This window comes from Myotis daubentonii, chromosome 4 (assembly GCF_963259705.1).
Source record: "Myotis daubentonii chromosome 4, mMyoDau2.1, whole genome shotgun sequence".
Lineage (NCBI taxonomy): Eukaryota > Metazoa > Chordata > Mammalia > Chiroptera > Vespertilionidae > Myotis > Myotis daubentonii.
This window is the reverse complement of record NC_081843.1, coordinates 108,271,389-108,342,417: the sequence shown is the minus strand read 5'-3', so window position 1 is coordinate 108,342,417 and position 71,029 is coordinate 108,271,389. Positions and strand designations below refer to the sequence as shown.

The window sequence follows — 71,029 nt, the reverse complement described above, 5'->3', positions numbered from 1 at the left end:
GACGGCAAGACGCTGCCGGGAATTGTGTACAGACCCTTCCGTGTTCAGTGGCCTTGCCTATGAGGCCTGTGAACACAGAAGCACTGTCCTGTCCGTCACTATGAACACAGGCACGTGGATAAGATGTGGGCTGAATAAATGAAGCAAGTATGGAGGTCACTTCCGCCACACCTTTCACTGATGTTCTCTTCATCACGTCTCTGTTGAGCTCCAAAGCCATGTAGTCAACTAGCATCTCCATCTAGATGGCCCCAAAACATCTCAAACTCCACGCGCCCAAAACTGACCTCTGCACACTCCAGGCCAAACCTGCAGCAGCACAGAAGCACTCTTCCTTTCTAAAGGAATGAGCAAGGCCTACATGTTAGCCAAAGCAGTCATCTTCACAGCATCCTTCACGAAAGTTAACTCATGTATACTTGAGTATTTCCAGGAGGAGAAAGTTTTAATTACCAGAACATTTTTCATTGTACCTTTCTGTCTTGTACCTTTCGCCCAATGCTACTGGTTCTGGTTTCTAGAGCTAAATAGAAAATATATAGTCCACCAGTTTTCATTCCTGGCTACATACAGAATGATCTATGGAGATTATGGAGGAAAAATACACACACACACACACACACACACACACACACACACACACAAGCTGGTCCCTGCCTCAGATCAATTAAAACAGAAATTCTCAGAGTAGGACTCAGGCATCTGTATTTTTCCAAAGTCCCCAGCTAATGCTAATAAAAACCAGGGGGGATGAGCCGATTTTAATATCTCTCATAGTACATTAAGCCCCATCATGTTCTATCTTCTCTTGAATCAGTTCTTGTTGCCTATTTTCCAGTTCCCTCATGTCCTCTGTATGTGTTCTTGAGTATAATTCCCTCCCCAGCATGAGAAGATCCAAACCAAACATGACTAAAAATGTACTGATTTGTAAGCAAGGGGCAGAGAACGGGGAAAAAAAAAAAAAAAAAACAGAGGCAGAATTTGGCAGAAAATACAAAGTCTAAGAACATAAACAAAAGTACATTCTCTCTGTATTCACCTGCTATAGAATAGTTCCTTTATTAGGAAGTAACACAAATGGGCAACACCATTTCCAGGGTCTGATGCCACCTGGGCACATGCAAATGGGCGACAGCCAGCTGAGAATCAGTCTGCCACGGCCAGCAGCGATGAGGGCCCCGGAGGGAGCGAGCTTTGCTCAGCCTGCCTCACCGGCCACTGTAGGTGTGACAGTGGCCGCTGTTATCTCGCAGCAGCAGGCCGTGTGTGACGAAGCTGAAGACTCACCCCACCACGGCTGGTGGTCCATGCAGCACAACCGAATGTGCAGAGACGGCTGCCAGATCTACTGCAGGGACCACTATGTGCAAAACCTTTGTAAGGGACAAAGATAGAACAATCTTCCTTCTAAATTTTAGAAATAAACTGTAAATAAATGTTTATGAGGGAAAAATTCTCTAGAGGCGAAAAACAGATGATAAATGTGACAGGAATATTACCATTTTTAAAATTATCATTTATGAAGTAACAGATGCAGGCAAGACCATCAATGGGTGCTTCCCTTCTCCTGGCCTACAAGTAAAGGGTAACACCACTTGCAGGTCATGGGACACTTGGCACCTAATACACCAACCGTCTCCCTTATTGTGCTCTCACAGAGCATGATGCAGATACGCTCCACAGAGGACCTACTAACTCGACTTCAGTTTGGAACACTCTGAGCAGGCACAGCCCTACTGCAGCTGTTGGATAGGAGGCATTAAAAGATAAAAACGTGGTTTAGAGTCACTATGGTTAATAAGTGACCCAAGTCTGATTCAGCCAGTTTATAGGCAACCTTCACAGGATCCAACTGAACAGCACAAGGAAGGAAGCCAAGGAACAGCCCAGGGCTGCACAAGGGCCGGGGAAGATAACACCTCCATGAGGCACGGGCCAGCTGGTGACCAGGCCAGGCAGTGAGATAGCACACTCATCCACCAGATACAAGTATCAGTGTTTAGCTACTTTGTTCCTAATTAAATTTCTCATTTACTATCGTTTCGAGTTTAATGAGCTCTATAGTTATCAGCTTATTCACTTCATAAATATTTATTGAGCACCTCCTCTGGGCCAGGTAGGAGTCTAAGAACTGAGGATGCAGCATTCAACAAGATATAAAGGGGCCTGAAGGTGGAACAGGTGGAAGAGGGTAAAGGGGGGATAAATGGTGACGGAAGGAGACTTAACTCTCTGAGTGCTGAACACACAATACAATATACAGATGATGTATTAGAACATTGTACATTTCGAACCTGTAATTGTATTAACCAATTTCACCCCAATAAATTCAATTTTAAAATTTTTTTAAAAAGATATAAATGGACCTTACTCTTCTAGATCTTACATTCTAGAACATCTGCATGTGTAGAGAAAAAGACAACAAACACAAGTTAGAATCTGATAAATGCCATGATGAAAAGCAACTGGAGTGACGTGGTAGGTAGTGACCGGGTGGCCACTCAGAACGCATGGTCAGGAAAGGTCTCTACGCAGACACGTGAGCCGAGATCTGAATGTGAAAAAGTCCTCAGCCAACTGGAGATCTGCAGAAAGTTCATTCCAGACAAAGGACAGAAGGAGCCCAAGGCAGGACTAAACACCCGTGTCCTAAGGAAAAGAAAGAACACCAGTCTGGCTATAGCAGGAGGAAGGGGAGGGAAAGTAGCCACGGCCACAATCATGTAGGGACCAGCAGGCCAGTGGTTATGAGACGGGTTTCACTCTATGTGTGATGGGGGCCCCGGGGAGAATGGACCGTGGGGGAGTGAGAATGAGCACAGGAGACCAGTGAGGAAGCTACACGAGGAGTCATCTAGGTAAGAGATGACCGCAGACTAGACAAGGTGAAAACAGAGGGGAAGTTAAAGAGAGTTAGACTACATTGAAAAACAGGTCAACTCAACATGGACTGGATTTGGAAGCGAGAAAAAGAAAAAAAAAGAAAAAGGAAAGGAATCCAAGATGGTGTCTTAGTTTGGGTTGCCTGGGAAAGGGAGTCTGAGGCCTAAGGTAGGATCCCAGGGAAGCCAGAGTGAGGGAGAAAAAGAGAAGTGAGGCAGGAAGGCGGGAGAATAAATACAAGGTGTATGATAAGCTGGCAAAGGCTTCAAAAACCAACCCTGATGATCGCTTTTCCTGTAGAACTTCCTCGGAGAGACTGATGAACCGTGCGTCTTGGAAGCAGCCCGGTGGTGGAAGAAGGAAAAGCTCTGCCTGCCTCCCGTCGTCGAAGTCTTCCCCACAAGCTTTAACCCACCTACTCTTGGTGTGCGATCCGTCCCCCCAGAGGGTCCACCGGTCCAGCTGGCCAGCATCGAGGTCTTTCATTGTCAGTTAGCACCACACGTGGGGCTCTTTGGTCTGTGAGGACAGCAGCTGCCGGGGCCTGATGGTCTCAAAGGCAGGGAGCTGGGGTGACTGGGGAAGATGAGCTCTGGTCAGCACAGAAGCCAGCAGAGTTGACTGCTGGCGTTTGGGCTTCCGTTACTAGGTACAGGGTGGGGCCTTTCACTGACATAGCCAAGACCAGAAAGGAGCAGATGTTTGGGAGAAAAATCAAGAGTTCTGCTCTGTACATGTTACATTTCAGATACTAACTAGACACCCAAGTGGGTATAAAGCCAGCATCAAACATTAGAAAGTCCAGGACTCAGGTGGGAAGACTAGAGATGGTGCTGAGAGCAGGAGGCCATGGACGTTTAAGAAGGCAAAGACTGTATTTGGAAAGGACAAGAAGCACTTTCTAAACACTGTTGCCCACCAATATTCAGAAAATGAGCAAAAGAAAAGACCAAGCAAAGAAAATGAAGGTGTGGACGTTGAAACAAGGACAGGCACGACAGTGCTGTGGTTAGGGAGCAGTGTGTTTAGGAAGGGAGGGGTCAGCTGTGCTGGGCCGTGTGAGGCACAGTAAATGAGAACAGAGATATCTCTCTGTAAGAGCGGGTCAGCGGATGAGTGGGGACAGAAATCTGAGTGGAATGGACTGAGAGAATAATCCATCAAGCAATGGAGTTTGTGGAGAAGGAAAGCGGAGAAATTGTAGGGCATATAAGTCAAGGGAAGCTTTTGTTCTTTATTTTAATCCTCACCAGAGGATATTTTTTCCATTGATCTTTAGAGAGTGAAAGGGAGGGATGAGGGAGAGGGAGAGGGAGAAAGAGAAACATCGATGTGAAAGTGACACATCGACAGTTTGCCTCCCACACATGCCCTAACCAGAGCCAGGGATCAAAACTGCAACCGAGGTACATGCCCTTGACCAGAATGGAACCTGAGACCCTTCAGTCCGGGCAGAAGTTGGGGTGGGTGTGGGGTTGGGGAGGTGGTGCTCTAAGCACTGAGAAAACCAAAGCTTTTAAATGGATGCTGTTAGATTATGCTTGTATCCCAGTGAGAAGGAGCCAAGAGAGAGGAACAAATGACATCAAGATGAAGATCACTGTCATGAGATACAGCCACGCTGGCACTCAGACCATGTGGGTTACATGGCCAAGTCACCCTCGAGTTCACTTTGATGGGTATACTTTTCTAGACGAGACAAGTTCATGGTAAATTCTAATTCTAGTCCTGCTTCACACACATACGCACTAATACTCAAAGAAAAAATAGACGACTTAGCCACACAATCAAATATCACCATCTAGTGGTTGAAACCATAAAAGCCAACATATCAAAGTTAGGACACACTATAACTACTGAGAAGGTATATCCTAGTTAGTAATAATTCTAGAAAAACAATGTCTGAACAACATCTTACAAAAAACATTAACACTACATGAAATATACCAATCATGCATAACATCCTAAAATATAATATCTGAAGTACAGGTACTGAGGGTGCTGGGTGCCAGGTGGCATGCTCAGCTTTTGTATGCACTTGCTCTTTAGTCCCCCAGGGGCTAGGAGATAAATCTCTCCATTGTGCACCTGAGGAAACTGGAAACCGAAACTTAAAAAACCAGTAAACTGCCAAGTTTGTGCAGGTAGAAATGATAAAGCTAGGATCGGAACAGAGGTAAAATAACTTCACAATCCACATGCAAGTACTAGCAGGGGCTGAGCTTTATTTGTAAAATTTAACTTCACTATTTCTGCTTCTATTATTTTCTACTTATTTTCAACCAAGTTTAATATTCTCTTAGATATTTTAAACGATTATTTATACTTATTTTTGGCATAGAATCACCAAACTGCTCAATTCCCCTAGATGCCTTTAATTCTGTTTAGTTATTTCCTAAAGCTATGTGTACACTATTCTAAAACAAATACTAATGAGCAAAAAAACTTACTGATCTCATTGTCCTTCATTTAAATAGAGCATCTAATCCAGCTGATTTTAATGAAATGACTCAATGTTTTGACACACAAGCAAAAAACAAGAGTTATTTTGTTTATCGACAAAGTTGATATCCCTCCTCGGCACAGGAAACTCAGAGGGAATACCATGGCAATAACTTAAGAGCTTTTCCCTTCCACTCATTAGTGTGGTCCAGAGAAAAAGGCAAAAACAACAACGTTAATGAACTTTGAACAGACATTTGCAGGAATTTCTAAAGATGTTTTATGGGTGTTCTGAAAGTGATTTCATAAGTGTGGGAAATTTACACTTAGTTTTCTTCTGACTAAGAACAGAGTGATCAATCTCACCAAGTTATAAAAGATAAAAAATCTTTGTGCCTAAAATACCACAAATGAGAATTCACAATCTAACATTAGGCTGTTAAGCTGCTAACTGTCCTTGATTGCTATTTATTTTCTACCATTCTTTCCCAATTTGAGGTACTGATATATTAGAGCTTAAGCAACATTTTATGTTTTATATTAAAACATATTAATACAAGATTACACCCAGAATGAAAAATAGCAACAGACCTAGAAACTAAACTGTTTGCTTTTTTAACTTTGACTCATTTATGACAAAAATGATAAACAAATCTTCTAACCACCCTTAACAATTAGGAAAAATAAAAAAGAACAGAAAAACAAAGAAAAGACCTAGTACTTGCTCAGCACTACTGCTTTTAATTTCTCGGACTCTTCATTACCACATAGCAGACAGCAGTCACAAGCACGGGGCCTAGTTTTAGATCTCTGGATGGTCTGGGAGTAGTCTGTCCGACCAATAACCTGCTCGGAGACTATTCCTGCTCATCACACATATGTCTTCAAAAAATTGTATCTTAAGGGCAAATAAACCAACAGTCCTCATGATGTCAAGTGTACTTTTCCTAGTATATTTCCTTCACCAAAGATAAATGTTTCAAGATTTTTATAAAAATATGGCTTTCAGAAAATATTACACACAGCAAACAGACCGGCACAGGCATATCTTTCAGAGGCTGCACTAATAACCTGTCATTTACCTCCAATATGCGGCAGTGGAGAGCACAAACGTTACATGAAGTTTTCTTACCTAAAATGTTTAATCAGAATCTAAATCAAACCTCAACCCAACTTTCCGTTTACAAGAAATGCATGAGATAGGAACATGGCAAGGAAACAATCGAACAGAAAATTGGTCTGGACTCTTCAAAATGTCAGTGTCATATAGGGGATAAAAATAGGGGGCCAAGGAGACACTAAAGAGATACAATAACCAAATGCAAGCGGTGGACTTTGTTTGGATCCTAATTTACCAAAAAAAAAAAAAAAAATTATTTAAAGTTGAATTAGGTGAAAGTTGGAGAAATCTAAATGTGGACTAGGTATCAGATTACAGTTCATTTTCATAGGTTTGACAGCTCTTGTGTTTGGTGAAAGACCATCCTTACACTTAGAAGAAGCATGCTGAATTAGGACCCAGGGGTCATAATGCCTGCAACTTACTTTCAAATAAATCAGCAAAAAAATTCTGATAAACAGTTAAGTGTATATATGTGCATAGGAAGATAAATAAAGCAATTATTAAGAGTTTCTTAATCTAATGTAAAGTACATAGAAAATATAGTCAATAATTTTATATAATAAAAGCCTAGGTGGCATCATACCCTCGCGCGACAGCCTGGCCTGACATCGCCGCACACACAGCAGAGGCGGTGCCTGGTGGCCACTGAGTCCCACAGCTATATACGGCACAGAAGGGACCGGTCCCGCGTCTCCATCTCCTCTGCCTTGCACCGGGAGGAGGTGGGTTCTGGCAGAGGAGGCGGGTCTCGGCAGGGAAGGGCAGTTGTGGGCAATCAGGCCGACAGGGGAGGGTAGTTGTGGGTGATCAGACCAGCAGGGGAGCAGTTAGGGGGCAATCAGGCTGGCAGGCAGAAGCGGTTAGGGGCAATCAGGTAAGTAGGCAGGCAGACAGACAGGCAGGCAGGCAAGCGATTAGGAGCCAGCGGTCCCAGATTGTGAGAGGGGTCCCAGATTAGAGAGGGTGCAGGCTGGCTGAGGGACATCCTCTGCCCCGTGCATGAATTTCGTGCACCGGGCCTCTAGTATTGTAATAACTATGTATGGTGCCAGCTCGGTAATTGAAGTATTGGGGGGATCACTTTGTAAAGTATATGATAGTCTAGCCCTATGGTCGGTAAACTGTGGCCCTCGAGCCACATGAGGCTCTTTGGCCCCATGAGTGTGGCTCTTCCTAAGCCTTAGAAGTACCCTAATTAAGTTAATAATATAGTTTAAGTTTAAAAAATTTGCCTCTCAAAAGAAATTTCAATCATTGTACTGTTGATATTTGGCTCTGACTAATGGGTTTGCCGACCACTGGTCTAGCCACTATGCTATGCACCTGAAACTAATTCAAAAAATACTGAATGTAAAATTTAATTTAAAAATTAAATTAAGCTTGGCCGGTGTTGCTCATTGGTTGAGTGTCAATCTATGAAGCAGAAGGTCACAGTTCGATTCCCAGTCAGGTCACATGCCAGGGTTGTGGGCTCAATCCCCAGTATGGCGCATGAGAAAGATCAATGATTCGCTCTCATCAGTGATGTTTCTATCTCTCTCCCTCTCCCTTCCTCTCTGAAATCAATAAAAATATATTTTTTAAAATTAAATTTTAAAAAAATAACATTTTGAGTCTAGTCAGAGCAATATGGGAGATTCAACTATTCTTTCAACTTTAACATAGATTTGAAATTTTTAAAAATAAAAAAGTCCTTCTGCACTCCTAGGTTATAGAGATACCTTTGTATATTTTCTTTTATTCACACTAAGATTTTTGATTCCTCTGGAGTTCATTCTGTATGTGGTATGAGATATAGATCCTTTTTTCTTCTTCTATACAAAGTTCCAGCTTTCTCTACACAACCTATTAAACAATGTGTCCTTTCCCCACTGATCTGTGGAAGAATGAATTTTGGTTCCACTGAAAGAGCTAAGCAGAAGAAGGGGAAAAGGAATAAGAAAAGTAGGAGAAACAGCAAAGGGGAAAGAAAAAAAGGTACATATAAGTAAAGTATAAGAGTTTAGATGAGGAAGGGCTATGAATAAATGAAACTATTATGAAACTCCATATTTACTAAAGTATATAAGAAGTCCATCGGAAAAAATAACTGAGCACCTATTACATATTTATACACACACACACACACACACACACACCCTCAAAGTTATTCAGGAAAACGTCTAATTTATCTGGTCCACCATATCAGAGAGAACATTTCCAGGAATTACACCATCTGCTACCAACCAGTAAGTTGGATTACATTTTATTGAGTTTTTACTCTATATTTTTTTTTATATATTTTTTTTAAAAAAAATATTTTTATTGATTTCAGAGAAAAGAAAAGGAGGGAGACAGAATCATCAATCAGCTGCCCCCGACACAGCCCCTACCCAGGAATGTGCCTGGGATCCGACCGTGACCTCCTGGTTCATAAGTCAATGCTCACCCACTGAGCCACGACCAGAGCCTTTACTCTACTTTAGACAGAACAGAAAGGCTGGCAGAGCAGAGACATTTTAAGAATCTTGAAGGCTTTTTTACAAACTTTCAGATTCCATGGGAAGTGTTTCAAGGTGACTTTAAAACCTATTTCTTTAATTTAGCACCTAGATCAGATTTTAAAACATAAACTTAGCCCTAATCGGTTTGGCTTAGTGGATAGAGCGTTGGCCTATGGACTGAAGGGTCCCAGGCTCGATTCTGGTCAAGGGCATGTACCTTGGTTGCAGGCACATCCCCAGTAGGGAGAGTGCAGGAGGCAGCTGATCGATGTTTCTCTCTCATCCATGTTTCTAACTCTCTATCCCTCTCCCTTCCTCTCTGTGGAAAATCAATAAAATATATTTTAAAAAATAAAACATAAACTTATAGAATTCATAACTCTTCATCCCACTACTGACAGCAGATCAGAAAACGTAAATGTTCTAAAGCAGTGATTCTCAACCTTCTGGCCCTTTGAATACAGTTCCTCATGTTGTGACCCAACCATAAAATTATTTTCGTTGCTACTTCATAACTATAATGTTGCTGCTGTTATGAATCGTAATGTAAATATCTGATATGCAGAATGGTCTTAGGTGACCCCTATGAAAGGGTCGTTCGACCGCCAAAAGGTTCACGACCCACAGATTGAGAACCGCTGTTCTAAAGGGAAACCCGAAAACAGTGGTTGGCAAACTGAGGCTCCCGAGCCACATGGGGCTCTTTGACCCCTTGAGTGTGGCTCTTCCACAAAATACCACGTGCAGGCGCACACGTACAGTGTGACTGAAACTTCGTGGCCCATGCGAAGAAGTCGGTTTTCGGCCTGGGCAAGTCTATTTTGAAGAAGTGGCGTTAGAAGTGAGGGGTGTCGGTTGGGCGACGGGAGACGCAGTGCAGGCGGCCACGGGATACGCAGCGCGGGGGAGGCGTGCGATTCATGCACGAGGTGAGTGAGCCAGTCAGTCAGCAGTCTCATTGTGCAGTGGTTAGTGCTAGTCGCGTCCACAAATCGAGCGCGGGTGTCAGAAGTACCTACTCGAAGCATAAAGTTACCTGTATTTTTCCAACCAGCTGCAAATCCTACAGGTATTTTTGTCATCAATTTAAGAATTGTAATTCTTTTGTGTTGGTGGCTTTATTATTATAAAATGAAACATTTTTTTAGGTGCCCTGTTTGAGATGGCTACAAAGAAGAAGCAAAGAAAAACAGAAGATGAAAACCGTGAATTTAAAGTTGAATGTACCTACCTACATAGTTTAAGTTTAAAAAATTTGGCTCTCAAAAAAAATTTCAAACGTACTGTTGATATTTGGCTCTGTTGACTAATGAGTTTGCCGACCACTGCCCTAACACATACCTTTTATTTTCAGCCAGGCTGGCTCCTTCGTCCTTCAGCTGCTTGCTTTTCCTGGCACAGCCTTCCAGGAGACTTTCTTTCCTGCGTTTGGTGGCATGGAGCCCGTTCCCTTCATCACCCTCAACTGCATCCTTTTCATCGGCAGCTTCAGCTTCAAACTGCTGGGAAGTGACCTTTGAGACCTTCTCACCAATTTTCCTCTTCCATCCGAAGGAAGCCATTCTGGAAAATCACAAAAAACAGCTTTAAATGTCAAACTTGGCCCTTTATAGACATATTCCAAATAAGTGAAGAAGGAATAAAGGAATAACAGAATCAGACTATCATCATTTTCTTAATTTTTTAATTTCAGAGAGGAAGGGAGAAGGAGCAAGAGATAGAAATATCAATGATGAGAGAGAGTCGCTGACTGGCTGCCTTCTGCATGTCCCCCTGGGGACCGAGCCCACAACCTGGACAGGCCCTGACTGGGAATAGAACTGTAACCTCCTGGTTCATGAGTTGATGCTCAACCACTGAGCCACACCGGCTGGGCGACTATCACCATTTCTTAACTCCTAATTAATTAAACAGTGGTCCTCAGAAATAATCATCAAGTAACATCAGGAAAGACAAGTGGACATTATGCATCGCCTGATGGAAGGGACACACCAGCCATGATATATTCTTAACTAGAAATAATCCTAAATCATATCAGCCTATCTACACTAATAAAAGAGAAACATGGTAATTGGCATACGACCGCTACCCTTTTCATTGGCTAATCAGCGAGATATGCAAATTAACTGTCAGCCAAGATGGCGGCCAGTAGCCAGGAAGCTTGAAACTAACATGAGGCTTGCTTGCTTCAGTCACGGAGGAAACCAACGTTCCCCGCCTGCGGCTGCAGGCCTCTGAGCTGGCAGTTTCAAACATTGTAACAAATACCGCCGGACTTCAGCCAGCAGATTCGCAACATTGTATGCAAAGGCCAGAAACCTACTTTCAGGAGCGGAAGCACTGGAGCCAAGCCTCAAGGTAAAGCTGGCCCAGAATAAAAAAAAAAAAAAAAGGAAAAAAGGAGCGGTTGGGAGCTTCAGTCACTCCCAGCCTGAAAACAGCCCTCAGCCCCTCACCCAGACTAGCCAGTCACCCCAGTGGGGACCCCCACCCTGATCCAGGACACCCTTCAGGGCAAACGAGCCGGCCCCACCCATGCACCAGGCCTCTATCCTATATAGTAAAAGGGTAATATGCCTCCTGGCACCAGGATCAGCGGAGCCGAGAGGCCTCCCAGCACCGGGATCAGCGGAGCCGCGAGGCCTCCCAGCACCGGGATCAGCGTGACAGGGGGCAGCGCCCAAACACCCTGATCGGCCCTGCTCTGTGTGTGACAGGGCGCGGCACCCCAACCCCCGCCCCCGGGCCCTGCCCTGTGTGTGACAGGGTAGAGCCATAACCTCCCCATCGGCCCTGCCCTGAGTGTGAGAGTGGCGGCGCCCCAACCCCCTGATCGGCCCTGCTCTGTGGGTGATAGAGGGTGGCACCCCAACCCACTGATCCACCCTGCTCTGTGTGTGACAGGGGACAGTGCCCCAACTCCCCTATCGGACCTACTCTGTGAGTGACAGGGGGGAGCTCCTCAACCCCCTGATGGGCCCTGCTCTGTGCGTGACAGGAGGGAGCTCCCCAACCCCCTGATGGGCCCTGCTCTGTGCATGACAGGGTACGGAGCCCCAACCCCCATGATGGGCCCTGCTCTGTGTGTGACGGGGGCAGCGCCCCAACCCCCGGATTGGCCCTGCTCTGTGCGTGACAGGGGGTGGTGCCGCAACCTCCCCATCGACCCTGCCTTGAGTGTGACAGGGGGCGGTGCCCCAACCCCCCAATTGGCCCTACCCTGAGCGTGACTGAGGGTGGCATCGCAACCTCCCAATCCGCCCTGCTCTGTGCATGATAGGGGGTGGCGCCCCAACTCCCCAATCAGCCCTGCTCTGAGCCCGACCAGGGGCTGCACCTAGGGATTGGGCCTGCCCTCTGCCACCCGGGAGCAGGCCTAAGCCAGCAGGTCGTTATCTCCCGAGGGGTCCCAGACTGCTAGAGGGCACAGGCCGGGCTGAGGGACCCCCCCTTCCCCCCCAGTGCACAAATTTTTGTGCACCGGGCCTCTAGTAGTTTATAAAAAACATGGGATCTGGATGAGCATGCACAATAACATGACAGAGAAACAGACAGCAAAAACATAAAAATAAAGCTAGTTTCTTCAAGAAATAAACTGCCAGGGGTGCCCTAACTGGTTTGGCTCAGTGGATAGAGCATCGGCCTGAGGACTGCAAGGTCCCAGGTTCGATTCCAGTCAAGGGCATGTACCTTGGTTGTGGGCACATCCCCAGTAGGGGGTGTGCAGGAGGCAGCTGATCGATGTTTCTCTCTCATCGATGTTTCTAACTCTCTATCCCTCTCCCTTCTTCTCTATGAAAAATCAATAAAATACATATTTTTTTAAAAACTGCCAGGGGTGAAAGGAGGAGAGAAAGGTGGGAGGTAACCTCTAGATTAAGAGAGACGAAAAGACATACTAACCAAATAGAATTTGTGGATCTTGTTAGCTCTAGGTTCAAACAAGGCAATGGGGAGGAAAAAGGGGAAATCAGAACACTGATTTGGTATTTGATGACATTAAGAAATAACTAATTATTTTTTAGGTATGATAAATAGTATTATGATTACATTTATTTAAAAACCCTTATATTATAGGCATACATAATAAACTATTTCACATGAAATTATAAGCTACCTAGGAACTGTTTCAATGTAGCCAGTGAGGGTATGGGTGCAGTAGAGGAGAAATACAGATGAAAAGATTGCTGAGCTGACAGTTGAGGAAGTTAGGTGATGAGAACATAAGATCCTTTATACTTTTCTCTCCTTTCATAAATGTTTGAAATTTTCCATAGTAAAAAGTTTTTCAAAGATTCATTTGGCAAATTCACAGTGGGTGAATCAAAAAGATAACATATGTTAAGTTTTTTTGTAAATCTGCAAGGATATATAAAAATAAAGGATAAGAAAGAATAAAAGGATAATTGATGAAACAAAGTTAAAGGAAAGCCCAGAAGAATTAAACGAATATTTATTTAGAGAAGGGATTTACTGAGGGATCCAAGAACTCTTTACTAATTATACGGATGTGCTTAAAAATACTGAGAAACCTCTAAATTTTTCATATCAATTTTTATGTGCCTGTTTGTGTGTGCATTCTTAAAGGAATCTATGACCCCAAAGAGATTATGATCAACTGACTGATCAACTTGAGAGATAGGAAAAGCGATGAACCAGAAGTCTTCATAAAACTATCCAAGAATGGGCACTGTGGGAATAAGAAATGAAATAGTAAGTTCTAGAAGATACCACGGTCTTCACATCTGCGGCGCATGGCTGAAGTAAAGTATAAGTAGTCACTAGAAGGAAAGGGATAGAAAAAGTGAGGCCCTTTACATGGAAAGGCCCAAGATATTGGCAGAAATTGAAGGGGTAAGAGAATTGTGTGTTACATGCCTAAGTTCTTAATGAATATGCGTCAGTGCCAGTAAGTTATAGCAATCAAGAAACCTGTAGAATCAGGTTTCAGCTATGTTTGCAACAGTTCACAGTTCAATAAATATTGACTGAGTTTAGCAGATTTCTTTTTTTTTTAAAGAAATGTACAGGTTGATAAGGGTTAACCAAATGCCCGGGTTGTAGGCTCAATCTCCAGTCGGGGGCATGCAGGAGGCAGCCGATCAATTATTTTCTCATCATCATCGATGTTTCTATCTCTCTCTCCCTCTAAGATCAATAAAAATATACTTTTTTTAAAAAAAGAAAGAAGTCTCGTGTGTATGACTGTCTCTAAAGGTGACTAGAATGAGGATGACTTAGTTTTCTGGTTTCAAGTTTCCAAATGCAACTTTGTGAGGCATTCTTTTAATGGGTGGGAACCTTATTAATACTGATGGATATCTGCTGTGGTTACTAAAGGCAAATTACATTATAATTCATTGGTCAGATCTGTAGATTACTGGGAGCAGGGTTTAGAGTGGGAGGAAAGGAAAAAAGGACAGACCTATATGAATTTTTTTTTTAATTAATTCTTCAGCCCAGCTGGTGTGGCTCAGTGGTGGAGCGTCAACCCATGAACCAAGAGGTCACCAGATCAATTCCCAGTCAGGGCACATGCCTGGCTTTGTGGGCTCCATCTCCAGTAGGGGGCATGCAGTAGGCAGCCGATCAATGATGCCTCTCTCTCATCGATGTTTCTCTCTATCCCTCTCCATTCCTCTCTCTAAAAGTCAATAAATATATATTTTTTAAAAGTTAATACTTCATTTAGACTCCCATTACCACCCCCCACCCCCATCCTCCTACTGAAGACAGGTATTGGTCAAGGCCCCAGTGGTGGTTCTCAACCAGGAATAAAGAAGCCACACACCCTGCTGCCTCAGGGGTTTCTGCCATTCTCCTCCATAAATCCTGTAAGATCCCAACAGACCAGAAGCTAGGGAGGTCAGGACACACTGCGGTTTTAGGCGTATCAACAGCCTGATGACCCCTATCAACTGACAAGTTTAGCCTTGCAGAGGGGGACAAGAATACATTCCTCTCAGACAAGAACTAATATTGAATGAAAAGTTTAGGCAAGTTCAGAAGTAGAGGGAAAAGGAAATGACAAATTTCATACCCCCCAAGCTTCACATTTTTTTTCAGAGAAACAGAAGGCTGGTCCTCTGCTCCAAGCAAAAGGAAAAGAGATGAACCTGAGCCAGGAGAACAAAAAAGACCTGAAACAGCCACTAGGAAGAACAGACACAGCAACAATAAGGGCTGAGTAAAGACGCCACAAAGCATCAAGGGTGCCCAGAGGTTAAAAAGTGCAGATCTCTTACCAACACCGTGGTAAGCTTTGTGTTTTCTCCACAATTGTCTGGACACCCAAGATAAAGTTAATTACAATACAGGATAAGTGCTAGAAGAGAGCAGACAAAGGATGCCATGATGTCAGAGAATATGAATAGGTAGGCTTAAAAGAAGGGTGAGTCCCAGGACGGATGCAACACACTGTCTGCCTTGGAAAATGTAACCCTCCGAGTTGATTTGGGTATCTTAAAGAGTACGAGTTTCCCGTTCTAAGGCTATCTGAACATTAAATTAAAACTTACTATACAGAAAGCTTTCTTAAATCTGTAGTTACATTTCCCACCAGGATAAAAAAACAAAACAAAACACATCACATAGTAGGTACATCATAATCAAGTGGGTTTCTGTTAAACTCACGAAACCACATAAATTCATTTTATGCAGAATTATACTTAACTAGAGGCCCGGTGTGCAAAATTCATGCACGGTTAGGGTCCTTAGGCCTGGCTGGCAATCAGGGCCAATCTGTGGGGTGACAGACAGGGCAATGGGGGGGGTGGGGGGGGCTGGGAAGAGGGGCCTTGCTGGCACCTGCCTTGGCTGGCCTGGGGCCTGCGGGCTGGGGGCAGCTCCTGTGTTGAGCATCTTCCCCCCTGGTGGTCAGTGTGTGTCATAGCGACCAATCGTCCCACCTGTCTTCTGCTGGTCGATTTGCATATTAGGCTTTTATTATATAGGATTTATGCCATGAAAATTCTAAACAGCAACGCTGTGTTCCCAGCTCTTTCGCTGGCGCAGGTCCCTGCAGCCGCCCTGGGTTCCCCTGGGGCCGGGCAGACCCCAGCCCGCGCTGGGGAGGCCGGTCCCTGCCCTGTCGGGGATGCGACACCCCAGGCCGGAACCGCAGGAACACGGGCAGGAAATGGAAACAGACGCTTCCCGAACCGGGATGCACCCGGCGATGAGGCGGTCCAGAAACCAGGTGCCCGAAAATGTCACCGCGAGGCTGAAACCAGCATTAGCGGCTTCCCTTCGTTCTTCACCATTTAAATGTGAGAAATTCATCGAAGCTGCCCGGCACGTCCCCGCGAGCTCCCGGCCTCGGGTCCCGCTCCTCCCGCCGCTCGGGGAAGGTCAAAGCCGCGCACACCGGCCGGCGGGCGAGGGCCGCCCTGGCGCCGCTGCAGGGGAGGGCCCGACTCCCAGCCCTGCCCGCCCCTGGGCACCAGCCTTGGCGTCCCGGCTTCGCCACAGCCCGTGGAGCCTCAGCTCCCCCTTCGGAAGCTCCCTTCTCGCGCAACCACAGACCCACTCGCCTGCTTTTGCTGCTCTTCCTCCGGTTCCCAGCACCGACGAGGGAGCCAGTTACTTGAGCACCACTGCCCTGCTCCCGTGTTTACATTCCGCTTGCCCTTTGCCCACAGGAAGCGGAAATCACCAGGCCCGACCTCCGACCTGCCTACTTTTTAAAATCCAAGATACAGGGTTGACCGACCCGCGTTGTCGGAAGCGTCCAGAGAAACCTGCAGGGAAGAGACGCTTCTCAAAGCTTTTCTCATCCGCCAATCCTTCCCCTGGACCACGAATCCCAGAAGTCATGGCGGCCACCCCCCCCCTTTACCCTCTGGGATTTGTAGTCCAGCCACCCGAGCTGGGCGCGCCCTCTAGCAGCAGGCGGAAGTATCGAGTGCGCAGGCGCCAGCGGCAGGGCGTGGGAAACTGCGGCTGCGCGACCCAGCCGGCCAGCGGTGAACCCGGGAGGCGCGGGGAGAGTGGTGTGGGCGCTTTATTGCAGGAAGGTATGGTCCTGCTCTGAAGAGTGTCCGCTCTCGCTGTGGAGGCCGGCCCCACGCAGGGGCCAGAGGCGGACTCACTGAAAAAGGGCCAGGGAAGCAGGCCGGGGAGCGTCCGCTGTGGACTTCGGGAGACACACGTTTGACAGAGGAGGGGGAATTATGGCCTAAACAAGCTGTGGTTCCCGACTTGAAAATAAGTGCGGGGTGTTCGGGCACCTGGGAACCTGAGGTTGTCGTCACTGCAGCTGTGCTGTGTGAAGGCAGGCCATTGCTGTGGACCCGGCTTCCGCGGGCCCAGCGCTGTGACCGGGTGGGGAGGGGCTCCCCTGTGCGCGGGCCTCACCTGTGCGCGGGGGCTCCCCGGTGCGCGGGGCTCCCCGGTGCGCAGCCCCGGCCCCGCCCACAGGCGCCCTGGGCATCCCCACCCGCTGTGGCCACCAATGGAATCGCCTCCGGAGGCCCAACATCCCCGGAAAAAGGTCGCTCTGCCACCGCGGCCCCGAGGAAAGCCACCGGTGCCCGCCAGCGCTCCTGCAGGGGGAGCCTCCGGGTGCAGGACAGTAAGAAGCCTGGAAGATTCCCCGGCAAGCGGAGCAGAACACACAAGAAAATCCAACAGGGCCAAGCAGTTTGGACAGTTACAGCCAGCTGGGGAATCCAAGACCTTATCTCCCAGCCAAGAACACCTGAGAGCAGGCGTTCACACCTCCCCGCCCTAACCAGGGGACTGGAAGTCACCCTGCCTGGGAAATGGAGAACAAAGACCCGATTAACGCCATCTGGACCCCCTACCCCAGGGACAGGTGAAGTCAGGGAACACAGAACAAAAACCCCGTTAAAGCCAGACAGACCTAAGGTATAAGTAAGACGGACCAAAGAATAACTCCAGTGCACACTCATTTTGATGCATCATCATATTTAAATCGCACCTGGAAGCCGGATGACTATTTTACTGAAACCCTCCCCTGAGATTTTCACCTGCAGAAATAAAAAGGGGCGGGGGGGGGGGGATAAAAGCCCTCGCTCTGGACAAAGGCTCAGTGAGGGCTCGCTCGCTATAGAAGCACACCCCGCCCCTCCCACGGCATGAACTTTTAATTTCTTCCTAAAACTCTAGGGGTCCCCAGGAGACTTGCAACCAGGGGAGCAGTGGCCAGCGGAAGCTCATTCCAAGCTCACCCCCTGGTGCTGTCTCCAGTGCCCCCCTTTTCTCCCACTTCCTGGAGAGCTCACAGCAGCCCCTCTCGGCTAGCTTCCCTGTAACTTTCCCCCGGTTGGTGCTTCTACCCTAATTCCTTCCTGCGCCACCGTTCCCAGCTTTAATCAATGTTCTCTCAAACCCGCCTGGACTTACGCTGTGACATCTCTCTAGAGTTGAGACAAAAGTTAATGTCTGTCCAAGCACTGCCATTATATTTAGGTACATTGTTTCTAAAAGGGAGGTGCAGATGGTCAGCTATAAAAAAAAAAAAAGTGGGTTTTTCCCCATTTCATTCTCCCAGAGGCTATAAAAGTTAAGCACATTGTAAAACATGAAAAATGATGGGTTTTTATTACCCATTTCTAAATCAAAGCATTTTAAATTTTATACTTAAATATACTCCATTCAAAACAAACATGAACGTGTCTCAGAATATTGCACCATGAAGACTGATGTATACTGTACTACTATTATGTTGTGTGTGGAATTTCATTCATCTGGCCAGAACTCACAATGAAAAAGAGATTTCTACTGTGGAGGTGGGCAATAGGAGTTTAAGGGGGAAAAAATTTAAATAATGCATATTTTTCTTTCATTCCAAAGGTGCCAGTCAGAGCATAAATGCATAAAGTTCTACGCATAGCCACAGTCCAGCAAGCAGGTATTCAATGTGAATGTTATCACTACAAGGTCCAAAAGGGTGGGGCAGGGGTAAGAGAGGGCAGGACTTTTTGTATAAAATCATTTAAAACTGTGAAAAAAAACTATAAAAGCATCTCAAGAGAATATATAATCAAAGTAAAAGCAATGAATTTTATTTCAGTGAAATTATTTTAAATTAGATATGATATATTAAGCTCCCATATCCCCCAACGTGGTAGAAAAGTTCCTCTCAGTGAGAAATCATTTATTTTAATGGCAAAATTTTTACATATCAGTAAAATCTGTTATATTTAAAACTATGTATATAGTACATTTCTGGCAAAAAAAACCTTATACATCTTTCAGTTGTCAAAACAAAGTAAAAATATGGTTGCATAAAATCACAAAAAAATATAAATTGCTGAAGATAAAAAAAGATAAAAAATAATTTGCATTGACTCTTTTACATTTTCAATTAGTAAGAATTTGCAAACTACAATAAATTCGTGAAAATTCTGATGCAACCTTTACATACTCAACGAAAAGCTGTCATTTCAAATGTCCCAGCTTAAAAAAGAACTTACTGCAATAGTCTATGCATTTATCATACTATTTGTACAAGTGCAAGATTTAAATATCTTCAAAATAAAACTCAGTAACTAAAAGGAATCACAATAACTTAAAAAGAAGCAAAGTTTACAAACGTAACAACTTTTAGAAGGTCCTATTTAATTGGTTCCTCCTTTTGTTTCCCCCACCTCCCCTGCCCCATAACAGCTTACAGAGACATTACAGCAATGTCTTAGTTCTATATACAGATGTGTAACTTTAAAAATAGTCTCTGTTCTTAACATCAGGAACAATGCTGCATTTAGAGAGCCTACCTAGTAAATCAGTATCTTCGAAACAGAGGACCACGTACAATTTAAAGTATAGTTTTGAACTTATACCTAAATGGAACTCCTACTATTTTATACAGCTTTCAGATTCTAAATTGAATAGAACAAGCCCTGGACAAAAAGAAGCCCAGATTTTTCTTTTGGATTCAGTGCATGTTCCTAGGGGTGCTGGAGGCAAATCAACGACAGTACTATGCAAGCTACCATGACATCTGAGTCCGTTACTGTCCAATTACACAGGTGCTCCCTGTATTTGCAAAAAAAACACACACACAAAACAACAAACCCTACATTAACAGTCTTAAACGAGGGGGCGGGGGGAGAGCTTTTACAATGGAAAAATGATTAACAGCAAAAAATATCCATTTCTTGAAGTTAAAATTGTATAAGGCGAATATGAGTAATACTTTTATTTTTTATTAGCATACACATGATAGCAATTTTATCTGAGGTGACTTTAAATCTTCATTTATACCTGTAATGTAACGCTATTGCTAAGAGCAAGAAAAAGACTATAAATCAGAAATCTTAGGAAGATTAAGCATCTTTAGGCGGTTCCCATAATACTACCTTTTTAAAAGTAATTAAAAAGCAAAACAAATGTGACCATTTAGAACTATCCAATTATTTCCGTAGTTTACTAAAATAGTGTTATACCTAAGAGGACATTACCAAATGCAATGTGTAAACTTTAATTGGATCTGGTTTGAAATAACCAGCTATAAAAGAAATTTGGAGAACTGGGAAAATCTAAATATGCATGATTAAGTTACATTAGGGAATTATTTTTGTAACAGGATTATGGTTTAAAATATTTTTTAAATAATTATTTTTAGAACATGCTTGAAGTGTTGAGGGGTAATGGGTAGGTCTACAACATCCAAATGGTTCAGGGAAGAGCATATCATATATACAAAAATATATGTATAACTATATCCATGTACACAAGTATAAAGCAAATATGGCAACATGTTAACAAGTGTTGAATCCAAGTGGTAGGCACACATGTATAAATGTTTATAATGAAATCTGGAAGCAAAAGTCACATCTGAACCTTTAAATAGCTTGTAAGAGGTGTTCTTTCTGTGCAGTGAATCAATTTAAAAGATATATGATCAAACAACAAGAAGTGTTTGCATACATTCAATACTGACAGGAGGAGCAAAGGAACAGGTAAGATTGGCAAAAACAACATGATGTATTCACAGTATATGCAACTCAGCTCTTACAACAAAAAGAGCAATTTATGTACAGAATATAGGGACAAATTGTTAAAATTAAACTCGCTGCCTAGAAATTTAAATGTTAGTTCTGTATGTGTTTCTGGACTTAACCAAACTAAAGAGAAAACTTGCATGTGTCTAATCTTTGATGTGACTCACCAAATACTATAGAATATTAAGGGGGGGGGGGGGGGGCGGAATATGGAAGAGTCCTCCATGCTGTCCCTACTGTTGGAAGATACTTGCTACCTAAGAAGTTCAGGAGCCCAGAAAACAAAATCACCCATAAAGTTCTCTGGGGATTCTAGGCAAGTATTTATTGAATAAATTTATGAAGCAAATATATAACACAACATGTAATAACAAATGAAGGCCTTTATGGTAAATTAATATTCTACAAAGCCCTGTGTACACTAAGTATAAAAGAGCCAAAAATCAAGTGAGCCTGAGAGACCTATAATTCATTGTGTATATTTTATGATGCTGTATGCCTACTGAAACAGGGAACAAAATTACCTTAATTCATTTTTGCACATTAGGCTTTTAAACTAAATCAGGTTCCAATCCCTGTGCAAAATGCATTCCAAAAGGCTAATCCTCAGTTATAATTATGTATAACTTGATTATAAATGGAAGCATTTGGCTATAATTTATTATGCATGCTTATTGCTATCAGAGAAATAAGCAAAGTTTTAGGTTTATTGTGCAAGAATTTTAATTAAATTCGCACACATCTCAAAAAATTCTATTGTGTGACTTCCAGGTCTTGGAGTTAAGTCAACAGGAGAAGAGTCAAGTGAGGTCACAGATGAGGTAAGAGAAGCTTCTGCGCATTTTCCTTGAGCCTCCGCATCCGAATCACTCCTTTGGCAAGATCGATAGTTGCTAACTGACCCCGATCTCTGTGGCGTCGCAGTCCCTGATTTGGCTTCCATAATTTCATCTGGGCAAAATACAATTCAACTTATTAGAATCCACTTCACACACCCACATTTCAATAGTATTTCACTCTCTTTTTTGAGTGCAATCATTGACCAGCTATCAAGAGCATGTCTATTTTGAATCCCTTCTCAAACAGAAGCAAAGCATCCGTATTAAATTACTCACCTTTTTTACACATAGCATGCATTCTCCTGATGGCTCATCAAGATTGGGCACAAAATAAGTAAGTAAGTAAGTAAGTAAATAAATAAATAAATAAATAAATAAATAAATAAATAAATAAATAAAATGAAAGAAAAAAAAGATTAGGTACAGTCTGTAGCTACTCATCAATCTTGCAATCCAAGAATAAGAGCCCAATAAACTAATAACTTGAGGCTTAATGAATATCATTCCTTAGCAATAGAACTTAATCCCTCCATAATGAAATCATAGAATAAATGTACTTTTGGAAGATATCTCATCCAACTCTTTGTTTCATCAATATGAAAACAAACCCCCAAAAGTTAACTGACTTGCCACTGGTAACCAATGAACAGGGAAGTAAATCTAGAATCCAAGTCTCCTAACTCCCATCTCAGTGTTTTTCACTCACCCATTTTCTCTTCACATTTGATCTAAGATCTCATAAAAGAGCAACAGTGAAGAAAAGCAGGAAAAAAACGAAGTTGGGAACACAGTACAAAAACAATAAATGGTCAGTGCATTGGTAAACCAGGTGCAAAAGTTGAGAATTTGATCCAAAAACAGTGAGAAAAGTAAAACCCACTCCATATCTCTGACTGATTTAGTGTTAACAGATAAGCACTCTTTGGACATAAAGATAAGCAGAAAAGCTTGGACAGCATATCACAGCTCAAACCTGTGTCTTTCTGATACTATGTAGACACTATCTCTGAGTGCTTAAAGACAGAAGAATTCAGAGGTGAGTTGTCTCATCTGACTATATTCCATACAATCTTAGATGAAGAAAAATAGCAACACATCTTAATTAATTTGGCCAATAAAGAATTGCCATAAACATTTACCTAATTATAGGCTTTGTTTATGAGAGAATTTTTATATATACAGCTATACCCTTTTATAATGATGGAGTAGAGAAAGAATATTTACCTGAATTATGAGTCAAATGTGTTCCAACAGGTTTTTTAATAGATAAGGTAAATTAGTTTTAATAGCATATACACTTGGGAAATATGAGTTAATGTAAATTTCAAACAACGTCAAGATTATTGCACATTTACTATAGTATTATAGTCTATCATAGATATACCTTGGCATTTAAGACATTTTTTTCCCATTTAAAAATAAAACCAACAACAAAAAACAAGTATGTGCTTTCTGCAATTTTCTTCAAGTTAACTAATCTAAATATTTGAAAAGGAGATATTCTGGCAAACCATACATAATGGTAATCAGAGATGTATTTTCTAAGTAGAGATTTTCATTTTCAAACTATTAAAACAGTAAAACAATACTCAACATAATTAACGTTTCTTTAATAAAATTCAAGAAGGTACTTTAAGATCGTACAGAGCAATAGGATCATTAATTTAATGACCAACTAAAAGACCTAATTTAAAATTCTAAATATTTCAGTGATTTGATCATCAGGTTGTCAGTGACTGTTTATAATAGCTGGTAACTAGAAATGTTCAACAGTCTAGGTAGAAGGTTAATGTCACTGTTCGCTAACTGTGAGAGTTACCATGGACATAAAAAGCTTTAGTCTCAGGAATCCTTCTACAGTGCATTTTACACAAAAGAGACCTATTATTTAAGCACACTTATTGAAAAGTAAATGATCCTGGAAACATGTAACTCTCACAAAAATGACAAAAGATGCCCATCTCTGATTATGTCTGTAGCGTCAAGCGTGAAGGAAAAGGCTGGTTCCGAGGAGAAAAATAACCAGAAATCCCTACAAAACATTTCTCAAGGGCCCTGCAAGAAACCTGACCCAGCCAATAATGCCTTGTTCTCTGGAGCTACTCATCAAATCTATTCACAGCGCCTTGTCACTCAACTCTAAAAGCTACGAACTATTACCTAATCTTCGAGTGAAAAGTAAAAATTTTATTAAGTATCAGGTAAGAAATTATTTAATAAAACCTACAGAAAAGTCAACAATTATTTCTAAATAAAATATTTATCTTACCAAAATGAGCCACTTCAAAAAACAGAAATGTGGCAGAAGCTATTATTGCTTTAGGATGAGACTGCGTCTGGCTTTAAGAATTCTACAACATAATCTTACAAGGACAATATAGTCTAAGACTACAAGAATACCAAGATTTACAAATGTTGACATCACAAAAGCACAAAATCTCATATTACTTTTTTTTTCTATTGAGTTACGAGGAACAATTCAAGACGCATCAAAAGAATCAAAGACAAAAAAGCCAAGTTCGGTAATAGGTCTAATACGTCGTCTGTGGTGTTCTGGGATGTACATACCGTCAATACTCCGGAAATCCAATAAATACGTTCTACTATCCACTTGGTATAACTGTAGACTCATTTTGGAGTATGTACTTGTCACAGGATTCTTCCTTCGAACGCGCAAATAATATGGGTTCACGACCTGGCGTACGGTAGGGACAAAAACAAAGTCACAAGCAGTTCGTCTATGAAACACCACAGGTTTGCCAAATGTGCCAATAATCAGAATGCTCTTCCTTTCCTACCTTCCATTCGTAATCCAGCTGTTTAATTGCTCTACAAACTTCCGCCATGATGTCACTTGGCCGACTTTGACTTCTAATTCCCAAGTGCCATTTTGCTTTCCTTACACCTTGGTGTTTGGATTTCTGTGGGTTTAATTCATCGAGGGTGTGGCGTGCCCTGGGAGTTTCGGCAACCAAGAAGGGCACTCTCTCAGGGTGGGGCCGACTCAAATGGTGGTCGTCGAGAAAAGCGTCCGGCGGGCTTGTCGCCAAGTAGAAATCTTTGGCCTCATTCATTATTCTCCTGTTATCGATGATGAGGTGGTAGGCGACGGCCAGCGGGTCCTGGTGGTTTCTGCTGTAAAGGCAGCTGAGAACCTCCTCTTCGGAGCATTCGAACTTCTCGCACACTTCTTTCAGGGCTTCGTCATCAATCATGGTTGAACTATATGACGGGTCCTCGGGAAAGAGATACTTTGGAAGGTCCTGTTTAAACCATTCATGTTCCCTGAGAGAAAAAGGCAGGGCCAGGAGAAGGATTTTTAGTAGAGATGAGACTGAAAGTAACAGTTGGGGAATTTAGGATATAAATTCATTTATCTATATTATACTGTAGCATTTTTTTTTTTTTAAACTGAGATTTTCCTCTTCTGGCTCACATTTCATTCTATCTATCAAGGGAAATTGCCCTAACCGGTTTGGCTCAGTGGACAGAGCGTCGAACTGAAGGGTCCCAGGTTTGATTCCGGTCAAGGGCATGTACCTTCATTGTAGGCACAGCCCCAGTAGGGGGTGTGCAGGAGGCAGCTGATGGATGTTTCTCTCTCATCACCTTTGTCTTACTTAAACTATTAGGTTAAACTGTAAGAAACTGGCAATATTGATGGATTATGTGCTTACAAAATAGTAACTTCATATGTGATTCAATATCTACCACTTCAAAAAGTATGTCATGGATTATACTAAAATGTTTCTATTCCTTGAGATGAACAAAAGGAAAAAGAATAATTTCATGAGATCAGAACTCAAATAACTACACATAAATTAACTACTAAAAAGTTTTAATCCTAATAAGAATACTTAAATGTCAAATACGAAGCATACTATAGAAAAATCTCATAGAAGCACTACAAAAAGGACCCTATTAGGGTCCTTTTATTTTTCATTAGCTATTTTTTTTATTTAAAAAGTAATATAGCCCTGACTGGTTTGGCTCAGTGGATAGAGCATCGGCCTGTGGACTGAAGGGTCCCAGGTTCGATTCCAATCGAGGGCATGTACCTTGGTTGCGGGCACATCCCCAGTGGGGGATGTGCAGGAGGCAGCTGATTGATGTTTCTCTCTCTTCGATGTTTCTAGCTCTCTATCCCTCTCCCTTCCTATCTGTAAAAAATCAATAAAAAATATATTTTTAAAAAAGTAATATAATGCTCACTATTACAATTTCAAAACAAATAAAGATGCACAAGTAAAAAGTGAAAAACCTCCCTCCTACCAATCTCACAATATTTTTAAGTAACACAATAAATTAATGTGTCTATATGCTATTTTTTAACATAAAAACAGTACATATTATCCTGCAACTTTTCCTTTCACTTACCTTACATCATTGACACTATTAGACCTGATAATGTGCAAGTTGCTTTATTACCTGATATCTTTGATTGTGGCCCTCTTCATGGGATCCACCTGCAGCATATGTTTCAATAGGCTGATCACAGAAGGATTTAAATACTGAGGGGTATAAAAGATTCCATCACATATCTTCTTAAAAAGGGTTGGCACGTGGTCATCGTCGAATGGAAGGGTTCCACATAACAAAGCATAGAGAATAACCCCACTGCTCCATATGTCTACCTCCGGACCTGCATACAGTCTGCAACAGGAAACACCCACTGGGTTAGTAACGTAAGAGTCAGTCATTTAACCAAAAATGTTAAGTACGGCCCAGCTGGCATGGCTCAGTGGTTGAGTGTCCACCTATGAACCAGGATATCACAGTTCGATTCCCAGTTGAGGCATATGCCCAGGTTGTGGGCTCGATCCCCAGTATGAGGCGGGCAAGAGGCAGCCTATCAGTGATTCTCTCTCATCATTGATGTTTCTCTCTCTCCCTCTCCCTTCCTCTCTGAAATCAATAAAAATATATATATTTTTTAAAATGTTAAGTATGGATAGTTCATAAATAATTATTAGAATACTAGAGGCCCGGTGCATGAAATTTGTGCAGGGGGGGGCAGGAGGGAAGGGGGTCCCTAAGCCCAGCCTGCACCCTCTCGTAATCCAGGACCCCTCAGGGGATGTCTGACTGCTGGTTTAAACTGGCAGTCGGACATCCCTCTCGCAATCCAGGACCGCTGACTCCTAACCACTCACCTGACTGCTTGCCTGATCGCCCCTAACTACTCTGCCTCCCTGCCTCATCGCCCCTTACCACTCACCTGCCTGCTTGCCTGATCACCCCTAACTACTCTGCCTCCCTGCCTCATCGCCCCTAACCACTCGCCTGCCTGCCTGATTGCCCCTAACCACTCTGCCTGCCTGCCTGATCACCCCTAACCAATTGCCTAATCGCTCCTATTCTGCCTGCCTGCCTGCCTAATCACCCCTAACTGCTCGCCTGCCGGCCTATTTGCCCCTAACCTCCTTTGCCTCGGCCCCCACCACTGCGGCTTCATCCAGGTCGTTTGGCTGTCCAGTTTAATTAGCATATTATGCTTTTATTATTATAGACTAGAGGCCCAATGCACGAAATTCGCACAAGGGGTCTGGCCCTCGCAGCCCCAGCTTCATCCAGAAGGTTGTCCGGAAGGTCGTTTGGCTGTCTGGTCTAATTAGCATATTATGCTTTTATTATTATAGTTTGTGTAATCAGTGCTGTATACTACATATTAAGATTTTGTACTAATTCTATCCATACTTTCTTTGAAAACAAAAGTCAGAAGTTTGTTTTTTAATTTACAGACTAGAGCTAAAATTCTGTTCTTACTACCATCTATGGCCCTCATGAGATTCAACCAATAGTCCCAAACCTTGAGCAAATATATCATCAGTGAATTTAAAACTACTGTTATTTGGTTACAGAGGAAAGAGGAAATGATCTTTCATCAACTGAGAATATTCTCTAGTGACGGACTCTACATCCAGTCTCCCCAGTAACCCAAGACCTCCTCAAGGCAAAGGGGCCTGAGCCTGGAAGGAAGCCACGCTAACTGGTTCACAGACGATTCTGTTTGCAGTGCACTGTGGCCAGCTGACCAGCCTAGCTGCAGACTGGTCAGATACCCCATGCAAAGTCTGGCTTCGGAGAAAGGATTTATTTAAATCGGTCAAAGAAATTGTTGAACTGATCAGTAAACACTGTTTTTGTTTTTTAAATCTTTATTGTTGAAAGTATTACATATGTCCCCTTCCCCCCACTGACCTCTCCTAGCTGCCCCTACGTCCCTACCCCAGGCCTTCACCACCCTATTGTCTGTGTTCATGGGTTATGCATATATGCATACAAGTTCTTTGGTTGATCTCTTCCCACTATAAACACTGTTTTGAAAGTAAAAGTTTCCATTCATCCAGATCTCACAGAAAGCCCTTATGCAAACTAGGAAAATCAGACTTCAGTCATGGCCCATTGCATATATGCATAATTACAATACATTTATTTGTATTTATTTAACCCTGCCCCCAGTATCTAGATGCTAAATTTTCTTCCCAAAAGAATTTAGATAGCACAAATGAAATTTTTTAAAGAATTTTGGACACTAAGTTAATATAAAATGATAAAACTTGCTAAATCTAAAATTAGGATACTTATGCCTTATTCATAGCCATGACTTTATAGAAATAATAATTTCTCTGAACAGGTTAGGCAAGCAAGCCTATGAAAATAGGAAGAAAGTACTACAATATTTCTGCATTACAAATTAATCAGGATCTGAAACATTCAAACAAAGACAAGTGGTTTGAATAAAAGTTCTTAAAAGTTAACTATAGCCCGGCCAGCATGGCTCAGTGATTGAGTATCAACCTATGAACTAGGAGGTCACAGTTCAATTCCTGGTCAGGGCACGTGCCCCGGTTGCAGGCTCAGTCCCCAGTGTGGGGCATGCAGGAGGCAGCCAGTCAATGATTCTTTCTCATCACTGATGTTTCTCTCTCTCTCCCTTCCTTTCTGAAATCAATAAAAAAAATATATTTTTTAAAAGTTAACTATAAAAACTAGTAAACAAAATCAACCTTCTGTTTTGAATTTCAGTGATACAGTGAAGAACAATTACTCTTTTTAAAAAAATTAAACTTCCCTGTCATCTAAACTATTCAAAAAGGTGCACCTTACAAAGATTCTCATTGTTTCAAACATTAACTTAGTAATTTGAGAGGTTAGCATTCTTACAGTACTGCAGTCTCTAAAAAACTTTATGACAATTCAAAATAAATGAAGTCTGAAGATTTTATTAATACTTGAGTCCAATTCTCCAAGACACTTTATCATAAAACCTTAAGCTACTACAAAATACTATCTATTTGAAAAATTAAAGCTACACATTACAATTTTAATTCTTCATCTAAATCAGGGGTGGGAAACATCCAGCCCACAGACCTTATAAGGCCCATGAAATCATTTGGGCTGCCCCTGCCAGGGCAACTGCAGGCGGGACTTGAAGTTCAATAAATCTAGGAGCTTTTTTCATAGCAACATAAATTTCTATTATGTGAATCATAACTATCCAAATGGCCACTGGCAGAAAAACAGTTCCCCACCCCTGATCTAAGTAAACAGTAAGCCACTTGTAACTACTAGATATTTCTGTATTAACCAAGTTTTTAAGGTCTTACCTACCTTTAAAACTCACTAGTTTTAAACCTCCAATTTCTTCTACCAGGGAGTAAAAATGTTAAGTACTCTCATCTAATTACTTTAATGTAACATTGACTTTGCATACCAACATTCTCCTCTATAAATAGAGGCCTTAATTACAATGTTTTATTCTTAAAACAGAACTCTTTCTGGATAAGAAAAGAGTAAGCCTTAAGTTCCGATCCTTTCACTAAATTAAACACTATAGGCACTACGTACAGACTAACAAAATCTAGGAGAAAAAGACAATTACAGATGTAGTGAGGGCAGGGAGCATCAAATACTACCTTCCTGAAATTACTTCTGGTGCAGCATAGTTGGGTGAGCCACAACTTGTTCTTAAGAATTCACCATCTGACATCATGTTTGAAAGACCTGAAAATGCACAAAATCCACTACTCAAGATTTCCCAAGGATAAAAATAAAAGCTAAACTCCATTAAACAATACCATTGAGTTTGCATTAAAGTAATACACCATTTTATTCTTTACTCCAACAAAATCCTATAGTCTTTACTATTCCCAAATATTTTGCCACTATGCCCTAAAATTTGTAATCTATTTCAACATTTAAAGTTAGTGCATTTTTTTCAATTTAATGAGCATGTATTAAGCTATTAGTCACTGTGCTTACTAAAATAAACTTGGCATGTTTAAATTTTATTAGTACAGAAATTACTAGAAAAAAATGTAGAACAGAGAAGAATTAAAATTGAAAGTTTCTTTTAATCCCTGTTCTGATTCTTTAATAAAATATAATAATTTTGAAAATCGAAGTTCCCTCATAGTTTTACTACAAAAAGACCCTATATCTTCTCAAAAATGTATTCAATTCATTTTTCTGTTAGACTTAACAATGGTAATAGCAATTTCTATAGGAAATAAAAGAAACTTAAATTCATTTTTGATAATCTGTCAAAATTTGTATTTTCTGGCTGAAATTACATTTTTCTCAAGTTGAAACTGTTTTTCTATCATTTAAAACATCTTCTCTTTTTTTCCCCTAAATAATTTTGTTCATATAATTCATCTTCTGGCTTCCAAAGTTTAAATAACTGCATCCCAGTCTCCTACCTCTTGCTCCATAATTGATTAAAAGAATACACTGTAAACAGGTCACTAACTTCTCCTTTACACATAATGGGTTCCTTCAAATGATGTCTCTACTACCACTGTTTACTTACTGTCACAAAACTCCATCTTAAAGACATAAAGCTAAGAAAAGAAAATTCCTAGATCTCTCCTCCTTTTCGCATGCTCAAGAACAAAATGGTGAAGATCTATTACTTTGGAATACTCAGTCTAGGACATAAAAGTAAGAGTTATCTGAAGAATGCTACCCATGTTCATTGAACGTGATGCACGTGAAACTGAAAAAATCTCCTTACCAAAATCAGCTATCTTGGCATTCATGTGTGCATCCAGCAGGACGTTTTCCGGTTTCAGGTCTCTGTGGACCACCATGTGCCTGTGGCAATAGTCCACTCCAGAAAGGATTTGTTGGAACAGACGTCGGCTTTCTTTTTCATCCAGCTAAGAAGAGTAGAGAGGCATCTTAAAGGTGTGTCTTTCAACAGAAATTAATTCTCCAATCTATGTAACTGTATGAGTGCATGGACCTCACTTATAAGATACTTTTGAAATGCAGAGGAGAGCTATGCAGCACAAACAAAAATTCTAGGAGGATCTTGGAACCCAAATCAGTAACTCAACTTTCTAAAGTGACCACTTTCAAAACTCCATTGCTATAGCTTGCTTTCCTTTATATCTCATGAGCTATTTCAGACAGTTTCAATTTCTGCCTAAAACTAGATATGTTTTCTCCTATAAACTCAAAACGTTTCATCTTTCATTCCTTTAACAAATATTTATTGAAAACCTCATGACTGTTGAATGCTATGTAGCAACAGAGGGACTAATACAGTTGAGAAAATAGACAGTAAAATAAACGAGTGATAGTGCTTTGAAGAAAAATAAAGCAGGACAAGGACACAGTTATGCTGTGACGGGGATACTATGTCAGACTATGTGAGGGAGTGACATTTACAGCATTGTCAATGAATTAACAAGCAATCACCTCACTTTATGTCCTGAAATAAAAGACGTTTTCGTTTTAACAGAAGAAAAACTTTAATTCCATTTATTTTATAAAATATAAAAGCATCTATCTTTACTTACTGAAAAGATTATCTTTTGCTGCAACTACGTTTTTTTAAATATTCTTTTAAAAATTCTCTTTCCATTTTTCCATAGTTTCTTATTTTGTGTTTTTTTTTTCATAATCATTACTTTGACATGCTTGCTCCCAAGATGGGGTATTTAACTAATAAGCTATTAATACTTAAGGAAGGTGAAGAATTCTAATATGCAATTCTCTAACACAGGTCACAAATTAGCATTCTAAAAATGAGATTTTTATACCTTAAATGGCATAGGTTATCTGGGAGAAAAGATGAGATAATAATATTTTTTAAAGCAAAATTAAAACTATCAAGTATGACTGGACTGTGTGGCTCAGTCCTTGATTGTTGACCTATGAACCAGGAGGTCAGGGTTCGATTCCTGGTCAGGGTACATGCCCAGGTTTGGGGCTCAATCCCCAGTGTGGGGCATACAGGAGACAGCTAATCAATGTTTCTCTCTCATCCATCTCTCTATCCCTCTCCATTCCTCTAAAATCAATAAAGAAATATTTTTTTAAAAAGTTATCCAAGTACTATGAGATACCCTTCCCTCTAAAAAGAATGCTAATGATTTAGCCATCTAACACCTTTATTTCTAGGAGAAATGTAGGTTTGTTTTTTTTAAGCACTCATATCAAATATACTAAATGAAAAAAGAATGTGTTCTAAATGTGAAAGAGAAGAAAACTTAATTGATTAAACAAAATATAAGAGGTAAAATAACTAGATAGGCTACAAAAAAATGAAGATTACACTATATTAATAATAAATACAGCACAAAGGATGCAGGAGGGGAAATTTACAAAGGAAGATTAGAAAGGGCAAAGCATATTTCCAGTCACACATGGCAGCCTGAACCTTCCGTCTCCGCTCCCTGAGATATTACTGAAAGGACATTTGCATATAAAGACAAAGAGAGCCAGAGGAGAGCCAGCAGGAATGGAGAGGTGCCACCCAGCTGCAGAGTGGATGAAAGGGAGAAAGGCTTCGCCAGCCAGAGGAGGAAACCCACGCCTGTAGGCACGGCAGCCAGCAATAACTTGTCTGTACAGAGGACTCTGGAAAGGCTCAGAAACGGGGAGTCCTGGGAAATTTTGAAGGTGGAGGTGAGAGGTGGGCTAAAAACAGAACAATTGGCTGAAGAATGAAGTTCTAAACTCCTCTGCTAGGGAGTCAGACCCACCATTTGCTTCTCAGTACGGCTGACCCAGCTCTGTCCTCAAGGACAGCAAGGCAGGGCTGAGGCCCCAGACGGAAAACATGGGGAGTACGTGAAAGTCAACAGACTGACTCGTGTCACCTGCAGCCTCTTCCCCTTTCAGCTTCCAGGTGCTGGCAGCTGAGCTGATGCCCTCGGGGAAGCGGGAAGGTTTTTCTGGAGCGACTATCTGATCCAAAGAAAGCTGTTTGCTGTTACTGACCTTTGGTGAACCCCAATACAATGGTCCGTCCCTACCTAACCAACCTGTGCGGAGGCCCACCCATCAGTCAGTTCCACCCACATGAGCCAGGCCTTTAGTCCTTCACTCTCAATGAGTGGACATCCAGTAAGGAAGGGCCAATGCACGAGAGACAAAGAAAGACCAATAAAGTGAATCTTAAAAAACCAGGGAGCAGGGCGCACAGACTGTCCAGAAACAATGCAGGGAACACAAGAAAAAAATTTAACTACTTGTCATCTTCAGATAAGAGTATTACATCTGTGGAGGAAAAAAAGGCTACTTATAGAAAAGAAAATTGCAGAAAACAAGGAATACCTTTGAAATAGAAACGATGACAACTGAAATGTTAATATGCAACAGATAAACACAGAAGAAAACTCCGATAATGTTAAGCAAACTGACAAAGAAATGGAAAAGCAAACAAGATGCCAATTCAACTTCCATAATTGTAGGCAGAAAAGGGGATGTGGGGAGATACAGTGAACAGAGAAGTGGAGTGCCTCAAATTTACATGAACCATGTTAAGAAATGGCAAATGAAAATTAACTTGGTTAATGAGTTGAGTGTGATGAAAATAAACATATGCTATAGAGAACAAGTGAATGACATAAAGAACTTTAGATTAGGAGGGGGGGAATGGATGCTCGGTGCTAGATATGGCTCCTATAGTAGAGACTTTTGCATGCCAACAACCTGGATGTGAGAAAAAGTATGGGCAGGGGGTCAGAGTTCAGTTTTTGTAACTGTAACTGAAGATACTATTCAAAATGTCTTCTGGAGCTCCTTCCAACTCTAAATTCTCTACGTCTACCTAAGTCCTTCATGCAGCTGTTCTTACTACTTCAGGCACATCAGATTTCGGAAACAGAAAAGTGAATGCAATTTAAATATGGCTAGGTTTACTAGCAAGGCCTAGATTTAATAATATATTTTGTAAGGATTAATACTTTACGACATATATTAAAAGTATCTGTATGCCCCCAAAGCATTGTCTGAGAATCATGAGTTCTGTGGTCTCCTTCCAGTTCTGTCATTAATAAGTCATGTGACCTTGAGCAAATACATAAACTGAGTCTCAGTTTCCACATCTGTGTAAGTAGGCTGAGAAACCCGTCCGTAAGGTCCTTACTAGCTCTAAACACTATCTGATTCTGGACAAACAAATGACTTAAGGGAAATGGGTATTAAACAGACCTCTTAACAAAATCGCTTCCCACACAGTGTCCTGAAGCTGGTAAGGGGTAAGGAGAGTTGCAAACAGGTACAGGATTAAATCAGAACTGCTTACCCTTCCATTTTTACAGATATAATCAAATAGCTCTCCTCCTGAGACATACTCCATCACCATGAAAATATCAGATGGTGTACTGATGACCTGGTACCTGGTGAGAGAAAACATTATCTACCAATATTAAAACATGTATATTCATTCATTCAATCAATAGTTATTAAGCACCTATAATAGTCCAGGTACTGTGCTAGGAGCTGAGAAAACTACAGGGAACGAAACTTCTCTGCCCTCCTGGGGGGTTCATGTCCTAGGAGTCAGGCAACAAGCATGAACTAAATGAGCATTAATTATCTCAGGTGGTGGAACAGGCTCTGAAGAGAAAGAAAAAAACGAACTGAGGGGACCCTTTCATATGGAGTGTTCAAGGAAGGCCTCTCTGAGAAAGCAGTATGTGAGCAGAGCCTAATGGAAGTGAGGGATGAAGTGTGCCACTGTCTAGGAAGGAGGTGAACCAGGCAGAGGGGGCAGCAAGTGCAAAGGCCCCCCATGTGGAAGTCTGCCTGGCATGTTCAAGGATGGTGATGGAGTATGTCTCAGGAGGAGAGCACAGTGAGCTGGGAGAGAGAAACGGGATGGAGTCACAGAGGAGAGTGGAAGCCCGAGGACACAGAACCTTACAAGCCGTGATAGAGCTTTGGTATTTACTCCAAGACAAAAGTTTCAAGCAGGGTAGTCATGTGATCTGGCCTATTCACAGGTTACCTGTGGCAGCAACGTGAAGAAGTAAGTGATTGTGCGCAGTAGAGATGGAGGCAGGAGCTGCTGCCACAGACCATGAGCGAGATGAAGGGCGCGCAGCCCAGGTTGATGGCGATGAAGGAGCTGGGAAGGAAGCAATGGGATGGATGGGAGGAAGTGAGAGCAAGGGGGAGGTGAAGGATACCTCCACAGTTCCTACCGGGAGGAACTGGGTATTCACTGAGATGGGGACAGCTGTGGGAAGAGCAAGTTGGGGAGAGTGATAGCGAGTTCTGTTTCAGCAGCGGGGAGTGTCGCAGGCTGCTCAGACATCCACATGGAGATGGAGAGCAGGCAGTGGGCATGAGTCTGGGAGAGGCTTCAGAACGGGATGTTTAGGGGTCATCAGCATATGCACAGCACTGAACCCCAGGGCGCCTCATCAAATGAGAAGAGGTGAAAGGGAAACCAATTTGGAGTCAGCTAGTTCAGTACAAAAGCCTAAGCAGCTTTAACTTACAGCCTGTAGAATGGAGCTGAGCAGTAAACAAATGATCCAACACCCCTACAAGTGGCAACTGTAAAACAACGGTAACGTGACTGCCCTTTCGCAATAGTGGGTTCCTGATATTCTGTTCTCTGTCATTTGTTTTATCAGAAGTAAGCAGCATTGGGGGGAAGCCCTATTTGCTGCACGTCTCTAGTGAGGCTGACACGTGGAAATTTGGGGGTTAAGGTTTTGGACTAGCAAATTATTTCATTGCTGGTCCTGCAGCAAGTAGGGCCCTGAACATTCTATCCGAAGGGCACTGATCCAGAAGACAAGAAAGAATGAGGAAGGTAACTGCTGATAAGCACAAGGGCAATACAGGAACACAGGCTTAAGTGACCTTGAATGAGGCTAGGTTAACACAGGAACAGGAAGACACTTCAAACCCCTCAGGAACAGCCCAAAGAAATGTCAGTCATCTTTCTCCCTCCGCGTGTTAATTAGGTTAACAACAATGACGAAACAGTGGCAGGATTATATTAGGAACAGAAGCAGATCTTACAGTTTAATAATGTGAGGATGCCTGAAAAGCTTGAGGTTCTGAATTTCTCTGCGGATTTTTCCCACCACATCAAGGCTTCGAATCTTCTGTCGATTGAGTATCTTCACAGCAACTTTATGCCCAGTCAACTCGTGTTTGCCAACTGTAGGAGAAACCGTTGTAATGGATTAGTGCCTGGCTTGATTAACTACATACTTACACATATTCTAAGAGCACTAATCTTAGCAGTCTCAGAAAATACTTGAGCATATTTAACTTCCTGCCATTCTGCCTGATTTACCCGTGAATGTCTGTATGAGTGACTAAGTGGGAGAATACATAATTGAATGATAACAGTGGTTCCTTCCACAAAGGAAGGCTGGAAGGCTAGGGAAAGAGAAAGAAAAGAGACTTCCTTTTTGCACTTTTAAATTCTCTTCATTTGTTATTTATTTTATTAAACTACCAGACATTCAAATTGAACGTTTTTCTTTTGGTGCACAGCTCTATAGGTTTTAACATGGGTAGAAACTGGTGTAACCACCATGATAATCAGATGCAGAACAGTTTTCACCATCCCCAAGAACTCCCTCATGCTACAAAGTCCCCCTATCTGTAACTCCCAGAATCTTTTAAAATTTGGTTCATGAGAATGTCATATCTATTTTTAAAAATAAGAAAAAAATTAAGTGATTGTTTTTAGTTTTGAATGCAATGCCCTGATATTCAATGGCGACAGAATTTAGACATGTTTATAGAGACAAAATCTCCAAAATGTCCACCCTTTCTCAAGAATCTACTGGAGAATACACAGTCCATCAAAATCAGCAGGGAAACCAAGAAGATGGCATCCAATACAGGAGAAAGCTAAGGGTGACCCCGACAGAGAATGAAGGGCAGCCCTACGTAACAGGTGTGTGGAGGCCCAGAAGGCAACAACTCCCGACAGAAGTGCTACACGGGATCCAAGAGGGTTATTTCTGTGGGGAAAGAAAGAGAGTAAATTGTCTTCCAGGTTCGAGAGAATAGAATATTGTACTAACATATTTTACAAAGACATTTGAAGATGTGGAGAATTTAAACTTAGGTCCAAAGAGAACAAAGCAAATGAAAAAAAAAATGAGTTAAAAACTCAAGGAAAATTAAAAGACAATTCTGTCACAGTATTGACTTACCAAAGAGTTTTTATACAGTCACAATTATGAAAACACCACATATGGATTTTTAAAAGAGTATATAATTTTATTAGGAGAATGAAGGTATAGAGGAAAAGGTACAAGAGAACTCATACCCTCATCTACCATAATAGACAGTCAACCAAAGAAGCCTGTCCATAGGAAGTAAAAGAACGCTTACATGTATGCATATATCCACTAGACATGCGGAGGTTTTAAAAAAAAGATAAATACAAAAAGAAACAGATAAGAGTCAGAAGTGGAGATGGGGAATTCTATTTTATAAATACACCTCTGACCACTAGTGGGGACCTTTTAAAATATACATGTATTACTTTACCCCCCAAAAATGTTAAGTAAGTAATTTAGGTTTTAGCTTTACAGGAGGAAAACGGTCTCCTCTCAACAGTTTGTAAGACGCTATCAGAGAGCTGTCCCTGCCGACAGTGATCATCAGCTGAAATCAAGGCTCATGGTAACAGGAAATCCCTTCTAAGTTGTTTGTACTTGCTATGGGCTGAATTATGTCTCCCCAAAATTTTATATATTGAGGCCCTAACCCAGGGGTGGGCAAACTTTTTGACGAGGGCCACAATGGGTTCTTAAACTGGACCGGAGGGCCAGAACAAAAGCATGGATGGAGTGTTTGTGTGAACTAATTTAAATTCAAAGTAAACATCATTACATAAAAGGGTACGGTCTTTTTTTTTTTTTTAGTTTTATTCATTTCAAAAGGGCCGGATCCGGCCCGCGGGCCGTAGTTTGCCCACGGCTGCCCTAACCCCTAGTCCCCTAGAATATGACAGTAAACTTGGGGACAGGGCCTTCAGAGAGGTGACTACGTTAAAAAGAGACAATACAGGTTGGCCCTCATCCCACCTGACTGGTGTCCCTATGAGAGGAAATGTGGACACAGAGACCGCAGGGCACACACAGGAAGCCGCGTGAGCACAGGGGAGAAGGCAGCCATCTGGGAGCGAGGCCTCAGAAGAAACCAAACCTTCGGAAACCTTGCCCTCAGGCGCTAGCTTCCAGGCAGCAAGAAAACAAATTTCTGTTGTTAAAGCCAGACCAGTCAGCAGTATTTTGTTATGGCAGCCCAAGCAGATTAATACAATGGGATCTGGGATAAAGCTGAGCCTCATTATCCTTTAAAAACCCCCAAGGGCCCACCTATGAACCAGGAAGCCACAGTTCAATTCCCAGTCAGGGCACATGCCCAGTTTGGGGCTCGATCCCCAGTAGGGGGCATGCAGGAAGTAGCCAAGCAATGACTCTTTCATCACTGATGTTTTCTCTTTCTCCCCTTCCCTTCCCCTCTGAAACCAACTGTACATACACATGTATAGAAACAAGAGGGAGCCTGTTGGTGTGGATCAGTTGCTTGGACCGTCCTCTCGTCCTACACACCGAAAGGTTTCGGGTTTGATCCCTGGTTGGGCTCTTATGAGAAGGCAACCAATGTTCCTCTCTCACATCGATGTCTCTCTCTCTCTCTCTCTCTCTCTCTCTCTCTCTCTCTCTCTCTCTCCCTTCCTCTCTCTCAAATCAATGAAACATCTCCTCGGGTGAGGATTAAAAAACGAACAAACCCACGAGTGAGAACCTTACAGGTCACGGGGTCCAATGGTTTTCTACAGGTCGGCATCGTCCCCACCAGGCTAGCCCAGACAGCGAGTGAGGGGCTCCTCCGCCCCCACAGCCCCTGCAACTGGGAGGCCTGAACAAGGGGCGGGCAGTCCTCAGTGTACTGAAATGTGAAAGCTGTCTGCTTAAATGTTTTCATTACTAATATAAAACGCAGGTCAGGTTATACTGATATTTCACAAGGGAGAAAAAGCCCACCCGAGTTCAACTTCCATGCTGCCCGACCCTGTAACCTTCACAAAACCTCTACAGTGAAACCCTCCCAGCCAGGAGCTGCTGTGCGAGGGAGCGCAGCCCACTGTCACCCAGAGGATTAGCACGGGATCAGGAGGTAAAATGCCATTTTAGAATCACCACAATGCAAAAGGAATCTCTAAATTTAACCACCCTTTATATAGCCCAACTAATCTCAGAGCCACCCCTGGCTACGGAGTGACAGCAGCTCCTGAAAGACGGCAGTCACAGGCGGCACTGGCTATGCTTCCACCAAAACCTCCTGAAAACATGCCGAGTGAGCGAGGAAGAAAACCCGACAGTCACAGCCGAAAGGAACCCCCAAGTCCAGCACGTTCTCATTTCTGATACGGCTCTCGGGAAGCGTTCATTGATACCTGAAGAAGGAATCTCATCTGTCTCAGCTACAGACTCCCCACCCCCCTCCCCTGCTGACCAGGAACCTTCCCCAGTAACTGCACAGCTGACACAGACTGGAAACAGGCACAACGCTGGGAATATGGCCGACTGAGAGCTGGAAAGGATATTAAAGCAGAATCCACTTCAGTCTGACCCTGATCACAAGTCAACCAGTCTCTTACATCACCCCCTGCTCAATGTAGTTTAAGAAAACAACCGGGTTTATCCCAAAGGCCACACTTAGTTTTCTGTCGTTAAACAAGGCGCTGCAAGATGACATCCAAAGCACCCTCAAACTCGTTCTGCTGGCATCACGCACGCACGGAGCAGCCACCGGTGCCAGCTAATGCGCCAGGGACAAGTCCTGACCCAAAGCGACCTGGGCTCCTGGGACCGTCCTCGCCGCTGAAGGCGACCAAAGTAACGGCAAGGTAAAAAAATAAATTAAAAAAATTAGAGTGCCAAAGGATAAAGGGTGGGGGGAGAGGAGAATACACATGAAGATCACCCCAGAAATGGACAAATCATTAACTATTTCAGAGCGATAGTTAAGAGAATGCCGAAGTTATGAAATAAGAGCAGAGCAAGACGGCTCTTGCAACAGAAAAAAAACATTTCGAAAGCAGTAAGTTGTAGCAGAAATGTAACAGAAACATTTATGTAACACACACCAGAAAATAATAAAGAAATTAGCAATAATTAGAGGGAAGGGACTAGGGAACCAAGTAAAATTCAACTCATGAGTAACTGGGGAGTATCACTGCACCTGTTAATTTAATTGGAAGCAAATCTTGGTTAAAAGCGTTTTAAAATTAAGAGGGTGTTAATTTTCACATATGACATACGGACCGGAAATTTTGTCCATTAAGTCGAGGGTTTACTGTATTCGCATAGCACCAAGTCCCTGACGGGGACTTCGCCCACCACCTGAAAACTACAGGAACCCTGGCTCGGTCACAGAAGAGCACAGAGGCAAAAAAAAACAGGCTCATCTGGCTTCAGTGTAAATCAGATTCTATAAATGGACACTATGTTTAAAAATATAAATCGACTTAATATGTAAAGTAATTTAGGTATACAACTTACTAGCTAATATTCATGGCATCCCTACTTTGTACCCGGATATACTGACACTCTCACCAACCCTGGAAGATCTGTGTTATTAGCAACACTTCACAGCTAACGCAGCACAGGAAGATGAAATGACACAGCTAGTGGCTTGCAAAACCAAAGCATGAACCCAGGTGTGTCTCAAAATGTTGTGCATTTTCCAAAAATGATAAGTGAAAAGTGATAAATTAAAAAAAAAAAATCCTCAAATGGACATTACTTGGTATAATAATATATACATACCCTTTTAATAAAACACAAATAGTAGAAATTAAGATATCAGAGGACTCCTTAATTTATAGTCTTATAGTTTTAAAAAGAATAGACTGAGTAATAATTATTCTAAACATTCATTTGTTCATTTAAGAAATAGTTAATGAGCCCTAACCGGTTTGGCTCAGTGGATAGAGCATTGGCCTGCGGACTGGAGGTTCGATTCTGGTCAAGGGCATGTACCTTGGTTGCGGGCACATCCCCAGTAGGAGGTGTGCAGGAGGCAGCTGATTGATGTTTCTCTCCCATCGATGTTTCTAACTCTCTATCCCTCTCCCTTCCTCTCTGTAAAAAATCAATAAACTATATATTAAAAAAAAAGAAAAAAAACTAGTTAATGAATGCCTGCAACTACCATATGCCAGGCACTGCTACTGTGACCTTTTCCTGTATGAAAAAATGAATCCAGTCTACCAAAAACCTGTCTTATGTCAATTTCAATGTTTTAAGACAAGATGCCAAGAAGATATTTTATTTATTCTATCACACCAATTTAAAAGTCATTAAAAAAAATTACGGTATCATTAAGGACAAATGAAGGGCATAAAACTATAGGCACATAAAATATAATGCAAGTGTAGTTGTAGTGGGTTAAATAGTATTCCTCCTCCCCAAATTCAAGTCCACCTGGAACCTCAGCAAGTCATCTTATTTGGAAATAGAGTCTTTGCAGATGTAATTAGTGAACTCTAGATCTAGTGTCTGGTGTCCTTATAAGAAAAGGACTCAGAAAGAAACAACACACCAACTCACACATACAGGTGGCGGCCATGTGAGGCAGCGATTGTAGCCTTGCTGCCGAGGAGGCCAGCAGCCACCAGAACCTGGAGGAGGCAAGGGACAAGCACCCCCTTCACCCTCCCACCCCCGCCCCCCACCCCACCCCACTTTCCAAAGAGCTGTGGCCCTCCTACCCCTTGCTCTGGGCTTCTGGCCTCCGGAACTGTGAAGAATACCTTACACCTCTGTTGTTTTAAGCTGCCCGGTTTGTGGCACGTTGTCACTACAGCCCTGGGAAACTGATACAATAAGTTTAGCAGTTTATAAGTCAATTTTCTAGAATGATATTCACCAATAACATGAACAAGCTAACAGAAGTCATCTCTTTTGAAAACAGGTTTTCTGAGCTACTGCACATGCTTCCGTACTCTTCAATGGAAGGCCCTGTACAGGACTAGGAACCAGGCAGAAGGTCGCGTGTGAGAACATCAGCCACTCCCTGTGCCCTCAGTGACATCCGCAGGGGTTACCTGGCCAGATAGGACTTTTTCCCCCCATCACCTTTTATCCCCTCTATGCCCTCTACCACCTCACCCAGCCCCCTCCACCCCACACTCACCACCGGGTTGTCCATGCCCATGAGCTCTCTCTCTCTTTTTTTTTCTTCTCAGTCCCTCCATCACCCTCAACACCCCCAACCAGAGCTGTCTGCCTGCTCTCTATCTATGAGTCTGTCTCTGTTTAGTTTGATAGTTCAGTGTGTTCATTAGATTCCACATCTGAGTGAAATCATAGGGTACCTGTCGTCCTCTGACTGGCTTATTTCACTTAGCACAATGCTCTCCAGGTCCCTCCATGCTGTTCAAAGGACAGGCCTTCTTACTCCTAGACTGTATGTTCCAGCTCCTGAGGTTTTCTGCTTTTTGAAGTCATGTCTCATCCTTCACAGACTATCAAGAGCCAGCTCTTACAGCCCCCTTCCAATGCTCTAATTAAGGGATTCTAATTTTCTATGGACTGGAAAAATCACAAAACTAAAATCAGTATAACAGATGTTATAAAATATGCTCTACAAAACACTAGGACTGGAGACTCTCCACAGAAAAAGATTTCATACTCAAGGAAGTCTATTCTCCCTTTTCAAAACTCTCTCCGGTAGCTCAGGTGGTTAGCACATCATCTCGATATGCCAAGGTTGCAGGTTCAATCTCTGGTCAGGGCACATTCAAGCAGCAACCAATGAATGCACAAGTAAGTGGAACAACAAATTGATGTTCTCTTTCCCTCCCACCCTCTCTCTCTCTAAAATCAATCAATAAATCTTTTTTTAAAAATCAGATGTTCTCATATGATTTAAAAAAAAAAAGAAACTCCCCCAGAGGGAAAGTAGGGGAGGGAGGGGGCAAGGGGAAGAGATCAACCAAAGGACTTGTATGCATGTCTATAAGCCTAACCAATGGACATGGACAACAGGGGGGTGAGAGCATGGGGGGGGGGGGGAGTTTAATGGGGGAGATGAGGACACATTTGTAATACCTTAACTAATAAAGAATTTAAAAAAAGAGAAACTCATTATGCATATTAACAAAGCAAAGGCTCTGAAAAGCCCTTTAGTAAAGAAACCTATGAAGTGTGTTTAACTTGGCATTTCCCAGTCTTAACTGGACATAGGTTTTTCCTTCCAAGGTTTTCAAATAATGTCCCAACACTTATGACTCTCAAGTATTTCCTCTCTCAGAGAAGGCAGTGTCCCCCCTAACCATCCTTCTCCTCCCAGCAAATCTTGGCAGTTTAAGGCCATTGGATGATTTCCTGTGTATGTTCCTTACACATAGGAACAGAAGTATTTGCCTTGAGGCCAGTTACCAACATACTTCAATATTAGAATGCCAGTAGCATAACACTTCTAAAACTAGAGTGTCCTATAGCTTAGGAAACACACATTGTCACATTTAGCCTCACAAGAAACCTAGTTTTCTCCAGAGTCGTCTAAAGATTCTCCACTGACTAAGCTCAGTTGCTTAACTGCTGCTCCAAAGTCGATGAATGTCATACATGGGCCTCCTCGGGGGGTGTGTTACTAAGAGATGTCCCCTTTTCCAAAGCGCAAAATTCTACTCTTCAGGCTCTCACCGTTTTGCAGTAGCGCTGAGGTGTTGCTTTTGAAAAAAATGGAAGACTTGCATATCATTCACAGCTAACGTTACCAGAATTCACATCTTCCTCACAGAACAGGAGATGAGTCAACTCAATATGAGCTAACAACCTGTTCTTGCTCTCTAAGGGGACTTTGTCTAACTGTGGAGCATTGCAACAAATGCTCTTCTAATCAGATATGTAATTCTGAAGTGAAACAGGATCATACTTTGAAAGAGAGGATTTTAACTAGGAAAGAGATACCACCCACAAAGTTAGAAATATCTACTGAAGATATTCTAATCACCTAACGATTTCATCCCCACTCTAAAATTAAAAGAATAAAAAATCTCACTTCTAAAAATATTATCAAAAAATAAAAATCCTGGAGAGGGGTAAACTTTAAAAGCTATAGGTGAAAATTTCAGAAAGCTACCTTTATTTATTTTTTTAACTTTTTAAAAATATATTTCGTTATTGATTTCAGAGAGGAAGGGAAGAGAGATAGAAACATCAATGATGAGAGAGAATCATTGATCAGCTACCTCCTGCACACCCCCTCCTGGGGATCGAGCCCGCAACTCAGGCATGTGCCCTTGGGCGGAATCGAACCTGGGACCCTTCAGTCCACAGGCCGACGCTCTATCCACTGAGCCAAACCAGCTAGGGTAGCTACCTTTATTTTTTCAATACTCACCTGAGGATATGTTCATTGATGAGAGAGAGAGAGAGAGAGAGAGAGAGAGAGAGAGAGAGAGAGAGAGAGAGAGAAAGAAACACCGATGTGAGAAACGTTGATTAGTTGCCTCCTGTATGTGCCCCAACCTCGAACCCGCAGCCTTCTTGGTGTATGGATGATGTTCTAACCAACTGAGCCACCCAGCCAGGGTGAGAAAGCTACCTTTTAATAAAACACTTCAGACATCCCAAGAGGCATACCAAATATCCATGTCTCACCCACCACAAGCTTAAGCAGTACAACAGTGCAAGTCCAGTACGACTCCTCACTGATCATTCTCCTTCCTCTCTCCCCAGAGATAACCACGATCTTGAATGTGGTGTCTGTCTTTCCCACAAGTATGAATCCATAGACAATATAGCAGCCTTGTCTTCCTATGCTTACCTTGCAAATTTAATTTTGAATAATGTTTTGAACACACAATACCTACAGCACACAATTCAAAAGTACAAAAGGGCCAAAACCGGTTTGGCTCGGTGGATAGAGCGTCGGCCTGCGGACTGAAAGGTCCTAGGTTCGATTCCTGTCAAGGGCATGTGCCTGGGTTGCGGGCACATCCCCAGTGGGAGATGTGCAGGAGGCAGCTGATCGATGTTTCTCTCTCATCGATGTTTCTAACTCTCTATCTCTCTCCCTTCCTCTCTGTAAAAAATCAATAAAATGTATTTAAAAAAAAAAAAAGTACAAAAGAATACACCGTGAAATGTCTCCTATTACCTAGTTCCCCTCCCTGGGTAACTAATGCAACAGTTTCATGTGCATCTTTAAAAGATACTTTATACATAAGCAAATACTTGCCCTGCTTTTTATATAGGGTGTCCCAAAATTCACGCAAGGAGTAATTTTGATAGAAAACACAGGTTTATAATTAAAAATTGTAAATTTTTTATTGATTCATAAAGTATACAGTATAGGGTTATGTATGGAATAGCACATAGGGTAAATGGCCTCCACGGCTTTGCTGGCACATACGCAAAGCCGTGGTCTTCACTGGTCTTCATTGTCCCTGCTCCTGGGCCATAATTGCTACTTGGTAATGCTTATCAAATTGAAGGGATTGAAATCAAAGGGCAACAGATATTAGGATCTGATTCAATAAACCAAGTAAAATTAGGCTTTTATTTTTTGTTGTTATTGTTGTTAATGCTCACGCAAAATTCAAATCCTGTGTGAATTTTCGGACACCCTATATATAAACTAGAGGCCCGGTGCACAAAAATTCGTGCACTCAGCGGGGGGGTTGTTTTCTCAGCTCAGCCTGCACGCTCTCACAATCCAGGACCCTATTGCAGCATGGCTCTGGTTCCCCGGGATCTGCGGGCTGCGGGGGAGGGACCAAGAGGCCAGTCCGATCACAGCATGGCTCTGTTCCCACAGCTCCCTCCCGCCACCACGCCGCGAGTGGCCAGGACCCAGGACTGACTTCCACTGCGCAGGCTGAGACCCTAGCCTGGTGTTTGGTCGTCCGTCCATCCGTCCGGACGTTTAGGTCATGATGGACCCTGGCTCTTTATATATTAGGACTAGAGGCCCGGTGCACAGATTCAGGCACCTGTGGGGGTCCCTCAGCCGGGCCTGCAGGCATCGGGCCGAAACTGGCTCTTCAACATCCTCTGAGGGGTCCTGGATTGCAAAAGGGTGGTTCTTGGGTGACGCACCCCAGAATTGGGCTCCCTCCTCTCTGATTCCGGGTGCGTCACCCGAGAACTGCAGCTGCCAAGTCATTGTAGTTCAGCAGCTCCTGCGTTGAGCGTCTGCTCCCTGGTGGTCATTGTGTGTCATAGCTACCAGTCAGACGGTTCTTTAGGCTTTTATATAGATAGATAGATGGTAGGTATATTATACACATTGTTCTACTATCCCCTTATTTTTCCTCTTAAAACTACACCTTGAAAATTGTTCCCTAAATTGCATAAGTCTCTTGCTTTTTTTTTTTTTCATGTTTGCAAGGCATATCACTGTATGGATAAACCATAACTTTTGTCCTATTAGAACTTACTTCCAATCTTTTGCATTTACAAAAAATATGGCAATAAATAACATTATTTCACACATGAGTGCAACTATAGGATAAATTTCTAGAATTTAATTTTAAAATTTATATAAATGAGTGTACATATCCTTCTACTTCAGCTTTAGTGACCTAGTCTTACATATTTGTGACTCATCCATGCTAATATATATAGCTCTTGTTCATACATAAGATTTTTCACTTAAAGAAATGTTTAAATAAGTTCCACTATGATTCATTCACAAAGAGAACAGTCACCTATTAACCTGAAATTGCAGTTTTATGTAGAAATACTTGCCAACTTAATAGATTCTATGTATAAACAACTCATTTGCCAAAGACACACCCAGCCCACTAAAAAGGCAGCCTTCTCTTGGAAAACTAACAAAAACTGCCCGTTTAATTAAGCAATAGTCACATGACTCTTCGTTCATTCATGCTTTCATAATTATTCTACCTGGGAGGGAAGGGGAATGGACCAGCAAGGGAGTGGAGACTAACACCTTAACAGCCAGGAAAAAAAGAAAAACCTTGGAAGTAATAAAAGATAATTCAAGCATATTTCCAAATTAACCCTGTTGTCTGTTTAAATTGTCCCCTCAAAATGTTACCATGAAGTTTTTTATCTTTTATTAGGAAACAAAATAATCACTATAAATTTACAGTCCCCTCCTTCCCAAAAATTAAATTTCATCTAAGCATGGAATATGATATTGGAAATTTTTCTACATATCAGAAAAAATAGGTTCCTTTCCTAGGTTAAATTTACCAATGCGTTTAACTAACTTTAAAAGCTCTATCTACTCCAAATTGTCTCCACTGAAATACAAGATGTCCCCCAAAAATGTATATACTTTGGATGATTATAAGTCAGTGTTTATTAACATACTGTTCATTTTCAAAATTTAAAAGAATCTACAGAAATGAGTGTGTGTACATTTTTTGGGACACCCTATATATGGCTAATATTATTCATAAGAATTCTTGCCAAATTAAAGCTAGTGTAAGTTACCAACGTCACCTCTATAGTAGCTATCTTTGCCTGCCCACTGAGCAGCTATATACCCACTTCTGTGTAGCTATCTCCCTGTTCCCCGACACTATCCCAGCACTTCATAAGATTCCCCTCCCCACCCCTACACACACACACACACACATCCAAGAGTGGCCATCTCCCTCCAAGGGTAATTCCATCTCCCCTGCTAGTGCCTACTCAGGAACACAGCCTAAGCCAGTTGGCACATGGCATTCCTGGCCGGAGGGATTGGATGAGCCAACGAGATTCATGATAGGTATGCTAGCACTTCCTCTGGAGAGAGCACTACAGGCAAAGATGTTCTTGGCTAAGTTGAGTTGGAGTTTCCATGACTTGGGATAAAAAGCATCCCAACTGTTTAACAACTTAAAAATGTACTGGTTAAGCCCTGGCCAGGTGGCTCAGTTGGTTAGAACACTGTCATGGGTTCAATTCCAGGTCAGGGTACATACCTACGTTGTGGTTTCGGTCCCCATTGGGGCCCCTACGAAAGGCAACTGATGAATGTTTCTCACTCCAATGTTTGTTTTTCTTTCTCTCGCTCTCTCACCCCTCCTCTCCCTATAAAATCAGTAAACATGTCCTCTGGTGATGATTAAAAAAAAAAAAAAAATGCACTGGTTGAGGATTCTGACCAACATCGACTACTGTCTTTATGAACAAACTGAGCCATTCCTATAAAACCTACATGCCCTTGGCTAATAGTGGCCTTTCTATATTTGGTGAAGTTGTTGACTTATTGGATGCTGTTGACTTTGACAGTGTGAGGCACATGGGGAGGGGTGAAGGTTAAGGAACAGCAGCCACTGTTGCTCATGGCACACAACCACATCACAGAACAAATCCGGAAAACGAAAGATTTCCTCTTGCTTTCCTGTCTGCCATGCCAAAGCCTCCTAGCAAATTAAGAGAGGGGGGGGGGGGGGGGGGGACACCTGACTGCTCGGGTCTATATTAGGAGAATGATGAGCATCCCAAGCAGGACGTGGGGGAGGTGAGGACAACCCTATTGTCACCACTACTTGGGGGTCACTAATGAGCATTTCTGAGCGATACTTGTAAACTCCAGTCAGTTTGCCATTGCTAACAAGAGACAGCACAGCCAAAATATATAGATAACGTCAAGGGCACAGAACTGCCTCACTGACAGAACGCAGACCCACCCTACCGGCCGCTATCACCCTAGCCTGGCATTTGCTTCTTACTTTCTTACATGGTTGGCCTTGCTGATTCTCATAAGAAGGTTTAGGCAGCTGGTTCCCTGTGAGCTACACAGCACTTTTCCAGTTCTATGACTCAGAAAGGGCAAGAGAAGGAAGGGTTCTCCTCTTCCATCCCTAGATAAAATCAGAAAATGTTTATTTAGCTCTGGGAGAGCAAGACGTGGTTAGTTCATGCGCTCTACAGACTTTCACAAACTTTTTCTTTCTTTCAAGTCAAATCTTGATATGCAAGTCATAGGCTATTACTTATCCAAAGCCAATGCATGAATTAGTATCCGTTTCATACTATTTTCCTCTGCATCCCTCATAACACAGTCAAATGTCTTAATGAAAAAAGAAAGAAAGAAAGAAATTATGCCTCACAAAGTTTGCAATTAAACTTCTTGTGCCAGAACTGGTGGGCTGGAGAGCAAGTTCCTATTTCCAGAACACTGTGCTGAAAGACATGGGAAAGAGAGTCCACACTTTTCATTTTAAAAACTGTTTTCTAAGGATGCACACTTAATTGCTTATTAAAATGTAAAGGCCCGTACAAATGAATGGAAAGGAGCTGCATGAATGAACCAGCAAGTCCGATCTGGACGCCACACCCGCACAACCTCCCAGGTTTGGCACAGAGACTGCGGACCTGGTCCTGCGGGAACCCTGGAGGCATGGAGTCTGCATTCAGAACAGAAACCGTGCATCGCAAATGCAGGACCAGTTCATTATTCATTGGCTCCTCGTCCTTTCCGACCAGATGGCCTGTCTGTCTGGAAGCCACCCCCAACGCACCCTGACTTGGGCAGGAACACGCCTCACACTTGGGAACCGGCCAGAGCAGGTAGGTCGCCAGCCGCCCGGAGAGGACGGAAATGCGGACAATGCCGAGGGCTGCCCGCGGCGCGATGGGCTGGCCCCGAGCCCAGGGAGCGCGGCCGGAGAGCGGGGCCGCCTCCCGGGGCTCCGCGCCGGGACCCCGCGCCGCGGCCGCGCCCCCCTGGGGACCCGCGCACCGCAGCCCCCCGCGCGCACCCGCCCGGCCGCGGCGCCGTCGCCATGGCGACCGGCCCCACCCGCCCCGCCCGGCCCGCTGGCCGCGCCGCAGTCCCGCCGCCTCGGGCCCCGCTCCCGCCGGACGCACGGCGAGCCGGAGACGGGTATCGCGGGGCGGGGGATGCAGCGGAGCCAGCAGCCCGGCGGCCCGTCCCGCCCGGGGCCCCGCCTCGCCCCGGGTCCTCACCCTTCACTTTGCCGAAGGTGCCCACGCCCAGCGTGTCCCCCAGGATGTAGTGGCCGATCTTCACCCTCCCGTCGTGTTTCTGCTTCTCGGCTGTCGCCATCTTTCTCCAGGAACTGAGCCTGCGCATGGCGCCGGCAGGGGGCGGAGGGGGCGGGCAGCCCGGGCGGACGGGAGGAGGGTGGGGACGCGGGAGGGAGCCCGCCGCAGCCACCGCCCAGCGCCGCCCGCCGCCGCCCCGCCGCCGTCGGCGCCGACGCTCCCCCTGGCGGGCCGGGCCGTCCCCGCGCGCCGCGCCCCGCGCCCTCCGCCCGCGCCGCCCACCTGCGCGCGGGAGGGCTCGCCGGCCGCCGGGCAGGACGGCCTCTCGCGGGCGGCCCCCTCCCGCCGAGCCTGAGCCCGCGCCCGCCGCGGGGCCCCAGGCGATCGCCGGCGGCGGGGACGGCGGTCCGGTGCGAGCGCGCCCGGGAGCGCACACACGCGCGCGGTCGGAGCGCCGTCTGAACTGAAACGCGGCTGGGACGCCGCCCGGCCGCCGCCTCCTCACCTCGCACGCTCCCTGCGCGGGTGGAGCCCGGAGCCCCCCGGGGCTTGTCACTTGCTGCGGGGAGGGAGTTACTCCACCCCCGCCCCCGCCGCTCGGGTTTGACTTTGGGCCAGTGAGTGCGCCTGGGCACCGCGACAGCCCGGGGAGCAGCGTGTGGGTCGGCCTCCCCCCGGACCCACCCAGACAGTCCCTCCTGCAAGCCGCTCTGCGGGAAGGGCCAGGCGGGGAGGGGGGGTGAGGGGCTGTATTTGTGTTCCAGGCCTGGGTGTTTCTTACCCCGACGTTCTGAGGTCTAGGAATTCATGTTTTAGATGACCCGTCAAATGTAGGCTTTCACTGAACGGAAAACAAGACTTAGGGTTGCGTGCATCAGATCAGTCGACAATTTGTTTTCAGTCAGTAGAAATGACTAGCATTTAAAATATGCTGTTTTAGTGAGGACACTTTCTCACCATCTTTAACAAAAAATGATGTGCACGTTTTAGTCGGAAACAGCTGTGGTCCGGGGGGCTCACAAGCCACTGCACTCCCTCCCCAGTGCTCCGGGGGCCAGGTGAGCCCTGACCTGCTCCTTGCGACCACCTGGGGGGCTTGGTTCTTAATGTGTAACCTCTTTCACTGTTGCCTTCGCCAGAGATGTTCCTGGGAATTGAGGCGTAGGCACTCTTTCTAATCCAGGCATCTTTATTACATCTTTTCCCCAACATGGACGTCTTTTTGTACTTTTTATTCTGGTCACGCTATGCAGTTTAGAGGATCCCACCATGTTTCATGGTCTGCAGGTGAAGGGTGAAACACTTTTTCTGGAATTCTTGACTTGGTAACTTTATGACAGGTCCTATCTGATCAGAAGAGACACTCCACACCTTTGGTCACAGTATGTAGCCTGCCTGGGGGCCTCTGAAGCACTGAGTGCAAAATCCTGGCCACCAGCCTGGTGACTGTCCTCTTCAGAGGTCCCAACAGGAAGCGGAACAGGGACGGGCAAATATTTATTGTACTTGGAGAGAGTAAGATGTAGACTATTTCCTATACAAATGGGATCATGCCATATCACAAGGGAAGTAGAGGAAGTATACTCATTTTTAATAAATACACATTATTTGTAAAAAAAAAAATGGTAAGTGTGTCTATTACTCAATTATGTTTCTCCAACTTGGGCAAAATCAAGTGTAAAAAACAACAACACTGTTTATATGATCTCAGTTTTGCAGTGTCATAGCATTTGGGCCAGTGTCAATGGGCAAAGAGTTGGACTCTTCATGAAAATAATATTTAAAAAGGAAAAGACTAAAAATGTTATTTTCTTCGGGTGAAAGTTACCAAACTGTCCTGATTTTTCTATGCTCCTTGTTTAGGAAAGCAAAGTGGCATGCGCGGAGCACTGTTTTGTTTCCAGCAAGGTAGCGGTGGGGGCAGCAAAAGCCTTGGAGCTTAGAATTACACCGGCTAAGCGGAGAGCAGGTACAGCTCGCCTTGGAGAGATCACCCGTTCCTGCTTTATCATGGACTGCTCCTATTTTAAAGGGCCAAAAAGTTGAGAAATCTTTGATTACTGAGATATTGGGGGGCGGGGCAGTGGTGACTGTTGTGATTTTTGCTGATTTCTTCACCTTCCGTGGTTTGCCTTGTTTCTGCAGCTCAAAGCTTTTTGGATCTCCACTAAGTAAAAAGACCTCTAGATTCTCTTAGAGAAAAAAACGAACAAACAAAAAACACTTTAATCTCCCCACCCCCGAAATAGCATCTTAAAATACTTTAAATGTGTATCATGTCTAGAATTTAGCCCAGCAAGTTTATTTCTTTAAAAGAAAAAAAAATCACAAGTTACCTCAGCTGTGTATACAGTGCCAACTAAGCCACAGAGCATCTTACCAGGGAACAAACCGAAGCGGAATTTTGCAAACCCACTGCCAGTGTCTTCTTGAAACTATAAAGACCCGCCGAAACCGGTTTGGCTCAGTGGATAGAGCATCGGCCTGTGGACTGAAAGGTCCCGGGTTCGATTCCGGTCGGGGGCATGTACCTGGGTTGCAGGCACATCTCCAGTGGGGAATGTGCAGGAGGCAGCTGATCGATGTTTCTCGCTCATCGATGTTTCTAACTCTCTATCTCTCTCCCTTCCTCTCTGTAAAAAATCAATAAAATATATTAAAAAAAAAAGAAACTATAAAGACCCAATTAAGAAAGTAAGAGGGGAAAGGGGGACATATGTAATACTTTCAACAATAAAGAATTATTTTTTTTTAAGTATGTTACAAAATTACAGGGGGGAAAAGGAAAGTAATACAAACTTATTTTTAGTGGAAACAATTTGCTTCCACTTTGGTGTTATTTTAAAATATGTTTTTATTTATTTTAGAGAGAGAGGAAGGAGAGGGAGAGAGGGATGGAACATCAATGCATGCCCCTGGCTGGGGTTGAGCCCTGAAATTCAAAATCCTGGCTTGTGCACTGACCGGGAATCGAACCAGCAACCTTTCAGTGCATGGGACAGTGATCAATCCACTGAGCCACACTGGCTGGGCCCTTTGGCGTTATTTTGGACTATAATTCTACTTAATAAGCATTTATTAAATGCCACTCAAAAGCATTGTTGGAGAAATTAAACCTAAAATCATAGATCAAATAATTGAATTGATTAGAAGTCATCCTGTCCAGTCTCCCAGTCTAGCCTAAGCAGCTTTTACTGCTGTTTTATTTTGTCCCATTAAAAACTGAATCCAATTTATAGTTTCTACGAAAGTAATAAGCCTTATTTACTTTTCTCTTTCCTTCATTCCTTTTTGTAAAAAAATTGTCACGTTTTCTTCCACTCTCCCTTCCTTTCATTCTCCCATTGATCTGTTCCCCAAACCTTCGCTCTCTTCTTTTCTTCAGGCACCTGACACCTGCCCACAGACACTGTGGATAGACAGGGAATGAGGGTCATGTTCCCTGCTCTGGAGGAGCTCCTAATCTCGGATGGCAGTTCTCTGAACCCCCTCTCCCCCCAGAATAGATAATACTCATGTTCAGCATCTTCTGGTGTAGAGACAAAGATAAGGTAGACTGTGGCTTCTACCGTTTCCAGACGCTTCAGTTTTAACTCTGCCCCTAGCAAAGCAAATTGTCAGCGCTGATGAAGACATACCAGTGACGCAACGCTGGCGGAGACCTCGGGTCTCAGCAGGCACTGTCAGCTGCTTCCTCTGTAGCCCCTCAGGTTCCTAGGGAGCTGAGCACTCAGCCTTTTCTTCCTAAGGACGTCTCGGTGTTAGTGCACCTGACACTGACCGGTGGACATTACACCTCCTCAATGTCCACCTCTAAACATGGCGACCAGAACTACACATTCTGAGCACTCCACTGCTGTTAATGCAGCCTAATATTCCCTTAGCTGAGCCGTACTTACATGATAATGCCCAATATTTATTAAACATAACTAGGTAGGTATTAGGCACTTTGCTAGATTGTGATAGATACCCTAAAAGCGGTACCTAAGAGACATTCAGGTAAAGATAGCCAGGACTATGCCTGTAACACAGGTCTATTGCTCCAAAGATTGAGCATCCTCACCAAACAAGTGGATCAATGATAATGGATGACATTTCCCCGGTTTGCAGCGTTAAGGGTTCCAAGGACCGAACACTTAGAGCAGGGGTCCTCAAACTACAGCCCGCGGGCCTGGCCCGCTGAAAACATTTGTTTTTTTACTTCAAAATAAGATATGTGCAGTGTGCATAGGAATTTGTTCATAGTTTTTTTTTTTTAAACTGTAGTCCGGCCCTCCAACGGTCTGAGGGACAATGAACTGGCCCCCTGTTTAAAAAGTTTGAGGACCCCTGACTTAGAGAATATCTTTAGTCAATTTATATTAGAATCTCCCTAGGAAATGACAGTGATTAAAATTAGTTTGTGGGTGACTGTCCCTTGTTAACTAGTGTAGGTGACTCCTAAATCTTGGTCTGAGTTCTGTGAACCATTCTATCAAGTTCATGGAAAGAGCCCCCAGGAGGGGGATTGTGAGAACTTCTGTTTGGTTTTTTTTGAGAACTTGTTTTTAACTAGTGGGTCATAACTAGTGGGTTTGCAGCTGGTTCTGAAGTGATGTGGGTGTAAGGGCAATCTTGTAGACTGAACCTGTGGGGTTTGATGCTGTCTCCAGGGAATTGACTGGAATTAAAGGACACCCTGCTGATGTCTGAGAATTGCTTACTGGTGTGTGGGGGTCCCCACTACCACCACCCACTACCCTCCTACACACACGCCCACACTACAATTATCTAATTGTTTCAGGACTGATTGTTGAAAAGACTTCTTTCTCCATGGAATTACCTTGGCATCTTTGTTAAAAATCACTCTATTATATGTGTTTGGGTTTATTTCAGGATGCGATTATGTCCCACAGATTTATGTCTATTCTGATTTTTTACTAGAGGCCCGTTACATGAAGATTCGCACAATAGGCCTTCCTTCCCCTGGCTGGTCCCACTCTCATCAGGGCACACTGAGGCCAGCAGCGCCTCTGCTGCCACCCCTGGTGGTCAGCACACATCATAGCAAGCAGTTGAACTGGTCGAATGACCACCCGAGGGGACAATTTGCATATTAGGCTTTTTTTTTTAAATATATTTTATTGATTTTTTTACAGAGAGGAAGGGAGAGAGATAGAGAGTTAGAAACATCGATGAGAGAGAAACATCGATCAGCTGCCTCCTGCACATCTCCTACTGGGGATGTGCCCGCAACCCAGGTACATGCCCTTGACCGGAATCGAACCCGGGACCCTTCAGTCCGCAGGCCAATGCTCTATCCACTGAGCCAAACCGGTTTTGGCTGCATATTAGGCTTTTATTATATAAGACTAGAGGCCCGGTGCACAAAAATTTATGCACTGGGGGGGGGGGTCCCTCAGCCCGGCCTGTGCCCTCTCGCAGTCTGGGACCCCTTGGGAGATAACGACCTGCTGGCTTAGGACTGCTCCCGGGTGGCAGAGGGCAGGCCCAATCCCTAGGTGCAGCCCCTGGTTGGGCTCAGAGCAGGGCTGATTGGGGAGTTGGGGCACCTCCCCCTGTCATGCACAGAGCAGGGCGGATCGGGAGGTTGCGATGCCACCCTCAGTCACGCTCAGGGTAGGGCCGATTGGGGGGTTGGGGTACTGCCCCGTCACACTCAAGGCAGGGTCGATGGGGAGGTTGCGGCGCCACGCCCTGTCACGCACAGAGCAGGGCCAATCAGGGGGTTGGGGCGCTGCCCCCTGTCACTCAAAGAGCAGGGCCCATCAGGGGGGTATCAGGGGAGTTGGGGCACCGCCCCGTCACACCCAGAGCAGGGTGGATCAGGGGGTTGGGGCGCCGCACCCTGTCACACTCAGGGCAGGGCCGATGGGGAGGTTATGGCTCTACCCTGTCACACACAGAGCAGGGCCAATCAGGGGGTTGGGGCACCGCACCATCACACACAGAGCCGCAGGGCGATCAGGGGGTTGGGGAGCTCCCCCCTATCAGGCACAGAGCAGGGCCGATCAGGGGGTTGGGGCGCCTTCCCCTGTCACGAACAGAGCAGGGCGGATAGGGAGGTTGTGGTCCCACCCCGTCACACACAGAGCTGCAGGGCGATCAGGGGGTTTGGGCGCTGCCCTCTGTCACGCTGATTCCGGTGCCGGGAGGCATATTACCCTTTTACTATATAGGACAGAGGCCTGGTGCACGGGTAGGGGCTGGCTAGTTTGCCCTGAAAGGTGTCCTGGATCAGGGTGGGGGTCCCCACTGGGGTGCCTGGCCAGCCTGGGTGAGGGGATGATGGCTGTTTGCAGCTGGTCACACACCCTTCAGGGTGGGGGTCCCCACTGGGGTGCCTGGCCAGTCTGGGTGAGGGGCTGAGGGCTGTTTTCAGGCTGGCAGGTGACTGAAGCTCCCAACTGCTCCTTTCTTTTTTTTTTTTTTAATTCTGGGCCAGCTTTAGCTCAGAGGCTTGGCTCCAGGTATCTGGTTTGTTTGGGTTCTATAATTTAAATCTTTTTTTATTTTATTTTTATTTTATTGATTTTTTACAGACAGGAAGGGAGAGAGATAGAGAGTTAGAAACATCGATGGGAGAGAAACATCGATCAGCTGCCTCCTGCACATCTCCTACTAGGGATGTGCCCGCAACCCAGGTTCATGCCCTTTACCGGAATCAAACCTGGGACCTTTCAGTCCGCAGGCCAACGCTCTATCCACTGAGCCAAACCGGTTTTGGCGGGTTCTATAATTTAAACACTGTTTCAACTCCAGCTCTGAGATCCCGGCTGGCTGAAAGCAGGTTTCTGGGGTTTTATTTAGCTTCTATATTTGTAACAATGTTTCAAACTGCAAGCTCAGAGGCTGGCAGCAGCAGGCGGGGAACGTTGGAGTCCTCCGTCACTGAAGCAAGCAAGCCTCATGTTCGCTTCAAGCTGCCTGGCTGCCAGCCGCCATCTTGGCTGGCAGTTAATTTGCATATCGCCCTGATTAGCCAATGGGAAGGGTAGTGGAGGCACAGCTAATTACCATGTTTCTCTTTTATTAGATAGGATAATAATTGCTAGCATTTATCAAACTCTTACCAAGTGCCCGGAACCATGCTGAGCACTTTGTATGAACCATCTTATTTTGTTCTCAGAGCAACATTTCACAATCAACATTGAGGTAGATACAACCATTTCTTAGGTAAAACACTGGGTTTCAATTAATAACTGACCTAAAAGCTAGTAACTTTTGTGTTTTGATTGTACCTATATTCTTAGTGAATGCACCATTATTTGTGATGAAGACAACTTTACCATATATCCACTCAACCCCAAAATAAACTTGTTACTGTGTAGGCTTGTGCTACCCAGGAGGGTAACCACTAGCCACATATAGCTACTGAGCATCTGAAGTATGACTAGTTTGAATGGAGATGTGTTGAGTGTATAATATACACTGTGTATTGAAGACCTGATATGAAAGAGAATGTAAAAGATCTCAGTAATTTCTTTATACTGATTACACAGTAAATGATATGTTGGAAATACTGTTGAAATAGCACATTAAAATTAGCTTCACTTTTTTACATTTTTAAATGTGGCTACTGGAATATTTAAAACTACATAAGCAGTTTGCATTTGTGGCTCACGTATTTGTTAAACAATGCTCGTTTGGCACATTTTACAGACACTTGTATTGGCCAGGTCAGATTTATGCAGTTTGAGTTCCACTCCCCCCTAATGCCTAGGCAGGGCCAGACCAAATGATTTTATAGGCCTTATACAGCCAATGGGCCGGACTTTCCCCACCCCTGGTCTAAACTCAAGACAATGATAAATAACATGAGACAGAATGTGATACTGCCTGTAAGTCTATTAGTTCATCTATTTAGATTCTAAGAGTTGTCTCTTTGATGAAAAAATTCATTCAAAATTTAAAACTGTTCTCAAAATGTAAAACTATTGAAGACTTTATTCCATATATGTCCTCATATAGATTTTTTTTTTGAGGGAGGATATCAGGAAAGGGCAGATTTGCTCTGATCAATATGACTGGAAAATGGCTTGCTATTACCTCATAAAAATTTAATCCAGTGATAAAATTATTTGAGTGCTATCTTGATCTCTATATATTGCAAGGTATGATTAGCACTAAGGTTCCATGTCCAGGCCATAGATGGGTAAGGACTCTATTATGAAGACAAATTTGCTACGAAACTAATTCTTCATTGTACCATACGGTCCTAATTAAAGGAATGCATTCCAACAACATTCACTGTTGTCTGAATCTTTATTACCAGCAAATGTACACCTTTAACAGGTACCCTGTGCCTTGGCTGTCTCCTCTCCAAAGGAAAGGAGTTTGCTCCCACCACCAGGAGTCCCTTGCAGCCCTAAAAGCACTGTGCCATGCTTCGCCTCCTTGAGCTGTTCCCAGAGCTCTCCAGGGCCATCCCTAATTGGACAGCACTTCCCTCTGAGGCCTCCTGCTTCCTGCCTGTCCTCCCTGGAGAAGCTGCTTACCTCTGAGGGCTGCTCCCCTGGGACACAGGGACCATAATCAGTTTTCGCTGACTTCACCTTCTCTACTGAGGTGGCTGAACCATATACAGCCAACTCTTTCTTCCTCCAGTTTGCCCAAGGTGGCGGTTTCTGAAATACCATTTGTCACCGGGTATATTTGCTACCTCCTCAGTCACTTCTACCACCTGCCCCAACTTGAGGAAGCTAGACCTTTCTCCAATACCCTGTTTTATCAGTTTTTTAAAGATCTTTCCCTTAAAGGACTTATTTTCTCTACATAACTCAGGAGTTCAAATCACTGCACATTTTGGAGAGCAAATACTTTTTACATTTGCTCCATATCTACTTGCAAAGCCATGTAAGTCTAACACTATTAGAACAGGGCTTTTCTTGCCTCCGGGAACTACCATCATTTACTCCATGCTGAGTGCTACCTATCTTAATGGCCCTCTAGCACTCAGTAATCAGCCATTAGTAATACTGAAATTTCAGAAAGGTCTGGAGAGCAAGTCAGATTTCAGTTCAGCAAGCCAAAATACTATTTCCTATATTGGGAGGCAGCCCAATGGAGATTCCCATCAGCAGGGGCTTCTATACAAGTGAATATAAGCTGAGGGAAAAGCAGGGCGAGGGCAGTAATTAGTATCTCGGGAAAGCATTCTAGAGCACCGTGTAGAGGGCTGCCTGGGAGGCACCTAGGCATTTTCTTATAATTATTGTCAGCTAAACTCAGAGCATAGGCAGAGCCACGCCCTGGGAACATGCTTCCCCAATAAGGGTGGACATGTTAATCAGGCAGGGGGGGAACTAGATATGTAAATCTAGGCCTTTAAAATAAACCTGCTGTGTGGCTCAGCCCGCTTTTTGCCGCCTCTCCATCAGAGAGGATGGCGCCCACCTGGCCCCAGCTTAAAATCTATTTCTGCGTCTTGGTCTTTCTCTAATTTCTTAATCCCCAGCTCCTCCACTCAGCAAATGGACTGTTTCCTTTTCCATGCGGGACATGGAGAAGAGAGAAACAGCGCCCCACAGCACCGTGAAGACCAAACTGGTGAGGCAATGAAGATCGCAAGAACCCATTGAAGGCCAGGTTACGGATGCTACCCTAAAATGAGAAGCTACAAGTTAGCAGCAGCTCAGCACTTTACTATTTTATGGTGACTGTTCCACCAACACTTGTGCTGTGTAATCTGTCCTCACTCAGCAGTCCAACAAAGTTGTCTCATTTCCGAACTCTGGCAATAAGCCACCAAACTGGGAAAGCATGGCACAATATCCCAGAGCACTTTAACACAGAAAAACCCTTGATCACCCACAGCTGAAGGTTAACAAAGTTCTACCAGGGATCAATCTATCATTGCCTTTAGTCTACAGTAAGTTTATATTTGGCGTTCCTTTCCTACTCAATCCACTGCATTTGCATATGGCCCTGGCCAATTCCACACACCTAGCGGGTTGCTTTAGTTTTTCACTTAAACCCCATTGACAATGTTAGGTACTGGATTGAGTTAAAGCATTTTGGATACTGGAATGAGTTCAAATAGAATTCATTTGACCTCTAGCCGGGCTGGTGTGGCTCAGCAGTTGAGCAATGACCTAGCAAACAAGAGGTAGCCGGTTCTATTCCTGGTCAGGGAACATGCCCAGGGTGCAGGCTCAATCCCCACTAGGGTCATGCAGGAGGCAGTGGATCAGTGATGTTCCTCTCATGGATATTGTCATCTCTCCCCCTCTCCCTTACTCTTTAAAAACAAACAAACCAAAAACCCACAACATATTTAAAAAATTCATTTGAACCCCTAACCTTCATATCTCACTGGTACTCTAAGCCAGTGATGGCGAACCTATGACACGTGTGTCAGAGGTGACACACGCTCATTTTTTTGGTTGATTTTTGTTAAATGGCATTCAAATATGTAAAATAAATATCAAAAATATCTGTTTTACCATGGTTGCAAATATCAAAAAATTTCTACATGTGACACGGCACCAGAGTTAAGTTAGGGTTTTTCAGAATGCTGACACACCAAGCTCAAAAGGTTCACCAACACTGCTCTAAGCCCTATTGTATAGGATTGACAACCACTCCCCAAAGTCATTACCCTATAGCAGTGGTTCTCAACCTTGGCTGCACATTAGAATCACCTGGGAATCAGACTCTAATGTGCAGCCAAGGTTGAGAACCACTGCTCTATAGCAAATGAATGCTGCTAAAAGAAATTTATGTTTTAATTTACTCTTAACATGTTAAATATCCATAAGCCACATAAACTGTATAACTTTACCTTACTATTTTTTAAAAAATGTATTTCTATTGATTTCAGAGAGGGAGAGATAGAACATCTATCATGAGCCTCATCGATTGGCTGCCTCCTGCACGCCCCACAGTGGGGATCCAGCCCAAAACCCACCCATGTGCCCTGACCAGTAATCCAACCATGACCTCCTAGTTCATAGGTCGATGCTCAACCACTGTGACAAGCCAGCCAGACCACTTACTACATTCTTTTTTTAAAAATTTATTTGAGCCGAAACCGGTTTGGCTCAGTGGATAGAGCGTCGGCCTGCGGACTGAGGGGTCCCAGGTTAGATTCCGGTCAAGGGCATGTGCCTGGGCTGCGGGCACATCCCCAGTGGGAGATGTGCAGGAGGCGGCTGATCGATGTTTCTCTCCCATCGATGTTTCTGACTCAATATCTCTCTCCCTTCCTCTCTGTAAAAAATCAATAAAATATATTTAAAAAAAAAATTTATTTGAATGTGCCCTGACCTGGAATTGAACCCAGGACCCTTCAGTCCACACGCTCTATCCACTGAGCCAATCCAGCTAGGGCTTACTATATTCTTTACATCTTCCAGTGTTGTCTGCTTGAAGGAACCTGGAATTCCACTTGGCTCTCTCATCCTCTTAAGCAGCATCGAATCCCAGCACAAAAGTCATTACTCCCAAGCCACCACTGAACAAGTCCATCTGATAGTAAGTTGTCCCACACCAAATATAGTTCATTAACACTACAAGCCTATTAAAAATACCTTAGCACACAAGATATTTTTGAAAACGGAGATTTATTGCTCGACTAATCACTGAAATCCTTAAGATGAACTGGATGCGGCAACAGCTGCCCTCTTGGGTTTAGGAGTTGTTCCTTCACGGAATCCATGCCTGCACCAAGTTAAAAACAAGAACTGTTACCTCAGCAATGCCACACATACATCTTATTTTTTGCTAAAACAGATTTTAATGAGCTTATCTCAGTTATATGTTGAAATCAATATTGAATTCATATGTTCAGACATTTATTTGTACAGCATCACCGATAAGCTCCAACAGTTTATTTGCGTCCTTCTGCTTCCAGGTATCTATTTCAGGGATATAGGTAACTGCACTTGAAAAGTAAACTCAACAATGTGCTAGGTCTGTGATGGCGAACCTATGACACGCGTGTCAGCTTTGTTAAATGGCATTTAAATATGTAAAAAATAAGTATCAAAAACATAAATCTTTGTTTTACTATAATTGCAAATATCAAAAAATTTCTGTATGTGACACGGCACCAGTTAAGTTAGGGTTTTTCAAAATGCTGACACGCCGAGCTCAAAAGGTTCGCCATCACTGCACTAGGTTGTGCTGAGCTCTGGACTAGTATTTCCCCACCACCTGTTAAGAGACCCAAGGTACTTGTGAAAACGGACCCCTATGCTGAGGCAGAGGTTTTAACTACCTTTCCTTAGCAAAGGAAGCACAATGGGCACATTAAATGCAGGTATTTTCTAAACTGCGGGACAGTGCTTCACATTCTAACTCACTCACTATTCACACCTCCTCTAAGGAAAGTGCTGTCACCCGCCTTGAAGACTGTGAATTGAGGCTCAGAAAGGGTCACGTCTGGTTCAGTTGGCGCTCTTAAGCCCTGCATCGTGGGCCACCAGCAGACCACTCAACAAGAAGTCCACTCCACTGTGCACAACAAAGATCACCTCAGCACACGGAGACACAGCTAAGGGCACTGCTTACAAAGCCCCTGCTTCCTGATCCTTTGAAATTAGGAAATGTGGAGCGGAGTGGGCAGAAAAGCCAAGGATTCCGCTAAAACCCTACATTGCACAGGGCAGCTGTACACATAAGGAATCACCTCAGTTGAGACTTTTGATCAGTTAAGGCTTAAACACCTACCATTACAATGCAGTTTATGAGTCTAGGCTGGGGCCGAAATCCCTGCATTTCTAACGAACTTTTAAAGCCTGACTTTCAGTAACAAGACTGAAGATTTCTCTCTGTACAACTGCAATAGCAACTGACAAGTTCTCTACAGCGAACGTGCCCAAAGCCACAAAACCCCAGACCTCATTCACACACCCACTGCCATGAGTTTGGGCAAGAATGTGAGAGGTAGCCATTACTAATAACTACCATCACATTTTGAGACTGTAGCTCAAATCACGCCCTAGACCAGTGGTCGGCAAACTCGTTAGTCAACAGAGCCAAATATCAACAGTACAACGATGGGAATTTCTTTTGAGAGCCAAATTTTTTAAACTTAAACTATATAGGTAGGTACATTGTTATTAACTTAGAGTACTCCTAAGGCTTAGGAAGAGCCACACTCAAGGGGCCAAAGAGCCGCAGTTTGCCAACCACGGCCCTAGACACTTACAACTCACACTACAGTTCACTGAGATTAATAAAACCTGGATGTAATGGGTCCGAGGGCGACAGTGGCAGGAAACACCTTCCAACACCCCCTCCCCCCCCCCCGTCGGGACAGCACCCCTATTTTACACCCCGATGTGAACGAGACGGTCCCCTCCACGCTCACACCGCCCACGAAGCTGTACCTGAACCTGCGGTACACGATTTTCAGGTGCCGCATGCGCCCCGTCCCGGTGGTGTTCCGTCGCTTGGCCTTGGCACTCCAGTTATCTGCAACACAGACGCGGGTCAGGCGCCTGCAGGGCTCCCCCCGGCCCCGGGCCCCGGGCCGGCCCGCTGGCCCATCAGGTCAGAGCCTCCCCCGGGTTCGCCACCGGCGTTAACCTTCGCCCAGCTCCAGGCCGCCCCGGCCCCCGGCGCCCCCTGCCCCCCTCGCTCACACTTCCTCTTGCGCTTGGCCGGGTAGCCGCACTTGCCGCACGTGGACTTCTGCAGGTGGTAGGCCTTGGAGCCGCAGCGGCGGCACAGCGTGTGCGTCTTGTTGCGGCGCTTGCCGAACGAGGACGTCCCCTTCGTCTGCAAACGGAGGGGCAAACAACTCAGCCACTGGTCGCGTCGGGCCCGGAATCGAGAGGAGACGGGCCCGCCGCCCGGGCTGGAGCCGCGGGGGTGTTTGGTTCTTTCCTGAAAGGCTCCATCAGAAACCACTACCCGACACGTCCCGGCTGGTGGGCAAAGGCAGTAACCGGACCAGAGATTCTGTCACTAAAAACCTTTAAACGGAAAAGAAGTCACCACCGGCCTTTCACGTCATCTCAAGCTTTCCGCAAGACGTGCTGTGTTTTGAATTCTGCTACATTGGGGGGGAGGGGGAGAGAAATAAGTGTGTTTTTCCTACCTACCCTCACCCCAGGGCCTTAGGGAGCCGGCCCGGCACCGCCACCAACTAATCCCTTGGCTTACAGCGCCCAACACTGCAAACCAAGCTGCTGCTTCCTTCAGTGCCCACCGCGGGCAGGGCGGTGCGGGAGCCCAAAGCTCGGATCGCAGCAACGGACCTAAAGCGGCTCCGGTTCCACGACTACAGGCTCAGCACCCCAGGTACAGTGAGTGAGGAGACATTCTTCTGGGTCTTGAGGGCCACAGCGAGTCCCTTTCCTGTCCACCCGCTGCCCTTATCGGGGACCTTGCCAGGACCCCCACAGAGAGCGAGGAGCGAGGCGCTGGGGACGAGGATGGAAGGCGATTAGAACAGCCCTGGCAACCAACTCACCATCTCGCTTCTGCCGCCGAGACCAAAGAGGCCGGAAGAGCAGACACTTCCGCTATATCGCGCAGAGAAGCTTCCGCTCAGGAAAGTACTTCCGGCGGGCGCGGTGCGTCGTTCTCAAGTGTCCGTCGCCGCGGTGAGCTGGGTGGAAAGGAGGTTCCGGAGCCAGACGGGGCCAATAGGAGTTTAGCTCCCTATTGGTCAGGCGGGCGGGACCAGGACTGGGCTCTAGGTGCTGCTGCTCCTCCCTCTGCTCCTGCTGCTGGACCTGCTGCTGGGCCTTCGCTGGATTTGTCAGAGTTGTGACCACATCGCGGGGTCCCGGCCGAGCTGCTGGGGAAGCCGGAGGATGACGCTGGCCCTGCGGGGGTCCCCGCGCCGCGAATCCGCGCGGGGCGTGTGCAGGGGGCGCGGGTCGGACTGGGACCCCGACGCGGAGAAGCCGGGTCCCCCAGGTTGCTCCCCACTCGCCCCGTCGCTGAGCTGAGGTCGCTGCGTGGACCGAGACTCAGAATCGGAAAACCCAAGCAATTCGTGTGTTTTGTAACTAGTACTTTAGAGGCACAATTTTGTTTCCGAATTGCATTGTGCCCAGGAATCACACCTGGGTGTTTTTTTGTGTTTTTTTTTTAAGAAAAAAATGTTTTATTTATTTCACGGAGAGAGGAAGAGGGGGAGGAAAATAGAAACATCAATGAAGAGAGAATCATGGGTCAGCTCCCTCCTGCGCACCCCACATTGGGGATGGAGCCCGCACCCCGGGAACCCAACCAGGACCTCCCGGCTCATAGGTGGAGGCTCAGCCCCCGCGCCATGTGGGCGGGGGCCACGCGTGGAGGCGTGAAGAAGCCGAGTCAGCAGCTTGGGGCCTGGAAGTCCGGACTGAGGAAACGCTTTCCAAATAGTTTCTAACTTGGTGGTTCCCAGACCTCGATAAGCGTGAATCCAGTTGTAACCTCTTATCCAACAAAGCCCCAACCCTGGCAAAAAAAACGGTGTAAACGATCCAAACATTTAAAAATCACAGGGGAAAACGATCCCAAATGACCACTGACTGTGCCTTCTAAAGCAAACCAAGATGCCCTAACTGGTTTGGCTCAGTGGATAGAGCATCGGCCTGGGGACTCAAGGGTCCCAGGTTTGATTCGGGTCAAGGGCATGTACCTTGGTGCGGGCACATCCCCAGTAGGGGGCGTGTGCAGGAGGCAGCTGATCGTGTTTCTAACTCTCTATCCCTCTCCCTTCCTCTCTGTAAAAAATCAATAAAATATGTAATAAATAAATAAAGCAAACCAAGAACCCTATACCTGTCCCATGTGAAATACCAGCAAGCGAGACTGACCGCTAGCAGAACAAGATGAACCTAGGAATCAGGTTTAATTTTGAGGGTGAACAGTTGATGGGTGCCCATAGGCTCAGCCTGATCACCAGGGAGCGGGAGGCCACATGCTAACCTGACAAGATCAGGGAAGGCTGCATGGCAGTCTTGCAAACTCAAAGACCTAACATAACCACAAAGGGTTGTCTGAAATGAAAACAAAGCATTTATAGTGGGTAGTCATGTCCTAGGCCAGTATTTTCCCTGACAAGGTCAATTTCTACTGTAACTGAGCCTCTGGTCTTTTTGCAGCTAAGATAACATATACCTATGCAATGTCAGGGTAACTTGTAACTTCCCTTTCTCCTGAGACCTCAGGGCACAACCAAATCCACCTGGGTGCCAGGACAGAGACCATGAATTCCTTCATTGTTATTGTTATCTTGTTAATTGTTGACTGTTAACTATCCAGTACTCACCTGAGTACCAGAAGTATGTGTCTATTGTGGGAAACTGTTTATTGCCTTCACTATCTGATAAGCGTAGACAGAGAACCCCCCTCCTGCCCCCCCTCCCCGCCCCCCAAGGCTGGGTGCCTTTGAAGCCCTAGCAAAGGTCTGAGCTAGGCGCCACCTCTGTTTGTCCAGACAGTGGTAGCTGAAGCAACTCCCCCATTTATTATTATGTAAATCCTTGCTGATGGGCTAGTCTGCCTGTGCCAGGGGTCACCTGCCTAAGGGCTATGCTATGGGTGCATCCCAGATCAATAAAAGCTTGGTGAGGCCTGAGCACGGGAGGAAGTCCTTCCCCTTGAGTTGGACTTGCCCGCCTGGTCCCCCAATATTTCCAATTATCTTTTGTCTTTTCATTTTCATTTGTGTGTGGCTCTGCTTCCAGTTCCTGAACCCTGATCCACGCAGGACGTGGGAAGGAAACACTGAACAGTCTATCATTTTACTTATTTTTAAAAATATACTTTTATTGATTTCAGAGAGGAAGGGGGAGCGAGAGAGATAGAAACATCAATGATGAGAATCATTGATCAGCTGCCTCCTGCACACCCCTTACTGGGGGTGAGCCCGAAACCTGGGCATGTGCCCTTGGCTGGAATCGAACCCGGGACCCTTCAGTCCAGCAGGCCGACAGGCCGACGTTCTATTCACTGAGCCAAGCCAGCTAGGACTATCGTTTCACTTTTTATCCAATCCCAGAATTTCTCCCCTCTTTCCCGCCTTTGCTTTCTCCCACCTCCGTAATCTATCACCAGTGGATTTCATGTAACCTACTTATGCCTCCTCTTTTGATTGTAGTGTATAAAACAAGGTGAAAACTGCCTTCTCCAGAGCATTAGCCCAATACATTGAGAATCTACTTCCAGGCAATTATTGACAGTTTGGCTCAAATAAACTCAGAAGAATTACGTACAGGTTTGAATGTTTTTATGTTAACATAACTACCAGGCTCTTTTCTAGGTGCTGGGGAAAAAAGCAAAGAGAAACATTTTACTAAAAAGTTACATGCTTGGTCATGACCACCCACCTTGACCTGCCTAGTTAGGAATTTAGGATCAGATAACCGTGTGAGGTTTTCAGGTTCTTATGAACTGCAACACTGTAAATAAAGACCAACTAAATTGTTTTTTGTCTTTTTAAAATATATTTTATTGATTTTTTACAGAGAGGAAGGGAGAGGGATAGAGAATTAGAAACATCAATGAGAGAAACATCGATCAGCTGCCTCCTACCCACCCCCCACTGGGGATGTGCCCACAACCAAGGCACATGCCCTTGACCGGAATCGAACCCGGGACCCCTCAGTCCACAGGCCGACGCTCTATCCACTGAGTCAAACCCGCCAGGGCCCAACTAAATTGTTTTTAAAAATCAGTCTGCTAATAAAAACAAACAAAAAAATAATACATAGTAATTTTTAAAGTAGAAAGTTTGACCCCCTCTGTAATCACACACCAGTGTTACAATTGGGTATCTTTTGTAGCTGTGTTCTTTTAAATCTCTATATACACATATGTACACTGTGCTAGGGTGAGGAACTGAGTGATGGAAAGGTTACAAAATGTTAAGGAATGTGGTAAGGGAAGGAAATGAGACATAAGAAATTGAATATACTGGAAAAGGGGAACTGACGTATGGAGAGGAATTGTGTCAGGATGTGAAGAAGGATTGTATTAGGGTTAGGAACCATGGAAGGATAATTGCTAGATTGTCATAGAAAAACAATGTGCTATGATACGCTCCAGCCAGGTGTGACTCTGTTTACCCCCCTTTTGTGCTTATGAACTTCTAATGGAATGTTTTGTAGTTGATTTTTCCTAACACTGATTTGCTATAAAAGATCATACTGCACCCTTGGTCTTTGCCACATGCTCCGAATCTCCCAGAGGGGGAGATAGGCACTGTGGTCAGCTGGCCAGCTTAATAAAGGCTCTTAAATTTAAATTCTGAGTCGGTGGTCTATCTCGTTGAGCCAACCCATAACATACACTATACACATTAATTTTTAAACAAAAATGGGATCTATAACTTGTTTTCTGTAACAATATATCCTGGGTATCACTACTTGTCAATATGTACAGATTTACTTAATCTTTTTAACCACTTTTTGGTATTTCATTGTTAATGTATCAACATGTATTCCACAATTTATGGAAATTTTGGTTATTTTGATACATTTTGGTTATTCTTAATTTTCTGTTATAAAAAGTTTTGTAATGAAGACATTGTACATACATTTTTGGGGCATTGGTCTGAAACAACTCCTCTCTGAAATTAGTGAAAATATATATTTTTTAAAAAACAGAGAGACTTCTCAGAGGATTTGACCCTGGGGCCTGGTCATGCTGAGACTGAGTCAAGTGATCGAAAGAGCAGATAAACAACCCACCCGGAAGGCAGGGGCTGGGAGGGCTCTGGGCTGGATTCTCCCACTGCCTTGCCTTTTTTGTATCTGCTCCTCCAACAATAGGCAGCGTTGACTTATTTAATCTTTGCCAAATAGGATTAATCTTTCCCTTTTTAAAAAACCATTTTTCTTTCTTGAGATTTTATGGCTTGTTCTGAGGATAAGTACACAGACATTTCAATTTGATCCTTTAAAAAATATTTTTAAAAACATGTTTATTGATTTCAGAGAGAGGAAGGGAGAAGGGGAGAGAGAGAAACATCTATGATGAGAGAGAATCAGTGATTGGCTGCCACCTGCACGTGGACTCCGAAGGACCAAGGGCCCTGGGAAGCCACCCTGCGGGGGGAGCACTGTGTGTTCCAGTCCGGAATTTCCGTATCAATATTAATCAGACTCGTCTTCCTTCTCTCCTGCTTCCTCTGAGCTGGACTCTGCTCTCCCTTTTGGTTTCTGTGTTTCCTGCCATGAGGTAGTTAGTGGTTAGCCAATTCAGCCTGCTTTCCCTCTGCTTCGCTTTGCCCTTTGTTTGCACTTCCTTGTCTGCAGATCAGCCTTTCCTGCCACATTTTTGGCCCGGTTTCCTCGCAGGAGCAGGTTTAGTGACAACCTCGCCGACCTCCTCTGAGGCAGCTCCTAAGCCGCCCGCCCTCGGGAGCTGACCTTCCCCTGGAGCATGTGGCAACAATTTGCTGCTGGGTCCCGCCTCAATGTGTTAATCCACTGGAAGGGTTTGGTAATCCAGTTCCTGCTCTAGAGAAATCTAGAGCCATGGCCACCGGGAGTGCTCCCTCCGAGATTATAGAAAGAGAGCGAAAGAAGTTACTGGAAATCCTCCAGCAAGACCTGGACTCGATCCTGGACTCACTAACCTCTCGGAGGCTGATTTCTGAGGACGAGTATGAGGCACTGGAGGACATCCCAGACCCTCTGAAGAAAAGTCGGAAGCTGTTGATCTTGGTGCAGAAGAAGGGAGAAGACAGTTGTCAGCATTTCCTCAAATGTTTGTTTAGTACTTTTCCAGAGTCAGCGACCACTTGGGACTTAAGGCAAGGTAAGTTGAATTTCTACACTTTTTTTTGGTTAGGGGTGGGGGTGGGGGTGGTAGGGGAATGAAAGAAATGAGGCAAATTTCCTGGAAAAAGAAAAGAAAAAAGAAACTGATCATCTTTTATTTTTATTTGTCTTTCTACCAGAGATAATTTTTCACTGAAATATGATAAAGAGGAAGTGGCCAGCAGTTAAAAAGCAGGGAATAATGCATTTTATCAGTTTAGGGGATTGATAATTTTTTCTTTAAACTGTGTCCAAAATTAGCAATGGTTTTAGTGCCGGTATAGACTCCTCATTATTATGATAGATAGACATCCCCAAATATTTACAGCTGGACAGAGACGACAGGGGTCATATCGGGGATTTCTTTGTCTAGTAAGTGAATTCCTGAATATAAGCAATCCCCAAACCACAGCCTGCATTGTTCACCTCATGTAACCATTTGGGAAATAATCCCCTTTAGTGATGGGTCAGTCACTTCCTTTTCTGGGGAACCCTCTGAAGTAATTCCAATCCTAATTTTCCAATGTGCAGAGATAATCAGGCAAACGAGGGAGCAATCCTTCCGGAATGGATTGGTTAGCAATTTTGTAGGTTACCGCCAGGGGCTAGTGTAGCTCCTTTTATGGGAACCTAAGGCTATTGAAGATTACTTTAAGAGGTGTTACAGAGGTGCAGTCTCAGGGAAAAGGTTTATGTTAATGGTCCCTAATGTGGGACAAGACCTGTTCTCTTAAAGCAGGGGTCCTCAAACGACGGCCCGCGGGCCACATGCAAACACAAATATTGTATTTGTTCCCGTTTTGTTTTTTTACTTCAAAATAAGATATGTGCAGTGTGCATAGGAATTTGTTCATAGTTTGTTTTTTTTTTTAACTATAGTCCGGCCCTCCAACGGTCTGAGGGACAGTGAACTGGCCCCCTGTTTAAAAAGTTTGAGGACCCCTGGCTTAAAGAAATGGGTCTTACTATTTATTTCTAGGATTTACTATTCCAAATTAGAGCTCTTTGCTTCCTGACTAGAAATTATTAGGACCAGACTTCATTACCAACGGCCCTAGGAGTTCGGAGCTGGTTTGGGGTCACAGTAAATCCACAAGTTAGCGCTGTTCATAAGGTTCACATTTTGTTCTGTTCGTTTGACACTTGAGTTTTATGTGAAAGACTTGGAATTTTTTTATTATTATTATTGATTTTTTACAGAGAGGAATGGAGAGGGATAGAGAGGTAGAGACATCGATGAGAGAGAAACATCGATCAGCTGCCTCCTGCACACTCCCTACTGGGTATGTGCCCACAACCAAGGTACATGCCCTTGACCAGAATCCAACTTGGGACCCTTGAGTCCGCAGGCCAAT

At 44.2% G+C, this 71,029-nt stretch overlaps 4 protein-coding genes and 1 non-coding gene across 11 annotated transcripts in view; 1 reads left to right on the top strand and 4 right to left on the bottom strand.

The window, feature by feature from the left end:
• Positions 1-16,606, bottom strand: part of TTC33 (tetratricopeptide repeat domain 33) — a 22,489-nt gene extending 5,883 nt beyond the window's left edge. Inside the window, exons 1-3 of one of the 3 annotated variants that reach the window (XM_059694877.1) lie at positions 16,467-16,581; positions 12,838-12,865; positions 10,276-10,497 (exon numbers count right to left, since the gene is read on the bottom strand). In XM_059694877.1, coding sequence (XP_059550860.1) covers positions 10,276-10,496 — 221 coding nt within the window. In that variant the 5' untranslated portion in view covers position 10,497; positions 12,838-12,865; positions 16,467-16,581. Of the gene's footprint in view, positions 1-10,275; positions 10,498-12,837; positions 12,866-15,179; positions 15,281-16,466 lie in introns of those variants that run through there. The other 2 variants (XM_059694876.1, XM_059694878.1) reach the window with 2 other exon arrangements.
• A 2,334-nt stretch (positions 16,607-18,940) lies between these two features.
• PRKAA1 (protein kinase AMP-activated catalytic subunit alpha 1) lies at positions 18,941-50,417 on the bottom strand. Of its 4 annotated transcripts, none has more exons than XM_059694873.1 (10): positions 49,924-50,415; positions 48,684-48,815; positions 36,020-36,161; positions 34,287-34,380; positions 30,762-30,906; positions 29,662-29,749; positions 26,171-26,395; positions 24,541-25,027; positions 24,311-24,437; positions 18,941-21,854 (listed from the first exon to the last, which is right to left on the bottom strand). In XM_059694873.1, the coding sequence occupies exons 4-10, from the start codon at positions 34,344-34,346 to the stop codon at positions 21,610-21,612; spliced, it is 1,377 nt and encodes a 458-aa protein (XP_059550856.1). In that variant the 5' UTR covers positions 34,347-34,380; positions 36,020-36,161; positions 48,684-48,815; positions 49,924-50,415; the 3' UTR covers positions 18,941-21,609. The 4 variants fall into 4 exon arrangements, with proteins under 4 accessions (XP_059550856.1, XP_059550855.1, XP_059550853.1 ...); XM_059694872.1 differs by having other exon boundaries at positions 48,692-48,815; XM_059694870.1 differs by lacking the exon at positions 48,684-48,815 and having other exon boundaries at positions 49,924-50,412.
• An 11,090-nt stretch (positions 50,418-61,507) lies between these two features.
• On the bottom strand, positions 61,508-64,528 carry RPL37 (ribosomal protein L37). The gene is made up of 4 exons (XM_059694879.1): positions 64,385-64,528; positions 63,552-63,687; positions 63,297-63,381; positions 61,508-61,623 (listed from the first exon to the last, which is right to left on the bottom strand). The coding sequence occupies exons 1-4, from the start codon at positions 64,385-64,387 to the stop codon at positions 61,554-61,556; spliced, it is 294 nt and encodes a 97-aa protein (XP_059550862.1). The 5' UTR covers positions 64,388-64,528; the 3' UTR covers positions 61,508-61,553.
• LOC132234000 (small nucleolar RNA SNORD72) lies at positions 61,705-61,784 on the bottom strand. Its single transcript, XR_009452830.1, has one exon. It is a non-coding gene; the product is annotated as a small nucleolar RNA SNORD72 (small nucleolar RNA).
• Positions 64,529-68,216: 3,688 nt separating the features above from the next.
• CARD6 (caspase recruitment domain family member 6) overlaps positions 68,217-71,029 on the top strand; it is an 8,793-nt gene continuing 5,980 nt past the window's right edge. For both annotated transcript variants that reach the window (XM_059694869.1, XM_059694868.1), the window contains exon 1: positions 68,217-69,672. In XM_059694869.1, coding sequence (XP_059550852.1) covers positions 69,390-69,672 — 283 coding nt within the window. In that variant the 5' untranslated portion in view covers positions 68,217-69,389. The remainder of the gene's footprint in view (positions 69,673-71,029) is intronic.

Excerpts from the sequence above, each read along its gene's own strand:
- PRKAA1 (XM_059694870.1), bottom strand. The coding sequence starts at position 50,050 with ATGCGCAGGCTCAGTTCCTGGAGAAAGATGGCGACAGCCGAGAAGCAG. Across the intron at positions 29,750-30,761 it reads TGCCAAGATAGCTGATTTTG|GTCTTTCAAACATGATGTCA; the intron begins GTAAGGAGATTT and ends GTGCATTTTCAG. Across the intron at positions 26,396-29,661 it reads CCAGAAGTAATTTCAGGAAG|ACTGTATGCAGGTCCGGAGG; the intron begins GTAGTATTTGAT and ends TTCCTGTTGCAG.
- RPL37 (XM_059694879.1), bottom strand. Across the intron at positions 63,382-63,551 it reads GGCCAAGCGCAAGAGGAAGT|ATAACTGGAGTGCCAAGGCC; the intron begins GTGAGCGAGGGG and ends TCTGTGTTGCAG. Across the intron at positions 61,624-63,296 it reads ATCGTGTACCGCAGGTTCAG|GCATGGATTCCGTGAAGGAA; the intron begins GTACAGCTTCGT and ends AACTTGGTGCAG.